At 38.4% G+C, this 72,089-nt stretch overlaps 2 protein-coding genes and 1 long non-coding RNA gene across 3 annotated transcripts; 1 reads left to right on the top strand and 2 right to left on the bottom strand.

Moving 5' to 3' along the window:
- Nucleotides 1-23,422: 23,422 nt before the first annotated feature.
- On the bottom strand, nt 23,423-25,044 carry LOC133855008 (uncharacterized). Its single transcript, XR_009896907.1, has 2 exons — nt 24,954-25,044; nt 23,423-23,660 (listed from the first exon to the last, which is right to left on the bottom strand). It is a non-coding gene; the product is annotated as an uncharacterized LOC133855008 (long non-coding RNA).
- A 14,533-nt stretch (nt 25,045-39,577) lies between these two features.
- Nucleotides 39,578-40,561, bottom strand: LOC133853879 (uncharacterized). The gene has a single exon (XM_062289900.1). The coding sequence runs from the start codon at nt 40,559-40,561 to the stop codon at nt 39,578-39,580; it is 984 nt and encodes a 327-aa protein (XP_062145884.1).
- A 9,749-nt stretch (nt 40,562-50,310) lies between these two features.
- On the top strand, nt 50,311-51,667 carry LOC133855061 (protein INAPERTURATE POLLEN1). The gene has a single exon (XM_062291357.1). The coding sequence runs from the start codon at nt 50,443-50,445 to the stop codon at nt 51,268-51,270; it is 828 nt and encodes a 275-aa protein (XP_062147341.1). The 5' UTR covers nt 50,311-50,442; the 3' UTR covers nt 51,271-51,667.
- The last annotated feature ends 20,422 nt before the right edge of the window (nt 51,668-72,089 follow it).

Below are 72,089 nucleotides of genomic sequence, written 5' to 3'. Positions count from 1 at the left end.
TGTAATGATTGATAGTTACTTTCCTCATGCGATGAAAATGTGCACTATCCAAGGCTTCCTTAAGGTACATCTTTCCTTCTCTGACTTTTTGTTCCTTGACTTTTTGGATAAGAGAAGAGGTCTTTGATAAGATGGCCAAATTGACCACATGCTAGTTGAACCTAGAACCTAAAAACTCTGGCATTTTCTCTAGGTTGCAGCACCATAAGTACCAAGCATTAAAACTTATGAATTCTGCGCTCTAATTGTATATTCACTGATTATGTGCTGAATTTGCAATATGCCTTGCCCTCTATGTGCAAGTAAAAATTTACCTTGTCCTTCATGGTACAAGTAAAACAATTGTGTGCTGCATCTTAGGGGAAGTGTATCAGATGAGGGAGACTAGGCCTTAGTAAGTTATAAGGTTTGACTTTTGACTTATCTTTCACTAATTTTCTCTCTTGTCTAGAAAATCTTGTTGCTTTTTGTCATATCAGTGATAGTCATACCTTATGGGAAAAGTCTTCACACACTCACACATTGCATGAGCTGAGAAAGTTATTTTCATTATTATGTTTGCAAGGGAATCTTTGCCTATCTTATCCTTGTCTATCGACTATATGTTTGCATAATTCTGACGTGCTCTTTGACTACTCTCTTAGGCAAGGATACATGTGTGTGTTATTATACTTGTGAAGGACCTAACCATGCTGCTCTTCTTTCTACAATTCAGCTTGATGTTTCCTTATTTAGTCCTTTTCTTTGATTTTTAAAACTTGTGGACTTTATTACTCTGTTTAGCCTGGTTCTTCCGAGGTCTTTAGGGGGAGTAATTTTTTTTGTTGTGGTTGATTTTTTATTACTTTGTTTTACCCTTTGTCCCTTTTTGACAAAAAGGGGGAGTAATTTTTATTTTTAGACCGGGATTGTATTTTTAACCGATAAGTGATTTTTGTTCCAGAATGGCTAAAGGGGGAGTTTGTTAGTTTGTAAATTGGCCACATTCTGTTGGACAAAACCACTTCATTGTAAAGATGCTTTTTATCAGGGATTCCGCTATTCAGAAGTGTTCCAGAAGATTCTACACAGTTTGCAAGTCAGAAAATTCCGTTCCCTGCCAGCTGTCTGGACAACGTGTCATACCGTCCAGATGCTCAGCTATCCAAAGCATCAGCCGTTCGGACGATGTGTCAAACCGTCCGAACGCTCATCAGACTAAAGCATCATCCGTCCGAACCTTCCTCTGTGTCGCGAAGCTTTGAACTGCTCCAGCTTGCATACGTCAGGACATTTTAGCTGCCCATCCGGATGACCCTCAGTGTTCGATCAATCTTCAGGATTTCTTTCCAAAATCAGATAGGGGAAGATTGCTGCAACCTTCCGGACGACGTGGATTCCCGTCCAGACGCGCTACTCCTTAAGGCAAGTTCGCAATTCAGATTCAACCATCCGAACTCCAGTTTACCATGGTCCAGACGCATGTATGAAAGATATGGAAATTGAGTGTAGCAGATCACCTGTCCGGACGGCCATCCTCCTGGTCCGGACGCGCGAAGCCTTTATAAGGAAATTACTTGCAGCGGACATGCGATCGTCCAGACGACAGGGCAACACCGTCCGGACGCGGCTTTCAAAGAGGGAACATTTTCAACGAAATTCTCAGAATTTCGGTCGTATAGTTGTCCGTTCGGACGGCTTATGACCACCGTCCGAATAGCGCCCAGCTTTATCAAGCCAAACGCTCATTTTAGTCCTTAGCCTATAAATAGAGGCCCCTATGCTTAAGATTTGTAAGAATTCGGTATTGAATTCCACTAGTGCTTAGAGAGTTATTTTGTGAGGTTATTGAGCTAAGTTGATCTCTTTGAAGCCGTTGCTGCGCTTAAACTGAAGTCTATCTTAGGGGTTGTCCCAAAGGTCAAGGATTCCATTGAAGACCCCTTCAGGTAGAAGACCTGGTTGGGAGGTGTTCGTGTTAGGCTACACGTTAGAGTGCAAGGTACGACTACTGCATCAGGGGTATGTGAGCGTTACTATCTTGTAACTAGTCTTGTCTTCTGAATAATGGATATCCTGGGTTTGGCTGCCTCAGAGTGGTTTTTCTCATCTTGAGTTTCCACTTCGTTAACGAAAATCTTGTGTTATTTATTTTCCGCATTATTTTGTTAACACATTGTGCACACACACACTTGCTTTATTTTAGAAGTCAATTTCATTTTTCAATATATATATATATAGACACACACACACACACACACACACACACACACACATACATACATACATATATATATATATACTTATTTACTTATTACTATTAAGCCGTTCAATCGATTATATAGTCGAGCGACCCATTTTATTCGCTACACATTCGCTCGATCGACTTTACAGTCGATCGACCGATTCTATTTCTCCACAACTATTAAGTAGCTCAATCAATTTTATATTAGATCGATCAACTTCAACTCCAAAATCGCTCGATCGACTATAAAGTCGCTCGATTGACTTTGGTTGAAATATTTTTACTTATCCAACTTATATACATGTATGTATATAAATATTTATAATCCTATTTAATCTATAACTAAAAATAATTAAATCATATACCTATGAAAATATTAATATCTATGCATTACTATCCCAAGCGTTATATTTTCCAGGTATTACATTTACTGGCCTTGTCCATGTTGGCCATCCACTTTAGCATACCTTGCATTAGGCTCAACAACCCCTCATAGCTATGGTTGCTATTGGGCTTTTGTGGCTTTCTCTTGTTGCCCCTTGATTTGTTCTTCTTTGGTTTACCACTCTAATTGGCAGGAACAAACTACTGCTGATGCCGCGAGCCTGATGTGCTGTCGAAGGTAGAGTGCCTGATGTAGCTTTTGTTGGCAGCTTCCTCTAAACCTTCGTCTTGTGAGCGTAGAGCAGTGGACACTTGGGTCGGATGTGACTGGTGATGCCACAGTGATGACAGGTGGGCAGGCTTCTTTTGTTGGAATGCTTTTTGACAGTCTCTGTAGATTTAAGATTGGCATTCTCACAGTCTCTTATGCAGAGGGACATATTTAGATGACGAAGAATTTTCAACTTTACCTTTCCTTGGAGCATCCTGCTTAATCCAAGGCCAGTGGGATTTTAACAAATAACAATTTGGTCTAATATGACCAATCTTCCCACAATTATGAAAAGTAGGAACAAACTTATTTTGTGTTCCTGATTCCTTGGACTTTGGCATCACATGATTATTTAAGCAAGAATTTTCTAAACAAGTTGTATCTACTATTACAGGCTTAACATCAGAATTCTCTTTAGATAATTGAGATGAATTCGTGAAAAAAGGTGTAATCAAAAAAATAGAAGTCACAAAAGATAAGGATCACACTCAGGAATTAAATCCTTTAAACGGAGCGTACTTGCTCTGATACCAATTGAAAATAAAATATGACTTATAATTAACTGTGTGTGTGAACAGTGGTGCAAAAAAATATGAAATGCGAAATTTAAAAGGAGACAAATATTTTGTTAACGAAGTGGAAACTTTGTTAAGAGAAAAGCCACACCGGGGCAGCCAAACCCAGGATATCCACTATTCAGAAGACAAAGCTAGTACATAGATAGTAACACTCACCTACCCCGATGCAGCGATCGTACCTATTACTCTGACACGTACCTATACTTGAACACATCCCAACCAGGTCTCCTACCTGAAGGGGTCTTCAATAGATTACTTTACCTTAGGGCTCCTCCCTAAGATAGACTTTACACGAACCAAAGAGCACGCAACGGCAACGGCTAGAGAGCTAGCAGATCTTTAATATCTCCTTAAACACCCTCTCTAAGCTACAAGAAATTTACTACAGAATTCATACAAATTACATGCCTAGATACCTCTATTTATAGGCTACAAAAGACCTAAATCGAGTCTAAATCGATTTTCTCTAGGCGGCGTCCAGACGGTAGCTGAGGGCATCTGGACGGCCAACTATGCAATCGGCTTTCTAAATTCACTAATATTCTTTCCTAAATAGGGCCACTTCAAGACGGTGTTGCCCTAGCATCTGAACGGTTGCACTTTTGTTGGACGCAATTTTCAAAATAAGGACTGAGCGTCCGGACAGTGAAGACTGATGTCTAGACGGTTGTAAATCTTCTACACGGCTTGCCTTTCAAGGATAGCGTCCGGACGGAATAACGACGCTGTCCGGATGGTTGCAGCTAACTTCCCATATCTGTGTTTTGGAAAGGAAATCTTTTTACTTGTCGAACACTGAAAGATATCCAGAAGAGTTGCTAAGACGTCCGAACAGATACAACCTGGAACAGTTAGAAGCTTATGGACACAGATGGGAGTCCGAACGAATGTTGTTCGACTGAGGAGTGTTCAGACGAAATACCACGTTGTTCGGACGGATGCAAGGGACTTGAACTTCACTGTCTTGAATTCTGCATAGAGTCTTTTTGAAGCACAGAACTGAAGTGTAGACTCTGAATATAACAGTATCCCTGATTAATAAGCAACATTACATAGAAGTGATTTTGTCCAACAGAATGTAGCCAATCACAAACTAATAAATAATAAGTACAATTTGACTGTTGGGATGGTCAATGAACTAGGCAAGTTATGGCTACTTCATTGACTGTTGGGATGGTCAATGTACTTGGTTGTCGGGATGACTAAGGTACTAAAGTATGCTACTTTGACTATTAGTGCAAAAAAAGATAAGAAAACATGGTAAGGGAGTTTGTGCTCCAATAATTAGCCACTTAAACGAACAAGGAATTAATGGCCCTGGTAAGAGAGGAGTGCATAATAAAGTAAATAAGACTTTGCATATAAAACTATCATTACATCATTTTGTTGCATAGTGAATTTTTTAATAAATCAGTATTTCATAATATTATAGAAAACAGTTGACTCACTTGAAAATAGTATGGGATTCTGAAAAAATCCTCAATCACATACTTATTGGTGTAGGTTCTAAAGATGGAGAAACGGTTTATGCTAGCTTAAGGATTTTAAGGCTAACGTTTATTTAGCCAGTTATATTTCTTTGTAAACACTTGTATTCGTATTTTTATTTGTATTTCTTTTGGTATGTATATTCTAATAGGTTTTCTATGTATGTTTATCTGTCATTTGTGACACATGTTTCGTTATAGTTATAGTGCAAAGAAATTAAATAACTCATAATAAATGTCTAGAAGTATTTCAGTTAGCTCAATGTGTTATGTTGTAAATTCCTAAGTTCTAAAAGAAAAATATATTCCGCTGCTAAATCTTAACTCTGATGATGTCGTAATGTCACATTAAAATTAAAATTTTCACTTACGCCCTTTTGTAAAAGGCGGGGTATTACATGTCGGAACACGAACCAGATTTTACATAACCTTGATCTATTTATCCACTTTCAATAACCATTTAGGATTCTTTGAGATATGATTTATCTAATGAATCTTAACTCCCACTACAATATGGTTAGAACTTCAGATATGTAAATAGTAAAACACATAGAGTATGTGACGACCCAATTTTTTTTATTTAAAAAAAAATATATAAATGAATCATCACAGTGGCACGACTATTTGTCGCTCAACCAACATTTGGTACACGTCCCATAACATGTACTCGATATTTAGAGTTACATCTATACAGCGGAACATTCAATTATACATAATTTGAATAGCAGAAAAACACTTCTATAACATAACTGTTAATCACAAAAGAGCCATACATAATGTTAGTTTTTGTGTTGGCTACATTCTGTTGGACAAAATCACTTCTATGTAATGTTACTACTTTTACAGGGATGCTATTTTATTTAGAGTCTACACTTCAGTTATGAGCTTCAAGAAAACTCTGTGCAGAATTCAAATCAGTCAGTTCAATTCCCTTGCATCCGTCCGAACGACGTGGTATTCCATCCGGGGGCTCATTAGTCAGCAACATCCGTCTGGACGACTAGAACTTTTCTTCCGGAACAGTTCCAGGCTACCTCTGTCCAGATGTAATGGCAAATTGTCCAGACGCTCTTCAGAGTTCGAGATGATCCCAGTGTTCCAGTGAATCCGTTCGGACGAAGTGGCTATACCGTCCGGACGCCATTCAGTGTTTGACAAGCATTAGGGTTTCTCCCTCAAGACATAGTTATGGGAAGACGGCTGCAACCGTCCGAACGATGTGTGATCCCATCCGAACGATGTCCTCCATAAGGCAAGTCGTGCATACAAAGTTCAACCATCCGGACGTCAGTCTTCATGGTCCGAACGATTAAGCATCATATATGGAAATTCCGTGCACCAGTTCAACCGTCCGAACATCAGCCTTCAGGGTCCGGACGCTCAAAGCCTTATTATGGTAATTACGTGCAGCCGAAGTGCACCCATCCGGACGCTAGGGCAACACCGTCCGAACGTGGCCTTGTTATGGAAGCTTTCAGTGCTACTTTGGAATGGCGGTTGCAATTGACCGTCTGGACGCTCGGTCAAGCCGTCCGGACACCCTCCGGTATTTTGGACATATCTGTTTACTCAAATATCGGATTGGGACGAAATTGGCATCGTTGGAAAGCTAACGAAAAATTATGTAAATTAATTGTCTAAACGGCCATTAGAATCATCCGAACTGTCCCCGTACGGACAGAAGTATTAAGCGTCCGGATGGCCCTAGCGAAAATTCGAGAATTTTTCAGAATTGCTTTCCGGACACAGAAACAGTTGCCTGTCTGGACCCGTGTGCCAGAGACTTCATTTTTGACTCAAATTAGGGCTTCTAAAGCATACAAATAAGGGGTTCAAGGCATGCATTCGGCACAGAAGTCGGTGGTGAATTCCTTACAGCTTAGAAAGGGTGTTTAGGGAGATATTGAAGATCTGCTAGCTCTCTAGCTTTTGCCAGTGTGTGATTTGATTAGCTGTGAAGTCTATCTTAGAGGTTGGCCTTAAGGTAAAGGATTCCATTGAAGACCCCTTTAGGTAGGAGACCTGGTTGGGAGGCGTTCATGTTGGGTTACACGTTAGATTTCATGGTACGACTATTGCATCAGGGGTATATGAGTGCTACTACTTTGTAACTAGCTTTGTCTTCTGAATAGTGGATATCCTGGGTTTGGCTGCCCAGGAGTGGTTTTTCTCTTAATTGAGTTTCCACTTTTTCAATAAAATATTTGTCTCCTTTAATTTCCGCATTTAATATTTTATGACACAGTGTTAACACACACTCCATTTCAAGCATTTAATTCCTGAGTGTGATCCTCATCTCTTTGCGACTTCTATTTTTTTTTATTACACTTTTTATCATGGATTTCTCTTAGTTATCTGAAGAAAATTATGATATTGAGCTCTCTAAAGTTTTTGCTAAATTGGATAAAATGGTTCCTCCAAAAGAGCTCAAAAAGGTGAAGCAAGAAAAAGAGTCTTTAATTATACAATTGTCTGAATCACATGCTTTGATTGACTCTTTGAAATTTGAGAATACCATGTTGCTGAATATTATTCATGAACTTGAGAATAAATTGGCAAAATTCTCTAGTGATAATTTGAAGAGCATGCTTTGAATTCACTCAGATGTTTCTAACAAGCCTGATTTAACTGTTGATCATTTAAGTACTTCTACTTCACATGCTTCTAATTCTGAATTAGATATTAAGCTTGTGATAGAAGATACAACTTGTTTAGATAATTCTTGCTTAAATAATCATGTGATGCCAAAGTCCAAGGAATCAGAAACATGAGGTAAGTTTGTTCCTACTTGTCATAATTGTGGGAAAATTGGTCATATTAGGCCGAATTGTTATTTGTTGAAATCCCACAGGCCTTCGATTAAGCAGGATGCTCTGAGGAAAAGTGATATTGAAGATTCTTCCTCATCTAAATATGTCCCTCCTCATAGAAGACATATAAATGGTAAGGGCAATATTATTTGTAAGAATACTAATCATAATTCTGCAGAGAATATCAAGAAATATTCAAACATAAGAAGCTTGCCCACCTGTCATCACTGCGGCATCACCGGTCACATCTGACCCAAATGTCCACAGCTCCTGGCTCAGAAGTCGAAGGTTTCAAAAGGAGCTGCCAACAAGAGCTACATCAGGCACTCTACCTCTTACAACTCTTCAGGCTCCACGGCATCAGCAGAAGTTTGTTCCTACCAATCAGAGTGGCAAACCAAAGAAGAACAAATCAATGCACTACAAGAGAAAGCCGCAGAAGCCCAATGGCAGCCATGGCTATGAAGGATTGCTGAGCCTAATACAAGGTATGCTAAGGAGTATGGCCAACATGGACATGACCTGCAAACCATCTCCACGGGTTAAGCAGGTATGGGTCAAGAAGGATGAGACCATTTGCCCCTTGAGGGGGAGTCGACTCACCTAGTAGGTGATGTCTCTCATGCCTGGGATTTTGGTTCTAAATCCTAGTGCATGTCAGGTATGTTTGCATTGCATTGTCTATCTTGGCATATCTTATTCATGCCTTGCATTATGTTTGAGGAACTGTTTATTTTATCCCTCATATTTTCTCTTCTTGTCTTGAGAAACATTTGCAGATATTTTTTTTGGGGATGACAGTTAAAAGCACATCGGGCCACTGCTTTTCTATTTTGGTATTTCTAAACCTCTCTCCATGAGGACAGGTTTGGTTTTACCTTACATGCTGGGACTAGATGTTATTTCCTTTTCCATAAGCATGTTCTTGTTGTTTTTCTGTCTCATTTTTTTTTCAATAAAAAAAAAAAATGGGGGAGAAGATGCGGAATTTTATTTTTTCTCTCGATAGCTTTTCAGATATTGCATGTGTTTTTGTTTTTGCCTGATATCTCAATTCATTGTGCATTGATTAAATATGCTTATATATGATTGAGAGTTTATGCATGATATCTGCTAAGTTTTCTTGTTACATCTTAATGATAGATAGTTATTTTCCTCATGCGATGAAAATGTGCACTATCCAAAGCTCCCTTAAGGTACAAAATTTTCCTCTCTGACTTCTTGCTTATAGAAATTCTAATGAGAGAGATGTTTTTGATTAAGATGGTCAAATTGACCACATGCTAGTTGAACCTAAAGCCTAAAAATTCTAGCATTCTCTCTAGGTTGCAGTACCAACTAGAATCAAGCAGTAACTCTTCAGTTTTCTGTGCTATATGCTTATATTCACTACTTCTGTGCTGAAATAAGCCTTGTCCTTCATGGTGCAAGTAAAATTTTACCTTGTCCTTCATAGTATAAGTAAAACAATTAGGTGCTGCATCTTAGGGTGAGTGTATCAGATGAGGGTAGCTAGGCCCTAGTAAGATAAGGTTTGACTTTTGACTGATCTTTCATTGATTTTCTCTATTGTCTAGAAAATCTAGTTGCTTTTTGTCATATCAGTTAAATTCATACCTTTTGGAAAAGTCTTCACACACACACGCATTGCATGAGTTGAGTAATCTATTTAAAATTTCTATCTGCAGGGAAATTTGTGCTTATTGAATACTTAACTCTCATTTATATCTTTGCATATTTTTGCAATGCTATTTGATTGTTTTATAAGTTGATTATACATGCGTGTTCTGAAGCTAACTTTAGGGAAAAATATTTTCTTGCAAATTTTTCTCCAGTTTCAGATTTTCAGTGTGAAGCGTCCGGATGGACCTATTCTTAGGTCCGGATGAGCGCAGTCTTGTTGTACGCTGTCCTAGCAGTAGCCGTTCGGATGGTTAAGTGACATGTCCGGACGGGATCTCTACAGGCTTAAGACTTGTGTCTCTTTCTCTATCATACACACATCTTTGCATTTGATTTATCATGGCATGTTGTGTGTTTCTCTCGTGGATTTCTCCCGAGATTTTGGCATTCTTTGCACATCTCTTCTCATCCCATGATCTTCATTGTGTCTTCCGTTATTCTTTTAAGTTTTTGTGCTTTTAGAATATTGGAATATTTGTTGGGATATTTTCTTGAGATAGTGTGCATGAAAATCCTATTATGTCTTTGTGTTGGGTTGATATTGATATATTTGGGTCATTTGGATTGCGATCTTTGTTTTTGTAATTCTTGGGCATCCAATTGACAGCTATCATAATACCACTTTCTTTTTGGGACTAACAGGATCTAATATTTCTTTCTGATGTTATTTTTGGAAATATTTATGTTTAAATCTTTCCAAGAATATGTTGTCCAGCAGCTCCCAGCACAATATTTGATAGATGGATCCTTTGGAAAACTGACCATTGTTGAAGTTGGATGTTCAAATTCCAAAGGTCTCAAGATTCAGATGAGCTTTTTCCCCTAGCTCATGTAGAGCCTTCCGTAGCATTCCCTCAGATCTGTATCAGTCAGAGGTTCAGTGGTGAATCTCCTCATTTATCTAGCAGACCAGTTGCTTAGAGGATGTCAATCTGCAGATAACCAGTTTCAGGCCTTGCAAAATCAAGAGATTGAAGATTTTTTAGTCCATGGTTCCGGACTTCCTGAGCTAGAAGCCGAAGTAGTACAAATCCAGCTTTTTATACAGATTTCTCTCAGTTACTTGATTTCAGTGGATCAGCAGGATTTGGTACTTGGAGGATTTTTGTTCCTCTCTTTTGGGCCACTTGCAAACTCTTCTCTATTTTCCTATCGTTTTGGATTTTAGAACGTTTTTGTCTGTGGATATTATTACTCTGTTTACCCTTCTTCTTCTGAGACACTTAGGGGGAGTATTTTTGGTTTTTCTTCTTACTCTATTTTACCCTTTGTCCTTTTGTGACAAAAAATGGGGAGTAATTTTTTATTTGGAACGGGATTGTATTTTTAACCGGTCAATTGATTTTTGTCCCAGAATGGCCAAAGGGGGAGTTTGTTAGTTTTTGTGTTGGCTACATTCTGTTGGACAAAATCACTTCTATGTAATGTTGCTGCTTTCACAGGGATGCTGTTTCATTTAGAGTCTACACTTCAGTTATGAGCTTCAAGAAGACTCAGTGCAAAATTCAAATCAGTCAGTTCAGTTCCCTTGCATCCGTCCGGATGATGTGGTATTCCGTCTGGACGCTCATCAGTTAGCAACATCCGTCCGGAATATGAGAACTTTCCACCCGGATGCCCATCAGTGTCTAGAGGCTTCGAACAGGTCCAAGCTACATTTGTCTGCATGTAATGGCAAATTGTCCGAAAGCTCTTCGGAGTTCGAGAAGATCCCAGTGTTCCAGTGAATCCATTCGAACGACGTGGCTATACCGTCCGGACGCCATTCATTGTTTGACAAGCATTAGGGTTTCTGCCGCAAGACACAGTTATGGGAAGACGGCTGCAACCGTCCGGACGATCAAGCATCATATATGGAAATTGCGTGCACCAGTTCAACCATCTGGACATCAGCCTTCAAGGTTCGGACGCTCAAAGGCTTATTATGGTAATTACGTGCAGCCAAAGTGCAACCGTCCAGACGCTAGGGCAACACCGTCCGGACCGACCTTGTTATGGAAGCTTTCAGTGCTACTTTGGAAAGGCGGTTGCAGTTGACCATCTAGACGCTCGGTCAAGTCGTCCGGACACCCTCCGGTATTTTGGACATAACGTTTTACTCAAATATCGGATTGGGACAAAATCGGCATCGTTGGAAAGCTAATGAAAAATTATGTAAATTGATTTTCTGGACAGCCATCAGAATTGTCTGGAAGGTCCCAGTCCGTACAAAAACATTAAGCGTCCGGATGGCCCCCGTAAAAATTTGAAAATTTTTCAGAATTGCTTTCCGGACATTGAAACAGTTGTCCTTCGGGACGGCCAAGGCTACGGTCCAGAAGCACGTGCCAGAGACTCCATTTTTTCCTCGAATTAGGGCTTCTAAAGCCTATAAATAAGGGGTTCTAGGCATGCATTCGACACAGAATTTGGTGGTGAATTCCTACCAGCTTAGAGAGGGTGTTTAGGGAGATATTGAAGATCTGCTAGCTCTTTAGCTTTTGCCAGTGTGTGATTTGATCAGCTGTGAAGTCTATCTTAGGGGTTGGCCCTAATTTAAAGGATTCCATTGAAGACCCCTTCAGGTAGGAGACCTGGTTAGGAGGCGTTCGTGTTGGGTTACACATTAGAGTTCAAGGTACGGCCACTGCATCAGGGGTATGTGAGTACTACTTCTTTGTAACTAGCTTTGTCTTCTGAATAGTGGATATCCTGGGTTTGGCTGCCCCGGAGTGGTTTTTCTCTTAATTGAGTTTCCACTTCGTCAACAAAATATTTGTCTCCTTTAATTTCCGCATTTAATATTTTGTTGCACACTGTTCACACACATTTGTATAAATTGGAAGTCCAATAATTTTCACATAAGTCTATCTATTTAAGGCTTTAGCTTAACATTAATTACATACCAAAAGACTGGGTCTACAAACTACAAGTGTCATGTAGGACACGAGCCAACAACAAAAGACTACCAAAATGGGACGTCCAAGTCCACACAGCTACGACTCCAATGATATGCCTCAGTCACAGTACCCCAAATACAGAGCTACGGGGTCATCCTCTACATCCATTAAACCTACAGCCAAAGCATCAATATCTATACGGTTGTGGGGTTAACCACATCCGTACAGGTAAAAGTATGAGTTCACCACCTCAGTAATAAATTACTGAGGTCTCAACAATATAATTCTCATTGGTTTTCGCAATGAGCCAACCTTTACATTTTTACCCCACGTTTACAATAACGGCTAACTGTGACATGATAGGTTCATAAAAGGTTTCATAGCCAATATAGTAAACCATTATAATTTGGATCACCAAAACAATACATAATAATAACTCATGTGACTCAAACATTCCCATACGCAAGCTTTCCATTCTTTTGGGGAAATGCAAGCATACGTGAGCATCTAAGACTTAGTTGACACTATGTCTTGACCTTATGTGCGTATGAGTCATCCATACTTATGGGAAATCCTGATATACGCACACTCCCAAACATGCATCGCAAATGAGGAATTGATATAACATCTCAGCCATGGACACATGCATTTCTTCTGTACCTTAGGGGAATACGTGCATATATACATTTCAAAACCTTACATCAATATGATTCCAACAACGCAACCAATCCATTCAATGTCATACTTCAGTCATATGTGAATACATAACGCTTTGTACTTTTGGGGAACGCACATATTGTACGCACACCTAACACATGCCATCTCATGAAATCTACTTAATGTCAGTACTCGGTCGCACATGCATACATGATATTCCGAACTTTTGGGGAATCCATGTACTACATACACTCCCGCATACATGTCATCTCGTAGTATGCCATACAACCCAGTTGAATATCACTATACATATGTTCCCCATCCCATACCAGGCAACATAGGCATACCAATACGTCTAGCACAATCCAAATGCAATCAAATCATACATCACAATGCTATGCATGCTCATTGTTTCATTTCTGTTTCTTTGCTTGCAAGGCTACAACCCCAGGATTTGTTTCTGAGGCTCCACCCTAGTCTCCACCCATTGAGGCTCCAACCCCAAGGGCTCATTTTCTTATCCATGAGGCTACAACCCTAGGACTTGATTCTGAGCCTCCGACCCCCCACCCATTGAGGCTCCAACCCCAAGGGCTCATTCTTTATCCATGAGTCTACAACCCTAGGACTCATTTATGAGGCTCTGACGCCCTAGTCTCCACTCGCATGCCTGAGCCTTAAATGCATCATGATGTTTCCAGCTCTCTGCGAGCTCTGCAACCAAGTTATCTTTGGCTTCTAATTCTTCGGCAAGCTGAGGTAGTGCCTCAATCGTTCGAGCATTCGCTTCCTAGGCCTCAAGACTAAATCCTTCTTATTGTCATCGCTCCTCAGCAATTGCTTGATCCTGGGCAGCAACGTCTTGGTCCCAGACCATAATCAAGTCTCGCAACCGAGTAACTTTGGGTTCCAGCCCCCTCAAAGTTGAAACCTCAATCTCGAGGTTTGCAATCCTGGCCTGTATCTCGACTACGTCAAGTGAAGGATTTACATTCATGCTTCTCAGGAAGTTTCGTCACAATGCGGCCACCTTGACAATGAACTAAAAGACCGAAAAAACAAGGATTTGTCGACCCGACATCGGACAGAAACTCCTCTAAAACAACCAAAGTGACAACTCCCAAGGGGCATCCAAGTAGACCTTCCCTTTCTATTAGGGGTCTTCTTTGGGAAGTACTTACCTTGCTAACTGCCGGAGTATAATAGCGAGGATCGGTCTGAGTCGGGCGTTGCTCTTCACTCTGGACTTATTACTCTTCTCCGGTCCGAGTTGGTTGTTGATCCCCGATTCAAATGTTCACGTAGGGGTGGACCGATACAGAACTCGAAAGATCTTCAACTTGATGTTCATCTCTTCCACCTCACCTTCTTTCGAGACGTGTTCGCCTCTCACAGAGCGGCATCCGTCCCAGCAAAACCTTGTTATCTAGAATGTTGTACCCAATGTACTCTCATAAAGTAGCATCCATCACGATCTTGTCGAAGTCGATCCCGTCTGTCTAATGAACTCCCCGCCGAGAGTAAGAGATCATCTTGGCAACTTCGGCCCGATCGACAATGTTCAGATGCGGGGGCTCCTGTAGGTCGTCGTCTAAGGGTGCCCATTCTTGGGGAATTCTCTGCCCCTAGGGAAGCTCCTTTGAAGAAGATATAAATAGGAGGGTTGCAATTAATGCTCCAATATACCACGCGTACCCGAGAATTGAAGCGTCTCCCATCAATTCAGCTGCCAACCCAAAACTTGAGATCAATCTTCAAAGCAGCGCCTCGAGAAATCCATATTTGAAAAATATTCTTGTAATTAATTCTCCTATGTTCAAAATTCAAATAAGAGAATTTGGGGTAACTGTTGGGGAAATTATCATTCCCAAAGCTAAGTGGGCCCATGGCCAAACTGGGGGCCCACCGGTCTAAATGGCCCGGATAGACCCGCTCGATCACGAAGGTCTCGGATGCTTACTGAAGAAATCTTACAGCTAGGTCGTCTCAGAGTATCAGCATCTTGGAATCACAATCATCTCGGATATTCTAGAAGAACATACCAAAGGCCCATATTCACCTTGTAATATCCGAGATATTAATTAAGCGTTTAAAATGTAAATTAGAATAATTAAATTATTAGAATTAGTAAAACGTCAAGAAAATGCTTAGAAAATATTTAGAAAACACTTAAGGTCGAGTCCGGGTGAAAAAGAATGCCCAAATGGACATTCTGGTTGCAAAGTTCGCAACTCGTTTGAAAGCTGTCCAGACCCTCATGGGACACATTCCCAGCCCATCCGGGCCCTCTTGCAAATGCTGAAGTCCGAGAGCTAACATTTGAGCTCGTCCGGACCCTCATCAAACGCGCATGATTTAAAATGTACGTGTACGGACCCTTACTCACCCTGTCTGGACAGCACCTAAGATAAATGCGAGAACGAATTTTTTAGACTCATTTCTCTTGATTTTCTTTTTCCCAAATACGATTTTTCTTAGGATTTTCATATAAAACCCTTGATCTACGAAGATCTAACCGTTCAACCTCAAATCCGACTTTGGAAAACGTGATCTACGAGGCCCGATCTACGTTTCTACTGATCGTTTTGAAGTAAATTGTTGAACTTATGTTTTAGAGATTTTTAGGTGAAATCTTGTAAATATGAGTTTAATCCTCACTATTCTTTAGGTATTTGGCCACTTGAAGCTTGCTAGAGGCAACCCAAACCTTGGGTATTAGTTTGATGAACTTGTGGTAAGTTTTCTCTCAAATCCTAATTTATGGGTATTTTATGAGTTTAACCCTAAGATTCTCTTATGGGTTAATGTTATTGTGATTAGGTTAGTGAATGTAATTAATGGGTTAGTGTTTAATGTTATGGGTATCTATTTGGGTTGTGATTTTTAATGACTAACCCTAAGTAAATATATTGGGTTAGTGCTATTTGGGTTTGGTTAGTGCTTATGGTTTACAGTTAAGTGTTTGGAACACTAGAAATTCTATGGCTTTCCATGGGTTAGCTCTTTGGTAATTTAAAAGCTAAATATTAGTTAGTGTTAGAGAAATATTAAGTAATGTGCAATGTGTTTACAGTGGCACATTGCGAGAAGTTATCTAGGAAGCCTAGTTGAGCTTATTATCTGCGCAGCCAAGGTGAGTATTCTACTCACTGAGAAAACTACTACTTTTATGTATTTTATAGAAATGCAAATAATATGTTGTTTTTCATACCGAACTAACATTATGTTAAATATATGTTTTGGATATTTTTAGTAGTTTAAATTATCTTGAGATATATCAATGATCTTTATGAGAACTTAGAACTGAATGAGAAATATGACTTGAATATTGATTTAGTGAGTTTTATTGGAAATTGACATATTGAATTGTTTACTGTTTTATGAGAATATTGTTTATCAAAAGAGCATGATCATGATTTTGGGAGTAATAAATTTAAATGGTTTTGGGGTATAAAGCATAGTGTTGAGAAAAGACCAATGGGCTTGCATTCCCCTATGGCATTGTTTGTAAAAGACCAATGGACTCCCGTTCCCCTATGGCGTAGTTTGTAAAAGACCAATGGGCTTGCGTTCCCCTGTGGCGTAGTTTGTAAAAGTTCAAAGGGCTTGCGTTCACCTATGGCCTAGTTTGTAAAAGACCAGGCGTAGTTTGTAAAAGATCAAAGGGCTTGCATCCCCCTATGGCCTAGTTTGTAAAAGACCAATGGGCTTGCATTCGCCTATGGCTTAGTTTGTGAAAAAATATAGACTTCTAATTTAACGTATGTGTGTGATCAATTGTGCAACAAAATATTAAATGCAAAATTTAAAAGAGATAAATATTTTGTTGACGAAGTGTAAATTCTTATTAAGAGAAAAACCACTCTAGGGTAGCCATACCCAGGAAATCTACTATTCAAAAGACAAAGCTAGTTACAAAGCACTCGTACTCACATACCTTCGATGCAGTAGTCGTACCATTAACTCTAACACGTACATATACGTGAACGCTTCCCAACCAAGACTTCTACCTGAAGAGGTCTTCAATGGACTCATTTAGCTTAGGGCTCCTCCCTAACCTAGACTTCACGGGTTGATCAAATCAAACACAAACACCGTAAGAGAGCTAGCAAATCCAACAATCTCTGCCTAAACACCTTCTCTTAGTACACTGTAATTCAGTACCGAATTCACTAAATAATACAAGCCTAGAGACCTCTATTTATAAGCTTCAGAAGACCTATTACAACATTGATTTGGAGTTCTCTGGGAGGCGTTCGGACTTAGACATAGGGCGTCTTGACGACAAGTAGCAACCGACTTCCATAACGCGCTTCATGCGTTTCATCATTAAACTTCAACCTCCGCATTTGGACGGTGTTGCATTAACGTCTGGACAGTTGCATGCTATCTTCACTAACCAGGTCTGCTGAGCTGTTAAAAATCTTCCCGAACACTGATGGGCATCCGGACGTTTCTCTAGGCTGTCTGGACGGCAAATAGGGAACCGACTTTTGCTGAGTTGTAAACTACGCAGAATCTTCCTAGAATCCAGAAATTGCCTTCTTGATGTTTGTGACACTAATACTTGTCATGTTAAGGCCTTTCCGTAGTTGAGAAAATATGGTCTTAATATTTTGAAGACTCTGGATAATTACGACGTCCTTGTTTCAACAATACACTAATATGGCAGTGATTTAGTCAACAGAATGTAGCCAGTAAAACTAACAGTTTGTAAAAGACCAATGGGCTTGTGTTCCCCTATGGCATAGTTTTTACAAGACCATTGGGCTAGCGGTTACCCCTTTGGCAGTAGTTTGTAAAAGACCACTGGACTAGCGGTTACCCCTTTGGCAATTGTTTGTAGAAGACCACTACGCTGGCGGTTGCCCCTTTGGCACATTGTTTGCAATAGCATGCACGTATTTTATTAGGAGCATTATTGTGTTTCTATTCCGGATTTCTATAGTAGTTTTTATGCTAGACGTATTAGTATGCATATGAGTTTTAATGGATAAGAACATATGTATATTTGTATTGACTATTCGCATGTTTTATAGGCATTGAGTTTGGATGTACCTAGACATTCACATTGCCTGGAATTAGAAATGCTAATGTCTATGTATAGATAGACGAACTATTATTTGTTCTTCATCAAAGACGTGCTTGGATATTGAGTTCCACTCTAGTGCTCGCATGATCAATTGACGTTCAAAGGCACTAAGCCTAAATGTATTTAGATATTGTTGGGGATAAATCCCACTCAACCCGATCCAAAGAGGAGATTCAAAAGTCAAATAGGTCCAAACAGATAAGAATAATGATAAGATAAGAATAATGATCATATCAGAGGTCTAAGAAGATATCAGATCAGAAGTCTAAGAAGATATCAAATTGGAAGTCTAAGAAGATATCCAATTAGAAGTCTAGTAGAGAATTGAAGTCCAATTAGAACTCGGACAGCAGTTCTAGATCAACAAGGAGCAGGAGTCCTAATCCAGGTTTGACTCCACATCTATGCCTATAAATAGGCCCATACCCCAGGTATAAACGAAGACTCAATTTTATGCATAGAGGATTATTTTCTCACAGGAGCTAACTTAGGCATCGGAGCGGGACCCCCGGAAGGGTCCCTAGGTTTTGTTGTTTTGCAGAGTTATTGAGAAGTGTGAAGAACATCAAAGGAACGTGCAGATTCACACCATACCAGAAACTGTACCAACAGTTTGGCGCCGTCTGTGGGAACGATTATTCGTTCCTCATAAAAGAAAAATAAGATCCAGCATGGTGATGAACACACGTTCCGGAAGCCAGACCAATCGACAGCCCGTGGCCCCACAGGAACCGGCTATTCAGAATAATTTGCAGCCTCCACCGAACCCTCCCCCGGGGGGTGGAGATCAAGATCGCATAGCAGCGTTGGAAGCCCAGATTGAAGACTTAAATGCAGAATTGTTACGCATGAGGACGAGACAGCCCAATCCCGAGATGAACAGGGATGAGCGTGAGGAAGAAGATCACAATAGCAACATTAATCCTCGGAGGGAGGATGACCGCCAAGGAGATCTGAGCAGAATTATTGCCGAGCTGGAGAGAAGGTACACGTACATGGAGATGGAAAGAAAGGACAAAAGCAGATCCGTAATGGTGGACAAGCTGCTAATGGGTACAGACTCACCCTTCACCAGACGGGTGGCAGACTATCAGCTTCCCGATAAGTTTAAGGTACCCCAAATTCTAAGTTATGCAGGAGACAGAGATCCCTTGGATCACCTAGAGAATTTCAAAGCTCATCTAGACCTTCACGGGACACCCGATGAAGTAGCATGTCGGGCCTTCCCTCTTACTCTTTCGCGGAATGCCCGAGACTGGTTCAGGAAGCTGCCCCCGAATTCCGTTGATCAGTTCAAAGAATTGTCCAAGATATTCCTAACGGAGTTCTTGGCTTTCCGGACAAGGAAGAAGCCTTCGGGATATTTGCTATCATTGCACCAGCAGGGCAATGAAAGTCTTAAGGAGTTTATGGCTCGGTTCAACCGAGAGAAGGCTACGGTCGAAGATCCGACCGAGGATATGATCTTTGCTGCCATTTATCAGGGAATTTCACCCAAGGAGCCTTTGATGAAGAAATTGATCCGGAAGCAACAGAATACCTTGCAGGGCCTCATGGATAAGGTAGAAGAATTCATTAATCAGGAAGAGACGCTGAAGTCTATGGCCAGTTCTAGACTACCCCAAGAGATAGCCCCAGAAAAGAAAAGGAAAGTATTCAGAAAAGCTGATGGGGAAGAGCATAGGCAGGTAAAGAAGTTCAAAGATTACAACTTTACACCTCTCAATGCCGAGATATCAGAAGTCCTCATGGAGATCAAGAGAGATCCGGCGTTTCGGGAACCGCAAAAGATACCAGGTAATCCTCCTTATAGGAATGTAGGGAAGTATTGTGATTTCCATAAACAAGCAGGTCATTACACCGAGGGGTGCGTAACCCTAAGGTTGTTAATAGAAGAATTCATAAAGAATGGCAAGCTAGTTCGGTTCTTGGGAGAGCGACGGAACCATCCAGGAAATAACAGGCCTCGGAATCATCAGGACTATCAGCCCCGAGATCAACAGCCACGGGATTACTATCCCCGAGACCGTCCTCAACTAGGCGAGAGGCATCAAGAGAATGATCCCCGAGATGACATAGAAAGAAGAGAAGACCGAGGAAGCAGAAGCCCTAGGCATAGAGAGCCGAGGCAACAGCAGTACCTGCCCGTGATCCCATAAAAAGGACTCTCGGGAATTTCAGGCTTGCTTTTATTTTTTTAGTATTTATATTTGCAAAGAACTAAACTTTTATTTTCAATTCAGACTAGACAGAAATTTACCCAGATTTTGGGAATAATTATTTTCAGAATAAATGAATAAAGCTGACTTAAGCATCGGAGTGTTCTCGGTCTAGGGACCGGGAACCCGTTGATGTCGCTTCTTTTGCAGGCAAAAACTCTCGGATTAGTCCTAGCCGAGAGTCTCGGATCAGTCCTAGCCGAGTGCAAGAAGAAATCTCTCGGATCAGTCCTAGCCGAGAGTCTCGGATCAGTCCTAGCCGAGTATAAGAAGAAACTTCTCGGACCAGTCCTAGCCGAGAAGGAGGCTCTCGGATCAGTCCTAACCGAGAGCAAGAAAAAACTTCTCGGATCAGTCCTAGCCGAGAGCAAGAAAAAACTTCTCGGATCAGTCCTAGCCGAGAAGGAGCCTCTCGGATCAGTCCTAGCCGAGAGCAAGAAGAAACTTCTCGGACCAGTCCTAGCCGAGAAGGAGCCTCTCGGATCAGTCCTAGCCGAGAGCAAGAAAAAAACTTCTCGGATCAGTGCTAGCCGAGAAGGAACTTCTCGGATCAGTCCTAGCCGAGAAGGAGCCTCTCGGATCAGTCCTAGCCGAGAGCAAGAAGAAACTTCTCGAAGCAGTCCTAGCCGAGAAGGAGCCTCTCGGATCAGTCCTAGCCGAGAGCAAGAAGAAACTTCTCGGATCAGTCCTAGCCGAGAAGGAGCCTCTCGGATCAGTCCTAGCCGAGAGCAAGAAAAAACTTCTCGGATCAGTCCTAGCCGAGAAGGAGCCTCTCGGATCAGTCCTAGCCGAGAGCAAGAAAAACTTCTCGGATCAGTCCTAGCCGAGAAGGAGCCTCTCGGATCAGTCCTAGCCGAGAGCAAGAAGAAACTTCTCGGATCAGTCCTAGCCGAGAAGGAGCCTCTCGGATCAGTCCTAGCCGAGAGCAAGAAGAAACTTCTCGGATCAGTCCTAGCCGAGAAGGAGCCTCTCGGATCAGTCCTAGCCGAGAAGGAGCCTCTCGGATCAGTCCTAGCCGAGAGCAAGAAGAAACTTCTCGGACCAGTCCTAGCTGAGAGTCTCGGATCAGTCCTAGCCAAGTCCAAGAAGAAAACTCTCAGATCAGTCCTAGCCGAGAGTCTCGGATCAGTCCTTGCCGAGAGCAATAAGAAGGTAATGGGGGGTAAGATTTAACCCTCAGGTTTTGCAGGTTAGCAGGTTTTCAGAAGGAGACAAAGATCGGGTTTCCTTAGACATGGAATTCCCATTATTCAAGCAAGCTTCGGATAAGGGAATTGGGGGGTAACTGTTGGGGATAAATCCCACTCAACCCGATCCAAAGAGGAGATTCAAAAGTCAAATAGGTCCAAACAGATAAGAATAATGATAAGATAAGAATAATGATCATATCAGAGGTCTAAGAAGATATCAGATCAGAAGTCTAAGAAGATATCAAATTGGAAGTCTAAGAAGATATCCAATTAGAAGTCTAGTAAAGAATTGAAGTCAAATTAGAACTCGGACAGCAGTTCTAGATCAACAAGGAGCAGGAGTCCTAATCCAGGTTTGACTCCACATCTATGCCTATAAATAGGCCCATACCCCAGGTATAAACGAAGACTCAATTTTATGCATAGAGCATTATTTTCTCACAGGAGCTAACTTAGGCATCGGAGCGGGACCCCCGGAAGGGTCCCTAGGTTTTGTTGTTTTGCAAAGTTATTGAGAAGCGTGAAGAACATCAAAGGAACGTGCAGATTCACACCATACCGGAAACTGTACCAACAGATATGGTGTTGCCTGTTTCTGGAAATGAAAATGCATGTCTCTATATAGGTGAGCATAATGCCTTGTTTTATTGTTTCTAAAAGCATTGAGCTTTAATGTGCATGGATGTTTACATTGCTCAGAATTGGAAAATGTAATATCTTTATATAGATAGGCGAACTGTCATTTGTACATCAGCAGAGATGTGTTTGTATCCTAGAGTTTCACTTAAGTGCATGCATGATTGAACTGTTGTATCAAAGGCACTAAGCTTCAATGTACCTAGATATGGTATTAACCATTTTTAGTGGAAGATGTTAATATTTTTGTATAGATAGGCGAACTGTCATTTGTTTATCAACAGAGACATGCTTGTATCCCAGAGTCCTACTCCAATGCATGCATCACTACAAAAAAAAAAAAGATTTTTGCCACTTGCAGTTCGCCACGTGTACAGTCACTGTACACGTGGCGAACTGTTGGCCACGTACAAGTGGCCACGCAAATACACGTGGTGGATCCGGTTGACACTAACTGCACAGTTGGCCACGTGTATTTTAATACACGTGGCCAATTGGCCGCGTGTATTAAAATACAAGCGGCCAACATTTGCCACGTGTATTCTAATACACGTGGCCACTGTTGGCCGCGTGTATTCTAATACACGTGGCCACTGTTGGCCGCGTGTATTAAAATACATGTGGCAAATGTTGGCCACGTGTATTAAAATACATGAGGCCAATGTTAAATTTATTTTTTCATATTTAATTCTGTTTTTTAATTTCTTTTTATTTAATATATATATATATATATATTTGGTAGAATTCTCCAAATTTATTTTATCCAAAAATATCACAAAATCAAATTACACAAATTTATCAAAACAACAATATTTAAAAATTTGAATATCATGTACTAATAAATGTATTCGTTACTAACAACAAATACTTACACAACAATATCAACAAATTTGAAAATCTTGATCTAATAAAATTATTCGTTACTAACAAAAAAAAAAAACAAAAAATATCTACAAATCTGGAGGACGTCGCTGCGAATCACGAGGTGCAGTCCCAGGCGTGAACTCGCCAACCGACGATTGTCCCGCAAGAGATGGTGTAACGGGCGATGGAGTCCCGAGAGGGGATTGTTGGCTCAGCAATTGTCCAACAGGCGACAACGGACCAACCGTGTGACGACCCATTTTTTTTTTTTTATACAAACATAAAACGAGTCATCACAGTGGCACGACTACGTGTCGCTCAGCCAACATATGACACATGCCCCATAACATGTACCTGATAATCAGAGTATAACATACATCTATCTATGCAGCGGAAAACATAAATCTGAATAGCGAAAATTACAACTTCTACATCTATCACAAGTTAATTACAACAAAGAGCCATTTAACATCTATCTGTTTGAGTCTTATTAACACTATAACAATAATGGCTTAACAAAAAATAAGTGACACAAACGTCACAAGCCATACCAAACCTATAAAATAGTGGACAACCCGTGGTCCAACAATTACAACTGTCGCGGCGAGCTTCAGTCATAATATCCCAAGCACACTACTACCGACCCATCGACTATACCGAAGTACCTGCAGCCAAAGAAACATCATCTACACGGTTGTGGTGGTATCCACATCCGCATAGGTGAAATAATGAGTTCACCGCCTTAGTATACCTCATACTAAGACCTCAGTGATATAAGACTAACTGAGTTTTCACAAAGAACCAACCTTTATTTTATTTTTAGTCGTGCAAGCACTATATTAGCCACAATTTACCAACAGCTAATGCAGCAAACACCGACTATTCAGAAAACATTTAAAACATACTATATAGCTGTGAACATATGTAGAAGTTCCAATCTACCGCTTGGAAGATTTTACATATAGACCCCTCTATAATAATACTTTTCATCGGTCGCTTGGTCATATGTGCACACGATCACTCCATCACAGATATCACGTATACACATAAGTCTTAAGCAAAGAACATGGCATCTTACTCTTCCGTACTAGGACAACATCCGTCAACAAAACACTCGCAACACCATCTCTAATCGTATTTCAGCTTCGTGCCTTACGCCAGTAGATCATGAGAGCACTAGAGCTAAACTCAATCATGCTAACACGTCTTTCCTGGAGAACAAGAACAGTCAACCTTTCTACTCATAGACATGCCATTACTTGCACTCGGGCAATCATGTATCCATGTACTTTCAAGTTCAATGTATGATATTAACACATGACTATCCGATAGAAATATACATAAGCGCTTTTCATCTAAGACACTTATGCATACCAACACGTCTAGTAAAATCTACTCATAACATAAAAACGTCACTCATTAAACAATGCCATACATGATATGCATGACTGGGTCTACTGGGGCTTCGGTCCCCCACGATGCTGATAACTGCTGTTTTACTGTGTATCCTGTTCCTTTACTGCTGTACTACTGTTGATGTATGCTCTATACTACATTCTCGATGTTCCGTGCTTGACAGTATATATTTCACTACTGTATCATGCTCAAATCATGCAGTTGTTAAATCACGTCCTCTTAACACTAAACAAATCCAACATTTTACCCAACACTTTGAAATCATTCAAAACATATTCTCTTCAAAAAACTAAACAGTTTCAACATGACATGTTCTCAAACAATTTGCATAATTTAAATCTCAACCGCAGAACTTAACATTTTAAATCTATTCAATACTTTTCACTCATACACTATCTCTTTAACATCATTGATATAGTTTAAACATAATCGAAACTAAACAAATCATCTCAAAGCATATACATTTCATCATATGGTTGGTTCGGATTCATAAACAATATATATATTTTTATCAATCCAATACATATAAAAATATATATTTTCTCAGTGAGTGGAATACCCACCTTGGCTGCATTAGACTCCTGACTCAAACTTCCACTGGATTCCAATTACTCGAACTCTACATTGGAGAACCCATTGAAGTCTCCAATAACACGATCCTGCAAACGTTGGTAGCATTAGACTATGCTATTGAACCTAAACTCTATGACACAGAAACTACCCGCTTGCTCACACGTCACATCACTCGCTTTTAAAGCTAGCTAGACACCTTAAGCTATTATTAAACTTACCATTGGTTTTTGGTTCCTATTGTATCTTGTTTATTATCATAAAATGTATTTACTCCTTTTACTAGCTCATTTATTATTGTTGCACCTCATCATCTATGTTAATCATTTTTATAGCGTGTTGCTTATTTACTAAGTTAACCATATGTATTTAGCATGTATGCATGCATATGTATATATGTACATATATACATATACATATACATATACAACTCTTAAACCTAACCAATGATATGCACTAAAGCACTTAGTGTACATGGATAGGTGAATTAGGCAACAAGTTACCTTATTGTCATTATTAACTATTAAGTCTTATAGTTAGTTTATCCGTTTAAGCTAAGTCTATTCGGCCCATATACGTATATATATATATGTACACATATATGTATAGAAGGCTTACCGAGCTAAGCACCGCTTCCTAACGCACTTAGGTACTTTATAATACATAAATAAACGCATTAATTATCTACTTACACTAATAGATGAATTTGAAGCCTAGTTATGTATTTCCATAATATCATTATTTACCGAACTCATATTCATGTATATGTCCATATATATATATATATATATATATACCCACACATGCAATGATTAACAAGCTTAGACCTAATCCATTAGTATACATAAACACTATGTGGATATGATTAAGCGAATTAGTTACTATGTTGTTGCACAACAAATTTATAATACACCTATAGGTTCTATAAGTCTTCTAACTTATATTTGCAAACCTAGGGTTCATTGAGTAATTTACAGTTCTTTAACATTCTTATTAATTACTAACCATTTTGTATAGTTTGTCTTTCATTCACTAAGTTAACAATAAATATACATATATATTTTAGTCACATACATGTACATGTATACATATATACATATACACATACAACACTTTAAGCTAATTCATTAAGTCTTTCAAACCTAGAACTTTAGTGACTTATACTTAAAGATCATCTTAATGTCTTCAATTACATTAGCATAAATCCATAATCCATTTATATAATCACTTTACCTATTCATAAGTTTATTCTTTCTTTATACAAATGTATTTTATTTACTTGTTTATATTAATTTCTATCCATACACGTTTTTATTATCATTACTCACATAGTGTCTCCATAATCAACTAATGGTAATGGAATATCTAACAAAACCATTCTCAAACTTCCATACCCATAATTAGTCAACTATAACATCAAGGCCCCAGCTGGTATCAACTTCAACTCCACACAATCACAATCAAACAACCCATCTTTATAAATGGCTTGGCCTAAAACCTCATTACATAACCACAAATCAGCCTCATTCAGCCATCCCCTTCAACATCTTCCAGAAACCCTAAATTATATCTCCAAAATTACCACCTCCAAATCCACCACCCAAAGCATTACACAACCAAACTAAACAAACCACCCAACCTTAGCATATTAAACACACATAACCGGCACTCAAAACACAACCAACGCCAATAGATCTTCCAACAACAACAATCCATTCAACCACACACGGCCACAACAAATCCAGAATTTCTAACTAGATTAACCCATAAAATTGCCCCTACCATTCCAAACAATATCCCACAAAACCACTCCTCAATCAAAACCAAACCCAAATCAGTACACAAAATCAACCGGCCAAACAGTAGAGAAACCCCAAATAAAATCATGAAACCCTAATTTAACAATTCACAAATTAATCCACAAAATTATAGGATTTACACCTTGGGGATTTTCCTCAACAAATCTGCCGGAAAACGCCACTGGCAGCCACCGGAAATTCACCGGAAAACAGCCATAGAGAACCGGGTTTTCTTCTCAGGTCTGGCGGGTCACTGGGTCGCGGGTTGTACCGTTCTGGGTCACGAATCTACAGGGTTAGGCCGGAAATCGCATCTCAGGCCACCGATTCATCACTGGTTCGCCGGAGTTCGTTAATGGAGGATCGGGTCCGGGTCTCACAGTCACTGGTTCACTAGGAATCGTCGGGTTCAACTCAGGGTCACGAGTCTCGGGTTTTCTGGGCTCACGGGTTGCCGGAAACTGCTACTGGGACTGTCGGAAAACTCGCTGGAAATTGATACTGGAGGATCGGCTTCGTCAGAGGATCCCTGAACGGCCGGCTCTCCCCCTGAAACTCTCTCTGATCTCTCTTCTCCCTCTCGACATCTCCCTCTCAATCTCTCGAACTCACTCTCTCGTCTCATCTCACTGTGTGTTCGGGTGGGTAGAACCGAGAAAAAGGAAGAAGAGTTGAAGAGAAAAGAAGAAAGAAAGAAGAAACAAATGGTTGTGGGCTACTGTCTACTGAGAAGAAGAGAAATGAGAAAAAGAAAGAAAAAAAAAAAAAAAGGAAAGGAAAAGGGGTAAGGGAGAAAAAGGTGAAAAATTACTGAAATGCCCATCAACTTTAATTCTTTTATTTGTTAATTGTTATTTAACCCCCACATTAAATCTAACTACATTTTACCCCTTACCTTAAACTCTTTATTTCTTTCAATTATATAAACATAATCACTTAAAATTTATTATTAATCTCATCTATTTAATAAGCATAATTTATAACTAGTAAATCTCCTATTTATTTCTTGGTCTTTACAAACCGTTGTCGCATTACCTGCAAGTAATAAAAACAATTAACCTATATAATATTATATGCAAATTTAAACAAGTAATGAGAACAAATTAAAAATAAACCTAAGTGTATACATAATATGAACCATACCTGCAGGCGCACTACTAACAGATGACGTACTACCTACGTGTGCAGGTGAAGACTGCTGAGCACTAGGGCATACGAACGATAATCCTGTAGAGGACATGAAGGCCTCAAACTGTCGCATGCGCTGCTCCATAGCATCAAACTGTCGTATGCGCTGCTCCATGCTGTCAGCCCGCTCTCTCTCGGCCCACACTATGCCCTCCAACCCGTCATTCCTCTCTCTCTCCGCCAGTAACATGATATCCATCTCCGCAATTTTGTGGGCAGCCCAATCCTGAGACGTGCCCTCGGCCGGTCCCCCTCGTGTGCGGGCCCTATACGAGAAACAAGTCCCACGAACAGGAGTAACGTTCGGCCCAACCTGCCGAACCCTACCCGCATACTCGGGTCGCCCAACCGCCTGCTCGTAGGCGTCGCCAGGTGCCCAACGCACCGTATCTGATGAGACTGGATCCGTGGCAGCAGGATCAGTGGACAAACTCTGTGTCATCCGCTCCTGTACGTCGTCAACATACAATACACTGGTAATTAATAAATACTTTATCACACGCATAACTAATAAATATTAATAACATAGACCAGTAGCATACGCATAGGTCCCGTGTCCGCTCGTTCAGATAATTGCCGTCCTTCCTTGTGTGCGTCTTCACAAACGACTCGGCGCAAGTGGGGGGCGTGCCAAATGTAGATGCCTGTCGCCATACAGTTTAAATATATAACAAACATTGGATATTCATTTAATGTTAAGAAAGAACAATTACGCACAAAGATGAATTAAAACATTTATATATTGTTTCATACCTCATCGTGATTAAATCTGGCATAACTTTTGGACCCCAGACTATGGGGGATGTCATTCTGCTCCCGCAGCCGCTTCATTCGTTCAGACCTCGCCTTTGCATTGAACATTCCGAAAAATAAATTAAATAATTGACACACTTAATTACTTTTGTGCTATGATTAAATGAACAGTTTATCAAAAAAACACAACATTACAGTAATACAATCAAAGACCTACATACCCTATTTCTCTCAGTGCACCACTCGTGCAGTACGTCCTCCACATCCGTTTGGTCATACTTATCAAAAAACCTATCTAGCATTCTCGTACGTATTGTCAATGGCGTGTCACCGTCTCGAATATATAGCTGGGTCCTCAACTTCGACTTCCACGAACGGTGCTCAAGGCCCATATCACCCCAGAATTCGTTCTGTGCCAGGCACAAGTCAACGGATACGGGTACATAAAATTCTTGCTGTACATTCAATTTAAGGATTAATTTTACCAGTTCAACTAAAACTTAATCTTAACTTTAATTTCACTAAATACATATATTAGTTTCATAAACATACCATTATGGCATCCCACATAGCCCGCTTAATCTGCTTATCTACCTTTGCCCATTCGTCCCGCAAGTGAATGTGGGACCCGCTCCGTAAAAGCTTGCCCGCAGCCCGTCTATAACGATTGCATGCTCGTCCCAAGGGTTGTGTTGCAGCATTGTACTGCAACACAACTTTCTTCCCCCTCGGGAGCACCCAATTTCTCTCTGGGTCCCTAATCACCTCAAAATAGATACTCCCGTCTGGGTTATACCCTAGTCAAAAAATATAAAACGTTAATATTAAAAAACACTAAATAACTTAATTATATTAATAAATTAAAAATTCAATTTAAATATTATACGAACTTACTAAATAAAATTTGGTAACATAATATAAGATATAATGATGTATAAAAATGTACTTACCCATCAACCGAATCTGGTCGATCCCTATGAGCTCGGTCGCTGGGTTGCCCGCATGCTCCTCGCCTACCTCATCTGCCGGGTGAGGCTCATCATCATGATCGTCATCCAAAGGCATATCCTGGGGGACATCAGGGGCCAACTGATCAGGACCCAACATCACATCGTCCCCCTTATAGGATATCTGGCTCTCCCCCATATCTGGGTCCTGACTCTCCCCAGAAAGCGGCAACTAGCTCTGCCCATAAACAGGCACGTGGCTCTCCCCAGGTGCCGGCCCTTGCCCCCTGCCGGTGCCGACATCTGTCCCGACCGCATAGCCGACATAGGCATCTCCCCCAGCTGTGACAGCGGGAATCTGTCATCCTGAGTCTCACTATCGGGGTTGATTGGCATAGGTGGTGTAAGGGGGTATGGATAGTATAGCGGGAATCTGCTCGGATCATGACACTCTTGCGCCCACCATCGATCAATATGACCCGGTGAGGTGATCCACAACTGCGAGAACGCCGAGTATTGAGAAGGAGAATATCCAGCTGCGCTCGTCTGGCCGAGATCTGACCTGCTCATCCCCACCGTACCCGGGGCCAATGGTCTATAAACGGCGTCCGGGTGGTGTGGCCACGGTGCAGTATGTAGTGCCGCTAACATCACCGGTGTGGACGTAGTCAAGTATGGAGAAGGAGAATATCCAGCTGCGCTCGTCTGCCCGGGATCTGACTAGCTCATTCCTGCCGTACCCGAGGGCAATGGTCTATAAACGGCGTCCGGGTGGTGTGGCCAAGGTGTGGTATGTAGTGTCGCTGACATCGCCGGTGTGGATGTAGTCGTGCAAGGCACGGGTAGGCGTGGTGCACGATATGCGCAAGCAAGGGGTCTCTGGTCTATCGAAACCTGGGAACAAATATAGACTGTAACGCCTCGCTTTTACAAAAAGCGTCAGTGAAAATTTTCAAATTTCCACAAGACATTACTAACTTATCAGAGGTAATTATTGGCAACGGAATAAATGTAATATGAATTGGGAATAGGTTGACACCTCAGAGCTACTACTGAAATACCTCAAAATATATATATATCATGAGTCAGTCAGCATAATTATACAGACAGTAATACCAGTCATGCCACACAGGGCTAGATAATTATACAAGCCAAAATCTATATATATAACCGGAGAATTATAAATATTGTTTTAAGTTAGGCTAATGGACTATAACAGGGTAGTCCCAAAATATAGGCTATCCAGCCTTACAAAACTGAACCAGGAACCATCTATGTGTCGGGATAGTCCTGATAATCCTCTTCTTCTTCATAGCCTGAACCATTACAAGTACCATACAAAGAGAAGAAAACAACATAAACACTAAAGTAAGTCCGCTGTTTCCAATAATAATATGAGTGCTGATTTATTTAGTTAATGCAACATAATGCAATGGCCATATAATCACATGTATATGCAGAATATAATCCATGATCGCGAGTCATAGACATAAAATGAACATAATGTAATCATAAAGCAATGACAGTCTTAAGTGTAGAGTTTTAGGTATTTCCCTTTTTCCACTACTCTGTTGGCCTTGGAACGTTTAGCGTGTTATTTGAAACCTAGGTTTCCTCACTTAACTTTTAATTATAATCTTTGGGAGCCTTGGCTCCTGGAAACCTTGGTTTCCCTGGTGACCTTGGTACACCAGTTTTTGTATTTATTAATCTTTTTAGGTATCTCCTCGTTCACTGAGAACCTTGGAACTCATGTGAAGCCTCGCATACCCACCGTGGATCTCGATCCAACAGCTTGTTATTAGACAGGTTATTAAAATAATAAAATATGCAAAATCACATGCGCAAACAAGTAAATAAAACAGTAAACATAACATTATAGGAAAGTCAACCAGCTTCGTCCTCAGTAAGTATAGAGATACTTACTAGTTTCTGCTCCAAATATTTTCCTTTACAACTGCATAACAATCATTATATGATGATAGCGAATGAATAAAGTATTCTTATGAAATCATTATTACTACCATATTTCTTCCTATAAATCGCAACGGCTACCGAATTAAACATGATCTCTTATTTATCTATTTTAATGCTTACACACCAACTCTTGTACTACTAGAATTATCCATCACATAATATACTTTAAAAAATAAGAATACATTGTCATATAATCAAGCACACATATGATTTTACTCTTCTTTAATTCACATCCTTATAACACACCTAAACATTGCTCACCTTTTTTTTCTTTTAATATATATATATATATATATCAAAACCTCAACATATTTACTCTCACACTTACATTTCTTGATTCATTTTTAAAACACAATTTTCCCATTCTAAATTATTAATCTCATGTAGTAAATACTCATCCATATGTTTACACATATACTCACATGTAAGCTAGCCAACTTTTCATATAACATGCATAATTAAAAACAAGAGCAAGTCATGATTTCAAATAGCAATAGAACTACTTGATCTTATGAGAAGTTTGAGGGAGAAAATACTCACCCAAAGTTCCTCAATGGCTTAGAGAGTGAAGGAGAGTTGCTGTCCAAGAAAGTTCCACTTGCAAAGCTTGGCTTCTTGGTCTCAAAACAAAGGAGGTTTCCACTCACACTCTACTACTGATTTGTGGGAGAATGAGGGTGGTTTTTGAAGCTTAATTGGGCTTGCTAGGTGCTGGAAAGTGGGGTGAAAATGGAGGACTTTCGTGCTACTCTTTCAGCACTAGAGTGAGAGAGAGTTTTGGCTATAGTTTTGTTTCTCCTTTATGAAAATCAACTCCCCATGCAACCTATATATAGTACTCTTGAAGGGCTGAGATTTAACCAACAAATCATCATCCCAATGGCCAGATTTGAGCCAACCAACACCTCAAATTCTTAGCTCAAATCTCCTAGGTTACTATTCCATATCTTGGCCCATGATTGCATGATATCTAAGGAAATCTAGTTGGGCTTCAACCAAAATGGACTAACTAGGCTAACTAAATGTGGACATGATCGTTTGGCATCAAGTACCACGTGTGGGTCCCAAGTTATTAGGTGGAAAGATCAATTTTCGCAGCTGGCGGAAACTGCACTGCACTGGGCTAAGTTGCTCGATCAAAAATAAAGTCGCTCGATCGACTTCGACCTATAGTCGCTCGATCGACCAGAAAGTCGCTCTATCGACTAACCTCAGTGATCCAATTCTCTACATGCATAACTATGTAGCTTAATTAAACTAAGAGCAATTCTTAAGTCTTATATTTATGCACATATTGATATCTTAAGTGGGTTGTCTTTTCCGGGTATTACATAGACAAATCAATTAAAATTCGTATTAGGAATATTAAAAAAGAATATGCATATTATACAATGAGCTCTATGCAAAATAAGAAAGTATTTTGAGTTTAAGTGAATTGTACCAACAATAAATATAGCAATCATTGTATAACAGGAGCTTCAATCGGATCAATGTCGGGCCTGTCGTGATCTAATTCATCATTCATATGATTCAGGTCATTAGTGGGTAGTACGAGCGGTACACACTCGTGATATGCATTATCTGCATCACTACCACAACTAAAAAAACGCAGTTTCTGGACGGTTTTAAACCGTCCAGAAATTGGAAAAAACCGTCTGGAAAAGGGTCCAGACGGTTTTTTCTGGACGGTTTAAAACCGTCCATGAAAATGCGTCGGCATTTAAAATTGCGGACGGTTTTACTAAAACCGTCCGCAATTACGGACGGTTTTTTACAAACCGTCCAGAAACTATTGCGGACGGTTTTATCCAAACCGTCCGTAAAATTCCATACGGTTTGAGCCCAAACCGTCTGCAATTTAGATTGTACAAACCAAAAAAATTCTGGATGGTTTGGGCCCAAACCGTCCAAAAATTTTTTTTTTTTTAATTTTTTTTCCCCATACATATATTTAATTTCTGGAAAAAAAAATCCCTAATACAACAAAATAACAAATCCATTTCCAAAATCCTAAATTCATCTCCAAAGTCAATACAAATTCAAATCCAAAAATATTTGGAAATTTTAACTATTTACAACAACAGTCAAAATAAATACATACTTAAAATGAAAAAAACATAAAACCTAAATTCCATACATCATTAATTATAGTCATCAATGTATGCAAGCCGACCCAAAGGAAAATCCGGTTTTCGACCTTGTGTGCATCTTCTTCATTTATGCTTTTATGTGTTTGTTGCAATAAGTATACAAATCCCAAATTGTTAGTTAGGAAAGAATCATCTTTATGAAGCTAAAATTAACATGTTACAAGGTGAAAATTAACTGCCTAGATTAACATTCATCCTCAATCATAATACAACTTATAATATGAAACTAATTAGAAAACAATTTTTGCAATCAGATACAAGTTTCTAAATGTTTGAGACAAACAAGAACAAGAGAACGAAGTGAAATAGCCATCTACTCGGAGGGCTGAGAGGTTGAAGAAAAAAGGATAGGTTAGTAGCTAAAAACCCATGCATTACTTCTTTTTTTTCTATTCGTTTAAAAAAAAAAAACAAGCATTTCATCACAGGTTTAGGCATGTTGTATCTGTGGTAGATGGTTGATTAGATTTATACCATAGTGGGTACAGTTTTATACTTTGAATTCAAAAGTTGTATTACATCGTGTACAGTGAAAGCATACATGGGTATTGGAACTTTCCTGGGTCTGACTCCCTAAACATGCAACTCTTTTTTCTTTTTTGTTTCTGGCAAGATAAGAGTTGCAAGTCTTTAATTACGAAGGTTATAAAAAAAAAAAAAAAAAAAAAAAAAAAAAAAAAAAAAAAAAAAAAAAAAAATTCCTGGGAAATACAAGGAAAAACCAAAAATACAAAGAGCAATACTTCCTACAACCACCTCAAACTAACAAATACAATACCAATGAAATGCATTAATTGATTGTCTTATAGGGACTTCAACCCTTGTTTCCTTCATCATGGAAGGCTAAGAAATTGCTAACTATCAAGTCAAAAAGTAATAATCTCATGTATCACTACTCACAAACAGAAGATCAAGATCTCCTTCACAGCTTCTGTGAAAAAAAATATATATATTCTTTTTCTTATTTGGGTTTCACTCACCATTTTTTTTTATTAATTATTATTTGTTTCAATCACCTGGTCTGGATTTTAATAGACCTAAAATAAGAAAGTTTACTTGAAATTTGTAACTTTTAATTTGTTAGAACAGTTTTCAGTCTAGTAAATTTAAAAAATTAACACTTCATACATTTCTATTTACTTTTGAGAGATTTTTTGTCATATCATACTAGGCAACCACAACGATGAAAAATGACTCATGACCATAAATAGTTTAAAAATAAACCAAGTCCAATAAATTTGAAAGTAACACAAAATAAATCAAGTTCAGCTCACCTTCTTGGTTGTTTCCCATTGATGATTGTTTTTCTGCCATAATCATTGCGACCATACGTTTGACGGCTGCCAGCTCTTCTTGTTGCGCTTCATACTTGTTGTTTTGCTCTTGCAGTTTGATGTTTGTCGCTTCGTACAAATTCTTCAAACGTTCCATCTCAGCAGCCATCTCTAGTTCTTTGGGAGTAGGCGCACTAGAGATCAATCCTTGTCCGGAGGTACTGTAAGAGCTTGATTTCCCGGGAGTTGGCCCTAGCCCCAAGCCACGCACACGACCGGAATGTTCTCGTCCTAGCACTTGTGCACATGCATCATTCTGCGACCAACGGACTAACCCCTGTGAACACACTCGTTCTGTAGGCGACTGATTCTCGATAATCTCTCTCATCTTCGCCTGCACATAATGTCCAAGGGTGAAAACGTCTGTAATAGAACTAATTTAAATTACATATTTACCACTTACGATAGCTTCCCCAGCCGCTGCATTCACAGGGTTTCCATCTTTCTTGGTATGCGAGACAATGAACATATCATCTCGGTTCGGTGTTTCTCCCATGTCTTCCTCCTGCATTATCATTAACATTATCAGTTACAAGCTTATTATCTTACTACAATACGTACATGCCGTAAACGTTTATCTACTATACGTACCATTTCTCGTGCAACTTGTGCGATACTCTTCGATCCCAGAGTGTGAAGAAATACATTTTGGGCACGGCTTGTCTTGGCCTTCAACGCTCTCTCCTATAAATTTGGTAATGTTAATATGTAGCATATTTCTTCAACAAATTTAATAAATAAATAAATGTATATACCATATCAGCCGAAGACAACCACGTATCAACTTGCATTTCAAAGTCTTCAGAATCGAAGACTGCCACTGCCGAAGCCCTACTGATCACAGACTCTAAGGTATCACCCTGTTTCAAATTTAGACCGCTCTTGATCTCGTATCTGTATTGCCTTCTTTTCATTGCTAGGTCCTTCAATGTTAATTTCTTAATTTGATCAACGAGGTGGACAGGCTCAAAATGAAATTTTTTCTACACCAAAAATGAAATCAACGCAAGTTAAATTTAAAATGTAGGACTACAAAACTATAAATAAGTGATAGACATGAAAATAAATCGTTTCATACCGTTAGGGTGTGCCACATATCTTCCTTCTCTTGCAATGGTAATTTCCTCCAGTTACCATGCAACTTTACAAATCAACCATTTCTGATGATCTTCCCACAAATCCTTCTAAATTTCTCGACCCCCGGGCCGGTTGGTTGGCACAACGTGTTGAACTCGATCACCACCTTTTCTCCAGCAGGTATGTGCCATATGTCCTTAGGACTACCAACAGTCCTAACATTCTTTCTACCCTGCTCATCTGCAAACCATTAAATAAATTTATGTCACACTTGATTATCACTAATTAGTAGAATATTATCAAAGTATTTGATAAAAAAAAAAAAAAAAAAAAAAAAAAAAAAAAAAAAAAACCAAAATTAATTCATACCTATTGTGTAAATTTTCCCACCCCGTAACATACGTGGCACCCGAGTAGTCGGAATTTATCGGCCCTTGTGTCTCGTCAGGGTCCTGTGCCATATCGTCTGACCCTACAACTGGTTGGTCATCAAGTGCATGCTGAAAAAGTACGTCCCCTTGTGTCTCGTCAGGGTCCTGTGTCGTTTCGTCTGACCCCACAACCGATTGCTCATGTCGTACAAGCTGAGAATCTATGTTCCCTTGTGTCTCGTTAGAGTCCTGTGTCGTATCATCTGACCCCACAACCGATCGCCCCTCTGATGTGCGGTCCATAGGCGTCCAAAAATCATTTCCTGATTGCGGCTTCCATTTTTTAGGGGCCATGTCTATCTGCAAACACATTAAAATGAGTCACATTTCATACAATATAAAATATACAATATGCAGCATGCAAAAACGACATGCTTAAAGAATTAAATTGAGACAACTATAAGTAAATCCTTCTGGACACCCCATGTATTTAGATTCTATTTAATAGTTTAACCATATTCATACATACAATTATTATGTTGCTTCGGTGGCCGGTACATCAATACGTGCACAATCAAAGTCATCAAAACCAACGTCCCCCGTCACGTTGACGTTGAAAGGCTCATGCTCATGATAACTATCAGCCTCGGCCCCGTCATCACTTTCACCACTGCCAACATCGTACACATTTCTTGGTTTTGTCCTTACAGCAACAGCCCAATTTGGATTTTTGGGATTCTCGACATAATACACTTGCGATACTTGATTAGGTAGTACAAACGGATCATCAGTGATTCGCGCACCCGTGTGTATTAGGTTCTTGAAATTTACCAAATCGAATCCATATTCGTCCTTTTTGTATCCCTTATTCGGTTGAATGTCGGCCCAATCGCACTTGAAAAGGACATACCGCGTCAAGTCGTAGTATGTAACCTCGATTATTTGAGTTAGCCTACCGTAGTAGGTGGGACCATCTTCAGTGGTGACACACAATCCACTGTTTTGACTTTTTTTCTCTTCGTCGACATCCAGGGTGCGGTACAACACGCTGTTAACCACATACCGCTTACATTCGACAGCATCGAACATTGGGCCTTTGGCATGACTAACAAGTTTCTCTCCTAATGTCATTCTCTCCGCCTCGGTCAACTTATCAACCTGTGATTTAGACACCTTATTTAAAAATCAAAGTTTCATGATGCTGTTATAGGTAAATAATTATTCAAACCAACAATTTTCTTACGTATGACTTGTACCAGCTACAGAATTGGTCTCGTTGTTGCTTCAGCAACGATTGATGCGAGGTACGTTCCCTATTGTTTTGTTCCATTAACGACTCCATGTGCATCCTATACGTCAACAACATATGATGTTGGTTACTTTTCATTGTATTTAGCAACTAACAATATCTAACAATAATGTGACTCACGTGCGAAATTGGAGGAAATCATCAGAGTTGAATAAAATATATCGATGTACTTGCTCCAACGTGCAAGTATCAAGTTTAAACCAATTGGTCGCCCCTCTTGATTCATCTTGGTATCTTGGGGTCTTATTGTGAACCGTTGGCGCGTTGACTAAATACCGAGAGCAAAATGTCAACAATTCGTCTACAATGTAACCCTCTGCAATAGACCCTTCGGGTGCGCCCTTATTACGAACACTACGTTTATATCTACCAAGGCACCTACATTAAAGTTAGACCATGAGATTGCCATATAAGAACAAACCTTAATTTAACAAAATTTTAACATTACCTCTCAACGAGATACATCCACCTGTAGTGTACCGGTCCACCCAGTTTGCATTCACGTACTAAATGTATGCTTACGTGCACCATAGATGTAAAAAAACCCGAAGGAAATATTCGTTCCAATTTGCACAATATTATAGGAATTTGATTTTCAAGACGATCCAGATCTTCCACCCGCAGTGTTTTTGAACAAATATCCCTAAAGAACCCACATAGCTCGATTAAAGGCCTCACAACATCATCCGATAAGGTTCCTCGAAGTGCAATTGGCATGAGTTGTTGCATGATTATGTGATTGTCATGACTCTTCAAACCCCCAACAGTACATTCCTTGAGCTTCACACCACGTGACACATTTGAAGAATATCCATCTGGCACTCTAACATCATGTAACACTTGCAGAAAGTCAGTCTTCTCTTTTTTCGTCATTGTGAAACAAGCTGTAGGCAAAAGTGTTTTGCCGTTTTCCGTGGTAAATGGATGAAGTTCTGGTCTCAATTTCATCTTATGCAAGTCTTGACGTGCTTCTTTGTTGTCTTTGGTTTTACCATTCATGTTCAATAGCGTGCCAAGTATGTTATCAACGATGTTTTTTTCTGTATGCATCACATCAATGTTATGGCGTAGTAACTAATCTTTCCAATACGGCAAATCGTATAATATACTTCGCCTCTTCCAATCAACTTCTCCAGGCAGTAGCTTCTGTCCGGTCCTTGCCCGATTGACAACACATTCTAATTGTCGGATGATCTCATCGCCATTCGGCACATTGGGAGGACTACCCATTTCCTGCGCACCATTGAATCGTCTCTTATTTCTTCTCCATGGATGATCAAGAGGCAACCATCGCCTATGTCCCATAAAGCAGAACTTTTTACCATAAGTTAGCCACGTTGATTGCGTTTCATGCATACAACAAGGACATGCTTTTCGTCCATGTGTACTCCAACCTGACAAATCACCATATGCCGGGAAGTCATTTATCGTCCACATCAAGGCCGAACGCATTGTAAAATATTTTCTCGAGGTTACATCAAAAGTCTGTACCCCTACTTCCCATAGTTTTTTCAACTCACTTACAAGGGGAGCTAGGTACACATCTATATTCTGTCCTGGTGCACTCGGACCAGGGAGAATCAAGGTTAACATAAAATACGGCTGCTTCATACACATCCAAGGAGGTAAATTGTAAGGTACTAATATTACTGGCCAAGTACTGTGACTAGAGGACATGTTCCCAAAAGGATTGAAGCCATCTGACGCTAAACCTAGCCGGACATTTCGCGGGTCTGATGCGAATATTGGGTAACTGAATCGAATGCCTTCCATGCTTCTCCATCTGCCGGATGCCTCAACACACCGTCTTTTGTACGGCCTTGAGTGTGCCACTTCATATGTGGCGACGTATGATGTGACATAAATAACCTCTGCAGCCTTGGTATTAGAGGAAACCAACGCAACACTTTGACCGGCTTCTTTTTCGAACATTTTATCGACCCATCTTCATTAATTAAGTTATCCTTCCACCTTGACTCATTGCAGAATGTACATTTGTCTAATTTTTCATTTTCCTTCCAAAACAACATACAACCATTGCTACAAGCCGATATCTTCTCATACTCAAGGCCCAAATCCTTCAAGTATTTTTTTGCCTCGTATGTGTCTTTAGGCAGCAAACTTGCATCTGGATGCATTAGTTCATTAATGAATTCAAGCAACATGGAGAACGATGTATTGCTCCAACCACCCATACACTTAATACTAAATAGGCGCACAATAGCTCCCAATTTGCTATGTTTTGTATTTCCATGGAGTGGCGTATCGGCATCCTTTAGCAATTCTTCTAACTTATTCGGCACCCTGGTAGAGTCTTCAATTTCAACATCCACGGGCTCAGCTTCGGCTTCGACTTCATCTCGCACTTGAGACCCACCGGCTTCTACACAGATATCGTGCATCACGAAAACATCATTAAGCATGTCTTGCATCCCACTGGACCCCCCATGTAGTGGAATGCCATCCACTTGAAGCCTCCTGGGAGCTTCATGTATTATCTCGCTCTGAACAGGAGGGACAAGTGATTCCCCATGCATTATCCACTCAGTGTAACCCTCAATAATCCCAGTACCTGATGTTAAATGAGCAAATACGACTTCACTGGACCATGATTTGCCCAACAAACACTTCTTACAGGGGCACACAATGACCTCTTTTCTACTCTCATGTTCACGTGCAAATTTCACAAATTTCATAACCCCGCGAATATACTCTCGCGAACTTCACGGCAACTTCATCCAACTCTTGTCCATCTTCCTAACTACACCATATAAAGAAGAAAAAGATATTGAAAACTGAAAAGACATGGATACAATCATGCATTGGTGGTCTTTGTGGTATGACAAGTCCAATATGGTCCAATAATTGTAATTTGTACCTCATGGATTTATATGGTGGTACAACAAACAGCCTTTCTCTTTTTACTTGGATTTATTTGTACCTCATGGATTTATAAGGTTTTGGGCAGGTTTTTTTTACTTTAGCCTAGAGAAAAGAAGAATTAATTGATGAAACTAACTTTTGAACTCTTTGCATTAAAAATTTACTTTAGCCTAGAGGAAAGAAGAAAAAGTATGAAAGAGAAAGAATATTAAAAAATCTTTAACTTTTACTTTTGTACTCTTTAGATTTAGAGAGCATTATTGACATGAGTTAAATTTAACATTGAGTATAGAGTTTGTTAAATAGTGTATTTTGTTAAAATTTTAGAGAAAAACTAGAAGTAGAAAGTTAATTATGAATGTTCTAACACCATTAGAGCTCTCAAAATGAGCTCTATATATTTGGTTTTCCTCTACTAATTTTTAACAAATTTTACTATTTAACAAGCTCTTTATCAAACGTTAAGTTTAACATTTGTCAATAATCCTCTTTACATTCGAAGAACCAAAAAAGTAAATGTTATAATTTTTTAATATTATTTCTTGCATTTAAAGAACAACAAAAATATTTTATACCGACAACCTTTTTTTTACTTTGCAATTTCTACTCCAACCCCTCTATTATCTTTAATTATCTTCTCTTACTTACATCAACATATTCCTTTCCAAAGAGCTATTTATACGTATCGCACACCCAAACAAGCTTATTTTGAAAAAACCTAAAACTTTTTACGGACACGAGCTAGGTTTGAAGTTAAATTTAAGCTTCGTTTTATTAAACACTAACAACTATAAATAAGAGAAATACAACGACATAGACTTAAAAGATGAACTCCTACGTATCCTACTTGTATGTAGATAAACTCTTAACCGTAGCTATTATGCAATAAACTATAAACTCAAAGTTTGGAGGGGTACCCCTCCAAACTTGTATACCTATGCCACTAAATTAGACCAACAAACTTTAAAAAAAGTAATACTTGACTCTTTCAATTACCACTCCGTTACGGTTAACATCCTTCAATTCATTATTATTTTTCGTTAGATTGAAAGGAAAATGTCTTCCGTAACATGCATGATACTTTTTTTTGGACAAAAATTGCCCAAAATATTCCCTTTTCTAAGATTTCTAAGTGTAATAGGGTGTAAGTTTGAAGGATGTGTTTAATTTGTAGATGCAATATTCTCTCTTGCAAATTTAGTCTCCGCATTACTTTGAAGCTTGTACGTGCATGACAACAAAGGATATCTAGCTAGTACAATGATCACGCATGGGTAAACGAAGATTACAATAATATGAACATATATAAACGATTCGTGGTAAACAGGATATGCATCATAAAAAGCCAAATAGGCCCATCACCTCTAAATAAACTTATTCCAAATCATTTCATCGTTTTAATTTCAAAATCAAACCATTTAATGACCAAATCTTTATTCCTCAATCAATTAAAAATTCACATTAACTACCAAAAAAATCCTTCGCCCAAATTAATCATTTTAGCACCTTTAAATTCCTTCTCAGCAAAATTAGAAGCCAAAAATAAAATCAACCAGTAATTGTTCCAATTATTTCAATGATTGAAATTGAAGCCTAAAACAAATTTTATATTTACCTAAATAACTGTAAAATATACAGAATATACTCTTAATATACCCAACCGATTTCATCTCCAACAAACCCAGAATTTAACACAGAAAAATCAATTCAACAAACAGAAAATCTCCAAATTGCCCAAACGGAAAAACAAAAAACCAACAAAATAAAAATACAAATAACCAAGTCCAATAAATAATTGCAAATTATAGCAAGCGAGGAAAAAAATCAATCAAACCTTTAATCCGGGCGTGGGCCGGAGTACGTCGGGAAAACGGGCGTGGGCTAGCTGAGACGCGTCGAAACGTCGCCGGAGAAGATGATGTAGGGCCAGCCGGGGTCGACTTCTAGAGAGATGGCGCCGGAGAAGACGATTCAGGGCCAGCCGGCGGGATCAGTTGGGAAATATCGAGAGGGACCGGAGGGATCAAATACGCGCGAGCCAGAGAGAGATAGCTAGGGGGGAACTGAGCTAGAGAGAGAGAGAGAGAGAGAGAGAGAGAGAGAGAGAGAGAGAGAGAGTGCCAGAGAAGCGGAGGAAGAAGCTATGGCAGCCGGCTGGGTGTGTTCACGAGAGAGAGCATGGATCAAGAGAGAGCATGAACTGAGCTAGCTAGGGATTTCTACAATTAGAAATTAGGTCTAGACGGTTTTAGAAAAACCGTCCGGAATTATAAAATTCCAGACGGTTTTTATAAAACCGTCTTTCTATTTAAAGACGGTTTTGATATAACCGTCTGGAATTTTCTAATTCCAGACGATTTTTTTAAACCGTCTATATTATTATAGACGGTTTGAAAAAACCGTCTATAATAATATAGACGGTTTTAATATAACCGTCGGTAATTATAAAATTACAGACGGTTATATTAAAACCGTCTGTGTTTTACGGAAGGTTTAAAAAAACCGTCTGTGTTTTACGGACGGTTTAAAAAAACCGTCCGTAATTTTATTTTTCAGACGGTTTAGTAAAAAAACGTCCACAATATTTTTTTTTATAGACGGTTTTGAAAACCGTCTATGAAAAAACCGTCCATAAAATCCGGTTTTTTAGTAGTGTACTCCCTTCCCCCTGACCAACATCGTACACGTTGCGCGGTTTAGTCCTCACGGCACAAACCCAGTTTGGGTTCCTTCCATCCTCAACATAAAACACTTGGTCTACCTGAGATGTAAGCACGTAAGGCTTGTCGGTAAGCAGTTCTCCCCTGTGGACGAGGTGAGTGAAGTTGACAAACACTAGGCCATAATCGTCGAATCTGAATCCTCTGTCCATCGTGGGGTCCGCCCAATTTCACTTAAATAGGACGTACGTAGTCCTATCGTAGTACTCGACCTCAACTACATCGGTTAACTGCCCGTAGTAGTTTTCGCCTTCAACGGTTGGCACACATACGCCGCTGTTCTGAGTCCTCCTTCCCACATCATGGGCTAGCGTGCGGAACAGTTTTCCGTTTACCACGTACCTGTTATACTTCACTGCTGTCTCCTTCAATCCTCTATTGCGCATAACCAAATTCTGCCCCAATTCCTCCCTACATTGATCGTCCAGGCCATCAACCTATGTTATCATTTCATATATTAAAAGAATACATCAGTTAATAGCGGCATATTGTTAAACCCTATCTTAAAATGACACTAAACATAGGTAAATATTACATACGAAAATACCGCTATTTCCTTACATATGCGCGGTACCACTCGCAGAACTGCTCATGATGTTGGGCTTCAATTAGAGAGTTCGTAATGCAACCCTTAACGCATGATCGCCTAATAGCGTCTTTGTGCATCCTACATTCATCGGATATAATATTAGAACTAATTATTATTAATAATTTTATTTGAATCCGGTTCAAATTGTAAACACTACTTACATCCGCAAATTGAGAAACTCTTCAGAGTTGAACACAATATAACGATGAATCTGATGCATCGTCAACCGGTTCAAGCTAACTCGCGTTCCCGCCCCCTTGGAACCATCAGGATTTCTCAGAGGTCTGTTGTGGAAGGTTGGTGCATTTTCTAGATATCTCGAACAGAACGTTACTAGCTCGGTTGCTATGTAACCCTCCGCAATGCACCCCTCAGGAGCCGCTTTGTTGCGCACATTCGACTTGAAACCCCCAAGGCTCCTGGTGCACACACATAAACATTAAGGATTTGTCCACGTTTAAGGAACCAATTACATGAATATATATATATATATATATATATATATATATATATATATATATATATATATATATATATATATATATATATATATATATATATATATATATATATATATATATATATATATATTCTGCGAAATTTTACCTCTCTGCTGGGTACATCCACCTATATTGAACGGGTCCGCCAAGTCTACACTCGCGCACAAGATGCACGACCAAATGGACCATGCTAGTAAAAAACCTAGGAGGAAATACCTGTTCCAGCTTGCACAGTGTGATACAGACGTCACCTTGCAGTCGGTCTATCTCATCTTGAGTTAGCTTGGTCGAGCATATGCCTCTGAAAAATGCTGACATCTCAACGATAGGTCTAACCACTTTGTCTGGCAGTGACTGACGCAATACAATTGGTAGAAGCTGTTGCATCAGTATGTGGCTGTCATGACTTTTTAACCCTGAAATTGTACGATCATTCATCCAAACACACCGTGAAATGTTCGAGGCATATCCGTCTGGAACTCTCACATTTCGAAGAACCTTTAAAAAGCTTTCTTTATCCTCCCTAGACATCGTGTGACAAGCCGCGGGTATATATGTTTTACCATTTGCGGCTGTGAATGGATGCAATTTAGGTCTCAACCCCATTTCCTGCAAATCCAGCCGAGCTGCCAGGTTGTCCTTCGTTTTCCCTTTGATGTCCAAAATAGTGCCAAGTATATTGTCCATGACATTTTTCTCTATGTGCATGACATCAAGATTGTGCTGAAGCAAATTGTCCTTCCAGTACGGCAATCTGAAGAAAATACTTTTCTTCTTCCACACAACATCATCAGCACCCCGTGCACCCGTCTTCCGCTTCTTCAGTCTCGTCTTACCCGCGTTCTCATCCCCAAATGCAACTCCGTCCAACTGTTGGAGGATCTCGTCCCTGCAAGGCACATCAGGAGCACATTCTAACTTCTCAGTCCCATCAAACGTTCTTCTGTTCAGCCGCCACAGATGTTCAGTTGGCAAGAACCTCCTGTGTCCCATGTAACAAAATTTACAACCGTTCTTCAAATGTTTAGAACGTGTCGACTGCATGCAACAAGGACATGCCTTCACACCTTTGTTAGGCCAACCGGATAAATCTGCATACGCCGGGAAGTCGTTTATTGTCCACATCAACTGAGCTCGCATATTGAAGTTCTCCATCTTCGCAGCATCTACTGTTCGTACCCCTACATCCCACAGCTCCAACAGCTCATCAATCAGTGGCTGAAGGTAGACGTCGATATCCATACCAGGTGAGCTCGGTCTGGGGATAACCAGAGACAGGATGAACGACGTCTGTTTCATGCACATCCAAGGAGGCAAATTGTATGGTACAAGCAATACGGGCCATGTGCTGTGAGATGTGCTCATGTTCCCAAATGGATTGAATCCATCTGCTGTCAGTCCAAGCCGCACGTTCCTACTGTCTGCCATAAAATCTGGATGTAGAGTGTCGAACAATCTCCATGCCTCACCGTCGGCGAGGTGCCTCAATACGTCGTCCCTAGTGCGGCCTTCTGCATGCCATCTCATATTGTGCGCAGTGTGCTCCGACATGAATAACCTCTGTAGCCGTGGGATGAGTGGAAACCATCTCAACACCTTCACTGGACATTTTTTCCTCGACGATATTACCTCACCATCCCGATCTAAATGTATATCAGCCATCCACTTAGATTCTCCACATACGGTGCAGGTATCTAGGTCTTTATTGTCTTTCCAGAATAACATACAGTCATTACGGCACGCCGGAATCTTCTCATACCTGAGACCCATGGAACTGAGAAATTTGGTTTAATTATGCATTTAGTACTATATATAGACATAAACCTTAACACTAAGTGTATATACCTATTATATATATCTATAAACCCTAACCCTAAGTGTATATACTATATATAGCTATAAACCCTAACCCTAAGTGTATATACTGTATATAGGGTATATACAAGTCGTTATAAATGTATATAGTTTCGGCACGCCGTTTACATGCATGCATGCATATATTATATATATGTATATAGTATTATGGATAGGATTTTTAACTTTGTTATGTTGCATTTTATTTTTTTTCTTAACGTAGATGGTTTACAAAACCAAACCTTAATTTGGTGTTATAATATATATACCAAACCTTTTTTTTTTTATGCTTACAATTTGATAAAATTCATAAATCAACATTATGGGACTTGAGCTGGTGACAAATACTGTTTTCACCCCCGTGGAGTGAGTTAGTCACAGTTTGATACACTTTTGAACATTGAACTGGATCAAATGATAGAAGCATGCAAAATTATATTTGTATAATGTATGCTATAATGATCGGGACCACAAGGCCAACACATTGAGATGGATGTTCTATTTGACAAGTTTGGTTTCTCTGCAGGTGTAAATGAAGTACACATCATGGTAACTAACTTCGGGGAAAAAAAATGAGAGGTATATCATTCAAAATTGATATATTAAAAAAATAAATTAGATATAATTTAAATTATATATATATAATTAATTGATGTAAATACAAATACAAACACAAACCCATGCAACCCTAAGTGAATGTACTGTACACATTGCTAAACCCTAAGCCATAAAACTAAACCGTAAACTATAAATTAAAACTAAATCCTAACCCTAAATTTAAATCCTACCACTAAGTATATATATATACACTTTACTAAACCCTGACCATAAAATAGAACCCTAAAACCCATAATCTTAAGTGTACATACTATATGTAAGCCATAAACCCTAACCTTAACCCTAATCTTAAGTATATGTACTATATATAGCTATAAACCCTAACCCTAAATATATATACTATATATATAGTTATAAACCCTAACTCTAGGATCAAATGATAGTTCGACTAAGTTTTGAACATTGAATTGGATCAAATGATAGAGGCATGCAAATTTATACTTGTGTAAGGTATGCTATAATGATCGGGACCACAAGGCCAACACATTCAGATGGATGTTCTATTTGACAAGTTTGGCTTCTCTGCAGGTATTAAAATACACGTGGCCAACTGTGCAGTTAGTGTCAACCAGATCCACCGCGTGTATTTACGTGGCCACTTGCACGTGGCCAACAGTTCGCCACGTGTACAGTGACCATACACGTGGCGAACTGCAAGTGGCGAAAAACTATTTTTTTTTGTAGTGATCAACCTGCATGTAAACCCTAAAACATAACAATAAGTACAATACATACTATATATAATTATAAACCATAACTAAATATAGCACAAATCTAAGGTTGGGGTATATAATAAGAATTTTTAATAAAAATAAATTCAAAAAAATTTAAATACAAGTATTTATTTGAATACTGTACAAAACTAATTAGTTTATAAACTCTAATTTGGTATAGTGTACATAGTAATATTATCATTTACATACTATTTGTTTGTTTTTTTTTTTTTAAAAAAAAAAAAAGAATTCCAAAAATATTTTTTAAAAAAACACCAGTTGGCCACGTGGCGTACTTACATGTGGCCAACAGAATGCCACGTGTATTTAAATCCACATGGCCAAATTCAGCCACGTGTATTTTTACATGTGGCCATCTCGCCACATTGATAAAATACACGTGGCCAGATGGTCACGTGTATTCATACACGCGGCCAATTGGCCGCGTGCATTTATACACGCGGCCAATTGGCCGCGTGTATTTATTACACGTGGCCAATTGTTTTTACGCCACAGATGGCCACGTGGCCAGTAAAAGACGTGGCGTTCTGGCCACGTGTCTACAGTAGCTGGTATTGTAGACACATGGCGATTTACAGTTTTTTTGTAGTGCATGATCGAACTGTTGTATCAAAGGCACTAAGCTTCAATGTACCTTGATGCGGCATTAACGATTTTTAGTAATGCTAAGGTCTTTGTATAGTTAAGCAAGATGCCATTGTTTTCCTGCTTAAGGCCTATGTGTATGCGTGAATCCGTAAGGGAGTAACCATGTGCATGTATGTCTGAGCCACCGAGCAAAAGTATTATATGGTAGATGGGTCTATATGTAGAAGCTTCCAAAGTGGGATGACGGGAACTTCTATTTATGTTCAAAGCTACATAGTGTGCTTTCATGTTTTCTGAGATATCAATGTTTACTTTACCAGCTATGATATTGCTTTCAAGGGACGGATTTTCATAACCTCAAAACGTAGCGGTCTAGTAAATGTATGATAAAAGGAAAAATCGGTTCTTTGCGAAAACTCAGTGATTTTTATACTGCTGAGGTCATGGTTTGTTTTATATTGAAATGGTAAACTCATTCTTTCACCTGTGCAGATGTGGTAACCCTATAACCGTGCAGACATTGATGCTTTGGTTGCAGGTTCAGCAAATCTAGAGGACGACCCTATAGCTCTGTACCTAGGGTACTGCGACTGAGGCATTTCGCTGGCGTCGTAGCTGGGTTGGACATGGATGTCCTATTTTGGTAGTCTTTATATATGGCTCGTGCCCTGTGTGACACATGTAATTTGTAGAGTGAGTATTTTGGTATGTAATTAGAGTATTGTTATGTTAAATCTTAATTAGATAGATGTTAAACAGCTCTCCTTGTTGTATAACAGTTATGTTTATATTGATGTATTTCCGCTTATGATATGTGTTCCATTGCACATTGATTATTGTTCTTCCGCTGTTAGATGTAACTCAGATTATCAGGTACATATTATGGGATGTGTAACATATGTTGGCTGAGCAACAAATAGTCATGCCACAGTGATGATCCGTTTGTATGTTTTAAAAATAAAAAATAAAAAATAAAAAAAATAAAAAAAAAAAACAAAAAAGGGGTTGTCACATACCTAGTCCCAGGAACGACTTTCTTGGGATCACCACGAAGCAACATGAATGAATCATATTGAAATGCTTGAAGATAACGACCAAGATTTATGGGATAAGGTTTGATCTTATAAATCCCTAGCATGGCGCAGAAGGAATCTATCCCATTCTTCCCAGGATGGACTATTATCCGCAGCAAAACCCTATCCCGGGTTTTTCGGGATAGACTCTTATCCCATAAAATATGGGATAAGAAACCTGATATCTATCTATTATCAGTTGGAAGGGAGTGTCCTACCTAAACTGGACTCCCAAGAAGATAAGTCTGATCCCATGCAATCTAGGGATCAGACTCCAAATAGAATTACATCAGAGCACTCCAGTAGTCTTAGAACTATGCCTATAAGTATAAGCTGCTGCCCCAAGTATAAAATTATGCTCAATCTAATCTCTGAGCTTACTCTATTCTCAATACTCCTAAAATTGTCTATCAAAACTGTTTATTATTTTGCAGATCTTGAAGAAGGCAAATCTAAAGGCGACACATCACCATACCTGAAGCTGTACCAACACAAATCAACCCATCCATTGTGGTAGTTGAGTTTAGCAATGTGAGCTTCTTGTCTTGTAAATATCTGGTTTACATAAATATTTTATTTTCGGCATAGATTAGCTAAAATGTTAAGAAAATATTAATGGGTCTGCTAGTGAAATTAGCTACAGAAAATTATTGAAACTAAGAATTTTAGCTGAAGGTGGAATGCAATGGGTTGTCAGCAGCAGTTGCTCTATTTCTCTTTGGTTTTGATAATTGGCATCCCTTTAGGCCTCTAGCTTGCAAAACGGGTGCCAGGTTTATGTTGGACATTGATATATATATATAGGGGAAAGGACAAAAGTTGCTACAATATAGTTAATGAGGGAGATAGCTAGTTATCAAGAAAATTAGTTCCATTGCATATGCTGATTGCTGGGGTTAACAACAGCTCCTTTAAACCCCCTCCAAAACCTCTCTTTAACAAAATATCATTCGATCTTCTCAGCCAAAGAAGAAAGAAAGAAAGAAACACCAATATTTCACTCTCTCTATCCAAGAAGATGCTCAAAGCCTTGTTCCCCCGCAAGAAAACCTCGCGGCCCTTGAAGGATTACCACTCAGACTGGTTCAAAACCCTGAAGAACACCCTCCTACCCCTCCTCCGCTCCTCCATCTCCGATTCCTCTCCCACCCTCCTATCCACCCACGTGGAAATGCTCCACCACCACATCCAGTCCTACTACCACGCCCTCGACCTCGCCGCCTCCCATGACATTGCTCAGCTCCTCTTCCCCGACTGGCGCAATTCCCTCGAGAAGCCTTTCCTCTGGCTCGGCGATTTCCATCCCTACCTCTTCACTAACGTCCTGCGTTCATTCCTTGGTGACACCGACACCGATGACAAAAACAATGTTTTCCTCAAAGTGGGTGGAAAGAATTGCGAGTTTTTTGACAAACCGTGGGAAATTGCCATGGCATGGAAAGCCCCAAGTAAAATCTTGATGTCCCGGATAGATCAGATTGAGTGTGGACTAAGGCTGATGGTGCCCGCATTGGTGGACCGCGTGAGGAATGCGCAGGGGGGCTTCATGAAGCGCGTGGTGGAGCATTGGGTCTGGTGCGAGGGGAAGAGGGACGCGGCTAGAGCATTGATCGGGGACGCGGTGGCAGCCGAGATGGAGGAGATGGTGAGCGTGTTCTTGGACGCCAATAGGCTCAGGAGGAGCGTTCTCGCGGAGATTATCAGTGCCACAAATGTGTATCAGGCGGCTCTCTTTCTTGTAGGGCTTGCCCAATTCATTGTTGGGTTGAGGGACCCTGATTTGCTCGGGGAATTCGAAAGGTGCAACACGCCTCTCAACAAACCAACCCGTGCTGGCGCGCTTTGATTTTTCTATTTATTTTGTTCCCGTCTTCTCAACTTTCTTGCATATCTTGGAGCAGGGCAGAGTTCTTCTCAACAAGGATTGCTTTTGCTATTGTAAATCATGTCTTTCGGTAATTTTTTTTTTTTTTTTGGTCTATTTATCATCAGTTTTCTCCTATTATTGTAACTTCGCCCTGGAACAATGTTTTTATCAGGGCTTGATCTGCAAATAGTTCTGTGTGAGGCTTGCTTCTATGTCTTGGGTACGGACTTGGTGTAATTTCTCAAGGGGATCTGAGTGGAAAAATGTGTCCATCTTTCATCTTGTAAGCAGTATTTTGATTTTCTTTCCCCGAGTTTGCTAAACTCTGTTGTTGAATCTCAGATATGCTTAGTAAGTAAAGATTGAGATTGAGATTGAGATTGAGACCTGGTTAATGCTGAAATCTGTCCGTTTCGGTAAGCCCCTCTGATGCTGTAATTCTTTAAGGTTTTATTCAATTTATTTTTATTAACCATTTACCAAAAACAAAATCTTTTATGCTCCGTTTGTTTCGGCGTAACATAATTTCTAAAAAATGATTTCGGTATTTTACGGTATTTGATAGGGGCGAAAATAATAGTCAACAGAAATCATTTTCAGTTCGATCATAAAAGTTTTTTTAATTTTTGGAAAACGATTTACGATTTTTAAAACCGTTAATCGTTTTCCGAAATTAAACTATTTGTTCTTGCATGCACGTTTAATATCTGATTGTCAGAATTTAGCAATTGTCGGTCGTTGGAAACCAGCTGGTGCCGAAGTCCGGCAACATCCGATCGCCGAAAACCTGCCAGTGCCGGAATCCGGCGACATTCGGCCACTGTCGCCAGATGCTAGCAGACCAAATTCCGGTCGGATCTGGCCAAAACGGCAGGAATCCGGCTGGATCTGGACGGATCCAGCCACTGATCTGGCCAAATTTGGCCAAAACGTCCAGGATCCGGCTGAATCTGGACGGATCCTACCGGATATGACTGAATTCGGCTTGATCCAGCCGGATCCAAAAGAGTCCGGCTGGAATCTTGCCATTTTGGCCGAATCTGGCCAAACTTGCTCGCCGGAATCCAACAACGGCGACCGGACGTTGCCGGATTTCGACAGCATTTGCCAAACTCTGATTTTTGCATTTTATAATTTTTTCGTACGAGCCAAACACAGGAAAATATTTTCAAAAAAATCATTTTTTCTGAAAATGATTTCACCGAAAATATTTTATAACGAAAATCATTTCACGTCAAAACAAACGGAGCATTAGTTTCATATCTTCTTGCCACAACACCGGAGAAGTGAGTGTTATATAGTGGCTTGAATCAGTGAACAATTTTGGTCACACAAGGCCAAAACAATTGCTTCTGGGTGTGTCACCCATCAACGAGTGGTGAATAGGGACAAAATTAAAAGAGAGATTTGAACGAAAAATAATGAAAAAAATAAATAAATATAGATCTTTTAAACTATGATCCCGACTATACTATTAATTGTGTCAATGTTTTCTCAAAACTATCAAAAATTGGAAATCTCCCATTAATGACAAAAATAATTTTGATAATAAAAATTCTTTTAAAAAAAAACGATCATAAAGTTTGTTCTTGGCTTGAGAAATTTAATTTTCGCTACGCAAATATATTTTTGCAAACCAATTTCCAACACACTTTAGTTTCAAATCATATCGTAGATGATACATTGCTTATGGCTAAAAACAAAAATGGTACTTCCGTCTATAAAATTGATGGAAGTCCACATGGCGAAAGGATAGGGTGACACGTGGTCATATGCTCAGTAATTTTTTTAAAAATAAAAAATAAATAAACTAGGAATTCCAGGTTAGGCGCGGAAGGGTCCAGCACTGATAACGTAATAATAAATTAGGAGTACGTCCTCAAACTACAAACCACTTCAAAGTATAAAAATAAAGTAGGCAAATTGCAAAAATAATCTGGATTTGCCTTGTTAAATATCAATGTGTCATCCACAAACAAAATGTGAGAATTGTTGATAGTACCACCACTCCTTGACCTCACCATGAAGCCCGATAAAAGACCCCATCCACAAAAGCTGAAATCATTTTACTCCTCAACCTGAAGGAGTAAGTCCTCAGTGTTCAATAATATATAAGGGAAAAGGCTGAACGTTGGGAGTAAGGCCCCTATCAGACGTAAACGTGAGAGTAAGGCCCATAGAATGCCGCATGGAGTAAGTCCCTAAAGAAATAAGAAAGATCGAGTAGAGAAAAGAAAATAAAAGACTACATTGCATGAACAAATATATGACGAGATTTATATGTTTTATTGCCTTGTGAATTGCTTTCTTGCTTTATAATTTTATGTGTATCAGTGAGGTTATACATAGTAAAGAAAATGCTAAGGAAAAGCTAATGGATTTTATTATATTATTAAATAACTCTACAGTGAAGTCTTACCGGCTATGATTTTGTGGAAAACACCTCTTTTTGGAAAACTCTATATAACTCTTCTTATAAACACATGTTAGAGACATTTGCTAAAAAGAAGGCTCATACTATCAAGATCAGTGTTTATGATACTTATTGGGACTGTGGACTTACTTATCTGCTTATGTAATCGTGGATTCAATTGGGGTAATCTACTATTACATAGATCTTGTAGGTGTGGAGATTGGTATTGAGCCATATGTGAGTCTAGATGCCTACCATTGTGATGAGCTGAGTTGAGCTAATGCTCCGTTTGTTTCGGCGTAAAATGATTTCGGTAATTTACGGTGTTTGGTAGGGGCGAAAATAATGGTCAACGAAAATCGTTTTTAGTTTGACCGTAAAAACATCTTTAATTTTCGGAAAACAATTTACGATTTTTAAAACTGTAAATCATTTTTCGAAATTAAACTCTTCGTTCTTACATGCACGTTTGATATTCGATTTTCAAAATTTAGCAATTGTCGATCGTCGGAATCTAACCAGCACCGGAGTCCGACAACATCCAGTCGCTGGTATCCTGCCGACGCCGGATGCTCGCCACCATATTCTGGCAGGAATATTGCCGGATTCCGGCCAAGCCAGCCGGATCTAGACGGATCCAGCCACTGAGCAAGCCGGATATGGCCAAAACGGCCGAATCCGGAAGATTTCGACCGGATCTAGCCAAAACAGCCGGGATCCGGCCGGATATGACCTAATCCAGCCGGATCTAGTCAAACTTTCTCGCCGGAATCCGGCAACAGCGACCGGACATTGCCGGATTCCGACGACATTTGCCAAACTCTGATTTTTGCATTTTGTAATTTTTTCGTGCGAGCCAAACACCGAAAAATATTTTCGAGAAAATCATTTTTTTCTGAAATTATTTCGTCGAAATTATTTTTGATTTCACGTCGAAACAAACGGAGCATAAGTCAATCCTAGATTTATATAAATGTCGCATGTGGCATATTTTAATAATTATATATAAATAGTAAGGTTTAAGTTATAATGACTTTATATTATGAAATAGAAGCTCCGTTATGTTTTATGAGTGAGTTATGATTTCCATTGTGTTATTATAAGGTAATAGTAGTAGCTTTTGACGTAGAAAATGAGATATTATTACTTATGACTTTGCATAAAAAGGCTGGGGTGTTACAATTGTAGAGTTGTTGTTTAGCTAATAGTGTAAATAAGTTTATCTCTTGTATTACGGTTCATCTATAAATGCAATAAAAATATCCCTCATCAAAGCGGTGAGAGAAACGATTCTACACACACAGAGTGCATCACTTTATAGTTGCAAAACACACACACACACACATATATATATATATATATATATATATGCTGGTTACATTTTGGAACCTATGAAGTATCGAGTCTTTAATTTGTTAGATCATGTGCTTTCTTAGGTTCTCTAACCAAGTAGCTAGTCACATGAACTTAGTCAAAAGATTTTTTTTTTTTTTTTTTTCTTGATACTTTCACCTGAACTTCATGGAAAAAATATAGTGTAACAAAATAATATATATCTATATATATATATATATTTATGGCAGTTGCCCTAACCAATTCCTATCCTTGGCAGGAATACTTTATATATAGCTCTTACACACACAGGTTTTATTTAAGTACATTATCTAGTATGTAAGTGCAATTGAAAAGGTAATACATTAATCCCACTTGGATTTTCATGTGAGTATAAGTTATCATATGGGAATTAAGTACAAATCCAGCACACATTGAACCAGTCAGTTAATCATGAAAATAGATTCCAGATTGCCTTATCCATTTTAAGCTGTACAGCAGATAAATGATTCGATCGATAGCTAAAGAAACCCCACCTGAGTTACAAATCCGTTAAAGTTAAAAAAGTCAAAATCCTAAATGAGTAGTCAATAGGTTTTGGGTCTCACCTGTGAATAGATATCTCACTTTTTTTTTAAAAAAAAAAAAACGACCATTGTATTTCTTTCTGATGCTATTCTATTGTATTTAAGATATGAATGCATGTAAATATTAGTCCCCCATAACATTGATCCAAAAAAAAAAATATTAGTCCCCATATTCCATTGTTTAGGGGTCGCTTTTTATGAAAGGAGGTATATATTCAGGCCTGCATGCAAACAAACCTGCGCAGCTGTCCACAAATTAGTCTATGAAACAAAATTCATGAAAGTGAAACAGACCCACGTCGGAAGAAACTTGCGCAGATTTCCCAACGTGATTTCCAACTCATCTAATAACTGGATGTATTTTAGGGAAGCAGTTGCATGTCAACTTGGCCTTAACGACCCCCACCAGAAAATTCTGTTATCCGAAAGAGAACAGAAGCCATATGTCTACTCTTTAATAATATCTCAGAAATATTAGACACCACTGTTCATCAAAAAAAAATATATATTAGACACCACTGTTTTAAAAATTGCTGCAGAAATAAATATATAAATGCGTAGGAGAAACTATCTGAATCTAGCTCAATTGTAACAACCTGTTCTGGCCATCATCAAGAGAGTTCAGACTTTGTTTTGTACGTAATTCTCTTTTTCTATGCTATCATTCAGCCAAATTTATCATCTTCTTGTCACTCTCTCTCTCTCTCTCTCTCTCTCTCTCTCTCTCTCTCTCTCTCTCTCTCGTACGTTTATAAAGAGACAAATGCTGTTGCAATTTGTTTTCCATTATCGAGAAAGTTCAGCTTATTCCCTCTGTTTCTTTTTAATATGTTATCCTTCAACCAAATTGCCCACCTGCCCTTCCCAATTCTTTATGAGCAAGAACAGGTTTAATAAGAACATTCAAACCATTTTTCAGGACCCTTTAATCAAGAAATGTTGCCAGTTTAGTCACATGAGCATATGATAAACTATGAGTGGCCGACACGATCTTAAAATTGATTGAAATATGGCAATAGTAAGCAAGGAAAAACCTGACAATTTTCCATGATATCTGATAGTCGCCACTAAATTCAAGTTTGTATACTTTCAAAGGTAATTTGTGGCTGGGACCAGGGAAATAATTAAATTTTCTTCAAGAACTTGACAGGTGCATACTCATGTAACCTTGAAAAAATTATGCCAATGCGGCACTTGCTAAGGACAAAGAAATAGACCACCACCACAATAAGTAGACAACGAGTAGGTTCCCGGCTGGCTACTCGGGGCGTTCGGGCATCTTAGGCTGACCCTAACTACTTCTTCGATCTTCCTCCTCTTTCTTTCTTTTTTTTTTTTTTTAATATGGATAACTTTCATTAACAAAACAAACTGATAGTATACAAAGAAAAGCTATAGCAAAACACTAAGTCTTCATAACCCTACACAAACCCAAACTATACCAACAAAACAAGAATGTCAGTACAAACTCTGCAAAATTAAAAGGAAATCCCATCTATACCTCAAGCACTACAAAGATCGAATACCATTCCCACCTGTCTTCTTGAATTTACCTTTGGAAATAAATCGTAAATTCAGATTGAAAAATATGAAAAAAAAAAAAGAAAGAAAAAGGAAAAGGAAATCAACATTGTATATATCTCATTCCATTCCAATAATTAAAGGCTAATTGTTGCTATTGATCTTTCTCATATCAAGCTCGAAATGACCTAAAATAAATGCCTGATTGATAAGTGCTGAATATTACACATTCAAGCCCCTTGATTTACATATGCTAAGCTCTTAGTTTTGTTATAGTTTGATGTTTTGTATTGTTTTTGTGTTTCTTGCATTTGACAGGTTTTGGAAGAAAATCCATCAAATTCTAAGATTATAACGAATTCGGCAAACTCACTTTTTGGAAATGAAAAATAAAGAGACTTCTAATTTAACCGTGTGTGTGTGTGCAACGTGTAACAAAATATCAAAATGCAAAATTTAAATGAGACAGATATTTTGTTAACGAAGTGGAAACTCAATTAAGAGAAAAATCACTCCGGGGCAGCCAAACCCAGGATTTTCACTATTCAGAAGACAAAGCTAGTTACAAAGCAGTAGCACTCACATACCCCTGATGCAGTGGTCGTACCTTGAACTCTGATGCGTAACCCAACGCGAACGCCTCCCAACCGAGTCACATACTTGAACAGGTTTTCAATGGAATCATTTACCTTAGGACTCCTCCCTAAGATAGACTTCAACACGAGCATAGCAATAGCACTACGGCAACGGCTTGAGAACAAACTGATCAGCACAATGACTCCTAAATTATACTCTCTAAGCTCTAAGGAATTCAATACCGAATTCTTCCAAATTACATGCCTAGAGGCCCCAATTTATAGGCTACAAAAGACCTAAATCGAGTCTAAAACAATTTTCTCCAGGCGGCGTCCGAACGGTACCTAAGAGCATCCAGACAGACAACTATGCAACCGGCTTTTCAAAAAAATTGCTAATATTCTTTCCTGAATAGGGCTGCGTCCGGACGGTTGCACTTCAGCTGCACAAAATTTCCATAATAAGGACTGGCGTCCGAATGATGTAGACCTGTCGTCCGAACGGTTGCAAATCTTCTCCACGTCTTGCCTTATCAAGGATAGCTTCCGGACGGTTGCAGTTGTCTTCCCATATCTATGTTTGCGAAGGAAATCCTTTTAGTTATCGAACACTAAATGGCGTCCGAACGTGTTGCTGAGACGTCCGAACGGATACAATTAACCTTGAACAGTTCAAAGCTTCTGGACACTGATGGGAGTCCGGACGGAATAACCACATCGTCAGGACGGATGTTTCTTAACTGATGAGGTTTCGGAAGGAATGACCATGTCGTCCGAACAAATGCAAGGGATCTGACCTCACTATCTTGAATTCTGCACAAAATCTTCTTAAAGCACAAAACTGAAATGTAGACTCTGAATAACAACGGCATCCCCGATTAAAAAGCAACATTACATAGAAGTGATTTTGTCCACCAAAATACATCCAATCACACACTAACAGGAAAGATTCAACTCCAAATCAATTTTGAATTTAAGAAAATAGAAGTTGGCAAAATTTGTTATTTTTGGAAAGAATCCAGAATAAACACGTCTTTGTAGTTTATTTATAACTTTCGGCTCAAGTTTCAAATTGCGATGAAATTGGTGGCATTGGAAAGATAATAAAAAAAAAATGGAACAAATATGTTAGAAATAAGTTTTTCCTAATTCGGACGTTTACTATGCTAAAAGCGCCTCGCAATAAAATATCGCAAATTTGTACGAATTTGGAATCATTTTCCTACTTGGATTGGAATTTCAGAAAAGAAAAAGACTTGTACTTATTCTATTTGGACTAGGAGACCTATTTACAATTTTTCTAAGATTCCTAGGGCTTCTAGAGCTTCTCTAATCCCTATAAATGCTCTAACCTTTGAAGAGAAGACAAGCTTGGGAAAGAATCAAAAGCTACTCAAGAATGAGGTTTTCTCTAATTTTTCTTTTCCTTTATTATTTTCTTATGAGGATGAGTTCCATCCAAATTAGTTGTAGTTAATTACTTTTATTAGGGCTTGATTGAAGCCCTAATCATATCTCTTTAAGGTTTCCAATTTGTGCTTCTACTACAATTCATATATTGATGCTTAATTTGATTAATTCTAGTTTTTTGAATTCCTCACATGTTTGTGTTTGGCTAGCATTGGCTTGTGGTATGTTCCAACCTGAGTGTGTTTACTCATTTCCATAGATTTGTACTTTCTTGAAGAACAACTTAGTAGATACCATGCTAAATCCTTCAAGGAAGAAAAGAGTTAGAGTAGATACTATGCCTAACTCATGGCTTAGGGAAATCAATGGCTTTAGGAGTAAATAACATGCCCTTGTGGCTGATAAACATTAACTATCAAGTTATGATTGTAACATTGGCATTGTGAATCTTAATTGAGTATGATTAGCGGTAGATATCGAAGCCCTACCTTACCTCCTATTATATTTCCTCAATATTTTTGTCTCCTCTCTTATTATATTTTATTAATATTTTTATTTTTTCTCATTCATCTCAGTTATTTTGAAATATCTTTTTAAGCATTATTTACCAATCCTCGTGGGAATGAGAAATATCGTTTTGATCTTGTGCACTTACAAATAAAACGTACAAATATTTATTTATTTATTTAGGTAGATATTTACACAACACTGACTGGCCTTCATACGAAAAGAAACTGCATGTATCCTCATTATTTACAATAGTTTAGTAAGGGAACCAATGTTAATGTATTATATATATAGCATTCCAGTAATTTATCTATTGGAAGTACATCTACAAAACTATTACTAAATTTTGAAATGATACAAAACAACCAAGAGAATATAGGTAAAGGAAAAAAATAATTTGTTAACGTGGTCCGATCTTAATAATCTAGATGTATATTAAAAACCTAAAAGACCCATCTTTTCCATTTACATGGATTATTAAGAGTACAATGTATACATATTATTGGCTCCAACAAGACCATCACAAATGGCAGTGAAGTAGACAATGAAAACAAAAGGTAGGAAGAAAAATACTGCTATAGAGTTTAAGCAGAAAAACTGACGCTAGGCAGATTTAAGATTGTTCTGACAGTATATAATAGCAGCAGAAACTAAGAATTGAAGATTGAAAAATGGAATTCAGGAAAAGGGAAAATAATAAATAGAAAAGAGAAAGACCCTAGTTGCCCCAAATAAGCAAATATAGAAATAACTTTGAAACACTAAAACTCTTTTTGATACTTCAAAACTGAATTGCTCCATTGAGAGTGTATCCCTTACATAGGCTAAGATATTCTCCTAATTTAACAAGGAAAAGGAAAAACTAAACAAATCCTAATAGGAAAAGAAAAACATAATCCTAATGGAAAAGGAAAACCCCAATCCTTATTGAAAAGGAAAACTAAAACACACATGCATAAATAAATCCACCCCTGAAGTTGGTCCTCCCCTGCATTAGTCTCCCAGGGTTGGAAAGAACTTTTACTTAAGTTCAAGTCGTCTCTGTTAACATCAACAAAGCATGGAGTCAAGTGCTTCATGTCAAACACATCAGAGGTCTTTAAATGACTTGGAAGGCATAGCCAATATACATTATCATTTATCTTCTGCAGAATCTCACAAGGCCCAATATTCCTCTCCCACAACTTGTTATAACCATTGTCGAGGAAGCGATCACATGTGAGTACATCCCAAACAAAATCATTAACCTCAAAAGTTAACTTGCATCATGCATTTATTTATCGAAAGGAGGCACATTCTTCAAATTTTAGCAAATGATATATTTGAAAACAATATCTTTTGTTGAATTGGAAGTGAGAATTTGAAGTGGACTCTTTCTTATTCCATTTCTGTATTATTTCTCAATTCAAGTACTAACCCCTAAATCATACACACACAAAAAGCAAGGAATAGATTCATGGGCGCATTGCTATCTTCTATCGCTTTCTTGGCCTGGTCATGAACTCCTCGGAGATAGTCTACCATCTCACCAGCCTTAATTCTCAATATTCCAATACGGGGAATGGGTGCCAAGTCAAGTACTCTTGATGGATTCTGCCCATACATGATCTCAAAAGGGCTCACTTGAGTCAAGTTCTTGGACCAGTTATAAGCAAACTTTGCCTCTGATAAATCCAGATCCCACTGCTTTGGCTTATTTTCATTTAAAAATCTAAAAAGATTTCTCAAGCTTCGATTTACCACCTCATTTGAACCATCCATTTCGGGGTCGTAGGCACTACTGAAATTAAGCTTGCTCCCATCATTTCCCATAAACTCTTCTAAAAATGGCTGATGAATTTTGTATCTCTATCCAATGTAATAGATTTTCGAACCCCATGCATGCGAAAAGCCTCCCCAAGATATAGGTGAGCAATTCGGGTGGCATCCACTTTCTTCCGGCAAGCTACAAAATTGGGCCATCTTGGAAAATCAACTCACCACCACAAGGATAGAACCCACGCTCCTCTGAGTGCAAGGTAACCCAAAAACAAAAATTCATGGTAACAGCTAGCCATGGGCGATTAGGCATTGGTAATGGGGTGTACAGACTAGCATTTGTGAGAGCTCCCCTAGACCTCTGGCAAATACAACACCATTCCATGTAACATGCCACATCACTAGTCAACTTGGGCTCAGACCAAGGCCAATGTTTTGTCTTGCCCAAAGTGACCTTCTCCATACAACTCTCGTATTATCCGCTCCCACAACGAACTATTCGGAATACATAGCTGTAAACCACGGAACATATAACCATTAAGAATAACATAATCACTGTGCTTACCAACGAACACCTATGTAAATATTTTCCAAAAGGAAGGACCTATCATATATAACTCTCGGAAGGTGTCAAAACCCACAACATTGCTATATATGCATAGTACTAGGAAATGAAACCCGCCTACTTAAGGCATTAGCAACTCAATCCAAGCTCCCAGCAACGGAACCAACTGACACTGGGCAGAACTAAGATTGTTCTAATAGCGTATGACAGCAGCAAAAACTAAGAATTGAATATTGAAAATAAAATTTAGAAAGAGAGAAAATAAAAAATAGGGAAGAAAGACCATAATTGCCCCAAATAAACAAACAGAGAAAAAACTGCGAAAGAATGGAATTTAACTCATACTTAAAAACTTAATTTCAAAATAAAACAGACCTGTCTTTATATAGGCAAAGTTTCATTACTTTCCAAGTGGATACTTGGAGAAAAGAGCTTGGAGAAAAAAGAAAGAAATAAAAAACAAAAATAACCCTAAACTTTGAGTCAAAGAAAAATACTTGTACAAAAACTAACATATATTATTCTAAAAATAATCTCAAAATATTTTGTATGATTCTTTTAATTCTTGTGCTTGTCTTATTCAAAAAAATAATTTTCAAATCATATGCCTGATTTGCTCCTGCATCAATCTTCCCGAGTTGGAAAGAATTTGTCTTCGAATTCGAATCATATTTGTCTCGATCTTTTGGATGCTCAATCAATCCATTCCCTTCTCGTACTTCTCAATACCAAAATAACTTGATGTCGCAAGGGAAAACAAATTGCAACCTATCACAACTTGATTCTAAAAGTCAAATCTAAAATTACTTGCACCAACTTGAAATAAATAATCTTCACAAGCTTTTGATTGATTGTCATAAATTCACTCTGTATAAAATTTTTCCCTAAATGATCAATTCTTTCTTGACCATGAAAAATCAATTTTTCCTTTAACATGTCAAAACCAATGTCAAGATTTTGTTTAGGAAAATTTGACAGAAAATTTTCAATCCTAAGAAAATCAACATGATTAATTTTCTCAAGACCCCATTGAGATATTTCACTCTTTGGAGTTTCATCAAACACACGATGGACATCTTTCTCTTCAACAATTTTTATGGTATCAAGATATAATTTACCTCCTCCAATAAATCCATTTTGTCAGGATAGATATCGTAGATCTGTGGAGAGACCCAATCTACAGAAAAATCTTTCTCAAAAATTTCATCTTCCTCCTCCACATGAGATGGATTTGGTAGATATGCTTGAGACTTGCTAACAACAGTCAAGGTGGTGAGAGTGCCGGAAAATTCTTAAAGCTCAACTTTAAAGCCTAAGTCTTCATGCCACTCATCCCAAACACGTTGTTCCCAAACCTGAATAGGATTGTGACACGAGTTGTCGAAATTGGATTATGAATCATGACAGTCAATATCGCAATTCATCTCCATGTTTTGTGCCGCTAAACGCTAGGTTAAGTTCAAAACCTGCCTCTGCAAGTCTTCAATCATTACGTCTTATACACTGCGTTCATGGTAGGGGACTTTCTCATTCGGAACTTGTAACGCCCAAGAAAATAATCGTTTGAAATTATTTTTGCAACTATATATATATACACACACACACATACATATATTAATCTATATATAGAGAGTATAACAAAAATAGGAATAACTGTTCCGATAGGTGGAGATCGATCCACGGTGGCGATCGATCCCCAATAGTTGGCACTTGATCCACCTGGCAATCGATCCCCACATTATGGCGCTCGATTGACATAGAATTGCAGAGAACAAAAACAACCATTAAAACTCATAGTTTTCTAATATTTTTCAAAGTAATCATCACCTACTCAATATTTTCCTCCTCATTTAAGCCCAGCACTGTTGATTGCAAGCCCTAGTCATCAAGGAAGCCTTGATGATGAACTTTAAGAGCTAGTTTGCATTTAGTTAAGATTTAACTTACGTTTTCTTAGAGATATGATATGAGATATTATCAAAGCTCGATGATAGTTGTTCCAGCTGCTCTGATGAGTCACCACACACGTAGAAACTCCCCAACCTCTGATCAAATTTTACGCAACTGATCTCAACCATTCAAGCTTCTATAAAAGGAGGTGCAGCCCCCTTCAGTTTTCACCCACAGCTTCTCCTTCTTTTTCCCTTCCTCACTTCTCTTCGGTTCTTCTCTTCTTTCTCCTTCTCGATCCTTCCTTCTCTCAACAGACACACAGAGAGAAGAATCAAGAGGGATCAAGAGTGAGAGAGACTAAGAGAAACTGTGAGAGAAAAGAGGTATCCCAAAAAAGAAAAGCAGAAAATCTCTCTCTCCTTTCTCTGGTTTTTTTCTCGGCCAGCAATAGTAGTGTAAGTCTTGGGTATTTTTTCAGCAACTCTTCTTCCTGTTAAATCAAAGAAGCAACTCTCTTCCTCTCTTCTTCTCTATTTTCTCTGTCTCAGCCAGCTCAAGGAAAAATAGCAAACACTCTCAAGCTCACCCTCTATGTCTCTCGACCTGCTGTGGGTTGCAGCAAGTTCTTTCCCTCTCTGTTTCGGCCAAGCATAAGTTTCAGCACCTTTCTTAAACTGAAAGCAAAAAAACTCTCAAAAACCCGCCCTCACTCTCTCGGCCAGGAGATTCACTAAAGCTCTAAGTATTTTCTAAAATATCCCAACCTTATTTTGGAGGTGTTTTGGTAAGTTCCTAAAGTTTTGGTTTTTGTTTTAATGATTTTAAAGTTATTAAAGTTTAATATTGTGCTTAAAGGGTATTTTAAACCTATGTTTTAAAAGTGATGTATTTATTTACGAAAATACATTATTATAATGTCCAAATCTAATGGAGTATTTTGTAAATATGTCGTTAAGCTACCCAAAGTTTTAAAAATGTTTTTAAGTATTAGTTACACTAATGCCATTATTCTACCAAATTTTTATAAACAGGGCATTATAGGAATTATCCATAATTGTGTTGTTATGCCGCTTGTATTTTCTAAAAATATTCTACCCATTATTTATACTAATGGGATTGTTATGTCTATTTTTATAAAAAGAATATTACACTTTTAGTATACTAATGCTATTATACTGTTTGTTTTACTTTATAAGTATTTAAGGCATTAACTAGATAAATGGCATAATAATGTCCATATGAAAATATGTGGTCATACAACTTATCTATTTTTATATGCCGTCATAATATCCAAACGACATTAAGAAATTATGTTAAGTTGTTTGGAAGTCAAAAGTAACGAAAGTGTTAAATTAGGTTTTTAGCAATTTGTATTAATTCACTATCGCATGTACAAAATTGTATTCCAGTGATCAGTTGTGTGGATATTCTCTTAAAGCAGAAAAGGGAGTAAGTATAAATTACTTACTAAGCGTGATGCTGATTTCCATGTTATGATGACTGCAGATTTGTTTAATTGTATGCATGTAAATGGAACATTGCATATTATATTGTTGTGACTAATGAATTTGTTAATAACAAAGTTGTTAAGTAGTAAGGGGACAACGAAACATTGCATATTATACTATGTGAATGGAACATTGCATATTATGGGTTGTATTATCAATTCCTAAATCTTTAAAAAATATATATTTTTTCAGCTGCAATGTAGTATTGTCACGTGGAAACCAGAGGTTTCTGCTTACGAATTTACTGGTTCAAATTTGGGACGTTACAGTATGTTATTAGGGGAGTTTGCTCAGAGGACCGGTGAATGCTTAGCATCATGATGTGACTTTGGTAAGTTACATTATAGTGTTAGGGCAGTCTACTCTTAAGACCATTAGAATGTCACTAGGATCAAAACGAAGGGATAACACAAGAGGTATAGATAATAAAAGCTTTATAAAATCTATAAAAAAAAAAAAAAACTTTGTATGAATTTTTATATTTAATAAAATTGTTAACTGTTGTTTACGGTTAGAATTCTTGAAGCATGTTTATTTATGCTTCCATGAACAAAAGTATTGAATGATAAATGAATGTGTGAACTGTTGATGCCTTGCTATGTGTTAGGAAAACCTATTGATATGATTTGCATGTTAAATAAAGATTGTACTACGAAATAAGTTGATTAAAGAATGATTTTGAAATGAGAAAAATATTTTCAAGTATAAGCTTTCAACATTGTTACAATGTTTACAAAATGATGTTTAGATACGATAAAAGAGTCTTAAAAATAAGAGTTTAATACATATGCAAGCTTTTAAAAATGTGTTAATAATGTGCATGATGAAATTTGTAAATGGCAGTGTGCTCTTAGTAGAATGGCACATAGTACCACTTTAGTTTACGTTTATAAATAAACACCTTTGATATATGTATATATATAACCTCTAAGTTTAGTATTGCGAACTTATAAATGGTAATATTTATTTACTCTCCTTAAACCATTGAGTAAGTGACTGGATTTTGGATTATCATTTGAAAATAGTTGAATAAATATTCTTTTATAGATTTAAGATCTAGATATTTTAGTGCAGAAAGACTCCCACCCAGATGACAATTGAATGGAAATTTGAGGTATGAAACTAGAAATGATTTCATGATTAGGATAACTTAATATCTAGTATTATTTTAGAGGTAGAGTCATGAAACAATATCTTTTTGGTGATTTAAATTACAAGATTCTAGTGCTTACTACCTTAGCAGATTTATGGATAGTAAGATGATAAATTAATTAAGCACCTTATTGATGCTTCGTATACTTAGAAAAGAAGTTTTCCCTACATTCATGATAAGAGCAACCTTAGAATTAAAAGGACAAACATTAAGGTTTGAATACGTACCTGACTAATCTTAGATGGTGAAATCACAGATTGTTGGTTCAAGTTTATTTTGAGGAGGTATATGTTATTAAGAGAACAAGTTGATTAAATGATTAGGTGATATTTGGAAAAGTTAGGATCCATCATTTGATGAATTACTGAGGTTTTCCAATACACCAAGAGCCTAAGTTAATTGAAATGAAGAATTTGATATGTGATGCACTTAGAACAATTTTCTTTGAGAAACTCCTTATTTTGTGGATAGTCATCTTAGCTATCAGATTTGAAGATCGATTAACTGCATAGTTAAATTGGATTAATATTAAGAATCTAATTACTTTATCTCTCAAGGATGATAGTGCTTATGCTGGAACAAGGAAAAGATCATGGTACCATATAAGGTTAGTACCCATACATACTTTAGTCGATGAGTTGAACCCATAAAATAGATCATGGTACTATATAAAGTTTTATACCTAGATAAAGAATTAAGGAAATAGAAGTTCAAAGAATTGACAGTCCTATAAGATCTTAAATCTTCAAAGATAGGAGGAAACATATGAAAATATTATTTTCTTACAGTCTCTTTAAAAAGATTGATTAAATGTGATCGAGGAAACAAACTGAGCTTACAAAGAGGATTGCGATGTTTTGAGGTATGAACTAATAATCATTCAGGTATTTGATTGCTAGGACTTGATAAGGATAATGGTAGATGACATACAGTGAAAAATTAAAATGACTTCTAACACAAAGTAAGTGTGTGTGTGCACAAAGTGTCAGCAAAATATCAATGCGGAATTTAAAAGACACAAGAATTTCTGTTAACGAAGTGGAAACTCAATATACCCCTGATGCAGTGGTCATACCTTGCACTCTAACGTGTAGCCTAACACGAACGCCTCCCAACCAGGTCTCCTACCTGAAGGGGTCTTCAATCGAATCATTTACCTTAAGGCCAACACCGAAGATAGACTTCAGATCAACGCAGCAACAGCACACACAATAATGGCTTCAGAGAGACAACTCAGCTCAATAATCTCACAATATAACTCTCTAAGCACTAATGGAATTCAATACCGAATTCTTGTTGTTCTCAAGCCTAGGGACCTCTATTTATAGGCTAAGGGTTCAAATGAGCGTCTGGCTTGATAAAACCTAGGTGACGTCCGAACAGTAGTCATAGGGCGTCCGGACGGACAACTGTGCGATCGGCTTTCCAAAAATTTCGCTGAAATTCTTTCCTAATTTGGGTCGCTTCCGGACTGTGATGCCTTGTCGTCCGGACAGTCGTACTTCCGCTGCAAGTAATTTCCATACCAAGGCTTCACGCGTCCAGACCAAGGAGATGGTCGTCCGAACGGTTGATCTGATGCACACAATTTCCATATCTGATGCTCTCGCATCCGGACCAAGAGGACTAACGTCCGAACGTCTGGATTTTGAATGCGATACTTGCCTTATGGATGAGCGCGTCCGGATGGGAATCCACGTCGTCCGAACGGTTGCAGCAAACTTCCCATAACTGTGTTTTGGAAAGAAATCCTTAAGCTTGTTGAACACTTAGAGTCGTCCAAACGTGCTGTTGAAACGTCTGGACGGATGCAAATTGGAGCAGTTCGAAGCTTCTGGACACAGAGGAAGGTCCAGACGGAAAGTTCTCGTCATCCGGACGAATGATGCTTTGGATAGTTGGGCGTCCGGAAGGTATGTCACATCGTCCGGACTGCTGGCAGGGAACCAAATTTTCTAACTTGTAAATTGTGTAGATTCTTCTGGAAGTAGTCTGAATAGTGGAATCCCTGTTAAAAAGCATCATTACAAAGAAGTGATTTTGTCCAACAGAATGTGGCCAATTACAAACTAACATACAGGAGGAATGATTTGACCAGTGGATTTTGAGGTTGTATAAACAATAAATTTGATTATTAGAATTTTGAGATAGGAATTCTGTGGCAGCCAAGGAATTGATCACAAAAGGATTATATTAATATCTGAGGATTTCATATTGAGATATAGATTGAAATCTGCGGTATAAATTAATTAGGATTGAATTGTCTTAAGTCACAAGTCAGAATAAGAAAGAGCAAGATCATAGGTTTCATGCTATCACTTACATTTGATTGATTATATTCGCCACTATTGTTTGATTGATTGATTGTCTTTCACCGCGACCAAACAACACTGACAAAGAAAACAACATCGATAAAAGCATACAATGTTCAGAAACTAGAAAAGGTTCCCAAACCATCCAAAGATGGAAGAAGCCCATGCGTCTTGACAAGTCACCAGGTTAGAAACTAACCTAAGGAATCAATGGTCAACAAGATGAGATTACGCATCCTTAGTATGAATCCAAACTGTCACACCAAAGAAGATCAAAGTCAAAGACCAAATTGATGGCAGGTATGATTACCATTGGGTAGCATACAAGGTAATTACGTAATGCTTCTTGATACTAAGATTGAGTAGAGTTAGTAATCAACTGTTAGAATTAAGGATTTTTGTGGACTTCATCCTTTAGAAGCACGGTGTTAGCATGAAAGAATTAAATTTAAGGTTTCCATAAGATGAGTTGGATCACTTTGTTAAAGTTGCTAAAACCCGAGAAATGACAAGCATAAGAATAGTCATGAAAATTTGTAGAGGAGTTCCTAAGTGGATGGCCGGATGATGCTTGAATTGAGTTGTTAATTTGGTTTAGTTTTGGAAGCTCCTGATTCCCCCATTTGGTTTGATTTATTCCCCTGTTTCGGTTGTGATAAATTATTGGATAAGTTGGCATTTGTTTTGGCTAACAGGATGAGTTGTTACTGATTTTGAATTGATGCTTAGCCTTGGTGATGGAATTAAGTTGATGTGGCTATTGAGTTATAATTGCAGATCTTGGCTGATTAGGTTGAAGATACCGTGATGTTGTTTTAGATGATCTGTTATGATTAATTAACAGGTTTTGAATGAGAATTTGTTAAATTGATTTATATGAGTTTGAGGTTTTAAAATAATTAAATGTTGATTCCATGGTGTCAGCCAAAGATTGGAGATTTGATGATAGGTTTATATTCTTAAAGTTATTTTCTATTATTGGATTGAGAAAATTTGATTTGAGAATTGTTGGAAGAATTTCGGTTTCTTCATGGAAAAAAGAATTTGAGAGTTTGTTATTGGAAAACAATGTGAAATTAAAACTGTTTTGGAGTTTATTACAATCATGTTTATGGATTAATTGTGTTAAGTGTTGTGCAAATTTTATTAACTCGCAAGTGCACGAATCGTTTGCAATATAATGTTTTGCAAGTGCGAGGTCGATCCCATAGAGAAATGATCAAAAATCAGGGTTTTGTTCAACTAACCTCATTTTAACCTAGTTCCAAATGTTGAGGTTCAAACATGCAAAATAACACTAAGTTAAAGATGATGAAAGACAAAATATAAAAAGAACTAAGGCTTAAGAATCCACCAAACCAAATCCAACAACACACACTCTTGTTTTCTATTTAAACATTCAAAGAACACTTAAGCTTTGTATTGCCATTCAAGTACTTAAGCACATGTGTTAGAACTATTTAATGAATCCAACTTAGATTTCAAAGAGTACCCATTTGAAATCAAATTATCCATTATACCCATTCAAGGAACAAATCACAATGGATACCCTCTTTCAAATCGACAACTCTATGCACCCATTGGTTGTGACACATTAAAAGCTCTTCCACTTCAATAAACACACATTCATTCCAAAAGATAAAGCATTAAAGTGAATGGAACTTGACTAACCTATTAATAGAACATCAAATGTACAAATAGCATAACAGGAGTGTGAGTGTTATCAATGGTGAGGCTTCATCCTCAATCTTTGTTGAGGGTTTTAGCCTACCATGACTGAAAACACCACTAAAACTTGAAGAAATAACATGAACTTAAAGAAGACTTAAAGAAAATAGCTAAAAAAAGTAAAGAGTTTCTGAAACTAAGCTATTACAGAAGAGAAAATGGCCTAAACCTACTGCCCAATTCATTGGTTTTCAAGGAGGGGATAGCTATGGCTTTATAGAGGAGCTCTAGGGTTTGAGGGTCAAGCAAAATGACTCCCCTACCCCTCTCTAGGGTTCCTTCTCTTGCAAGAGACAAGCCAGAGCACAAGAGCTGCGTGAACCATTGCAAAACCAGAGGGAGAAATGCTTTTGTCATAAGGAAATCGCTGATTGGAGTTCTAGTACGATTTTGCATTTTGCCAGTTCTGCAGTGTGCGCTTGAGCTCAGTAAGGCTGCACTCGAGCTTACTCAAGCTTGGATGATTGCTCTACGGTGCTCCTGGAGTGTTGATGGCTGCGGAGAGGCAAGTGCGCTCGAGATCAAGAGGGCTGTGCTCGAGCTCACTCGGCTAAAAGGCGCATTGTTACGAGCTGATGGCATGCTGTGGGCGAGTGCACTTGAGCCCAACAAAGCTGGGCCTTAGAATTTGAATTTTCAACCTTTTGCCTCAAAACCTCCACTTTTCACTAAATGACCTACAAAATGCTAAAGCACCAAAACTAACAAAATATATCAGAAAATAACAAAGCTAAAGGCCTAACTCATGCAAACTAAAGGGACCAAATATATAATATTTGACACTCATCATTAAGTTTCTTTCAATTGAACTCATGATGAATGATTATGAATGAATTTGATGAGTAAATTTTCTCTTAGGAATAAGAAATAGAATTCCAATGACAAAAGAATAAACGAGGGAAAAACTTGGAATTAGTATCCAATATATTGTGTCAATGTGAAGAGTAGGTCATGATACATTGCTTATATCGAGGCCTAGTTAATTTTTAGGAAAGTGAGAAATGCTACATGATAAATAAAATAAGGTTGTTCCTAAATCAAGTAACAAGGACGAGGTTACTAATTTATGGTATTGATGTTTTGCCGTTGTTAGAATTGTTTCATCGCTGATTTCCAGAATTGGGTGTTTTAACTTAATGGTTCTGATTTTCAGAATTGGGTGTTAGGTGTTTATCCGATTAATGGCTGAACTATGTTATGAGGTTAAGACTAGGAATAAAACAACCGTTTACACTGAGAGGAAAAATGGAAAAGTAAGGATAACGTCTAACCTCTAAGAAATTATAAGATTGAGATCTGTAAAGTAATTTGAAGATAGATTTGAGAAATATTATTTTCTTACACCCTTTTGGCAAGGACTATTTCTTATTCGATGAATAGGAATGGTTAGACCCAGATTAATGCTAAGGGGTTTTCAATGGAAAAGAAAACTCTAAAGATAATTAGGAGTGATCGCATGTTGTAGTAGAGGCTTTAGGTCATGAATAAGATTCTCTCCTAGGAAGGGGAGGTGGAATTTCAATAACAGATGGATAA

This window comes from Alnus glutinosa, chromosome 13 (assembly GCF_958979055.1).
Source record: "Alnus glutinosa chromosome 13, dhAlnGlut1.1, whole genome shotgun sequence".
Lineage (NCBI taxonomy): Eukaryota > Viridiplantae > Streptophyta > Magnoliopsida > Fagales > Betulaceae > Alnus > Alnus glutinosa.
The sequence above is the reverse complement of the archived record's forward strand: the minus strand, read 5'-3'. Positions and strand labels throughout refer to the sequence as shown.

What these genes read in the sequence shown, in the direction of transcription:
- LOC133853879 (XM_062289900.1), bottom strand. Translation starts at nt 40,561, where the DNA reads ATGAAATTTGTGAAATTTGCACGTGAACATGAGAGTAGAAAAGAGGTC.
- LOC133855061 (XM_062291357.1), top strand. Translation starts at nt 50,443, where the DNA reads ATGCTCAAAGCCTTGTTCCCCCGCAAGAAAACCTCGCGGCCCTTGAAG.